Below are 71,041 nucleotides of genomic sequence, written 5' to 3'. Positions count from 1 at the left end.
TCCCATTGCTTCGCAGATATTAAGTAGTCAACAATGGCAGCTATTATCATTTTTTTTGGTGTGTGAGGAAGATCCTCCCTGAGCTAACACGCATGCTAATCCTCCTCTTTTTGCTGAGAAGGACTGGCCCTGGGCTAACATCTGTGCCCATCTTCCTCCACTGTATGTGGGACGCTGCCACAGCATGGCCTGACAAGTGGTGCCTCAGTGCGTGCCCAGGATCCGAACCCAGGCCGCCGAAGCGGAGCGCAGGCACTTAACCACTACACCACGGGGCCGGCCCCTATCATCATTTTTATAATCTTCAGAGAGGGCATTCTCAGAAAATGACTGCTTAAGACTGAGGCGGCAAAACTCACACCAAAGAAAATGGATCGGGTGGCCTCAGTGTAACTTCAGTTCTTAGCCTTGGTATCTTCAGCTGTGGTCGACTGCACAGTGTGCAGAGATGACAGTCTATTCCCGCAGATCCCAGGCAGGATGGCACAGCCGGCCTCATTCTGGGGGGCTTTGGGCTGCTTCTTGGGGAGCCTCTGCTAGAACTGTCTGGTTGGATTCAGTGCAGAAAAAAATGAAAAAACGACGGCCTTGCCTTTCCCTCAGATATCCTCCCTGAGTTTTATTCATCTTTACGTCCAAAGCAGACACTGTCTGTAGCCTTGGTATTCCTCTGGGAATTCCTCGGGCTTCCCTCTGCTCCGCAGCAATGGAGGTGAGGAGACCCCTGTCTAGAATTCAGAAGATTCCTTACAGCACTTCTTCTACCCCATGCCCCGTGGTTAGAGTCAATGGAAAACTACAAGAAACCAGGCAGGACCACTGATGGCCCAGACCCTTCAGGAATGTGGGGTATGGTCCCCCAACCAGGCAAAGCAGAACGACCAGCTGAGGTGCGTGCTGAGGGCAGAGGAGATACGAAGTGGGTAACAGAAGAAGGTAGTTAATAAATACCAGCTATGAAAAGGTGACCAACTACAGAAACACGCATTTGATGGTTATGAATATTTATTCTGTTGTGAATAAGTCTGAGTGCATGATGTGTGTGTTTGTGTGTATGCTAAATTTATATCAAAGTAAAAAAGACTGGTGAAATAGTCTCTTGCTGCAAATGTGGGCCTCTTCTTGCTCTCAGTTCATTTCTGGCCAGTAGAAGCCCAAAGATGCAATCAAGTGTTCTCCTTGGCCATGTGATAGACTCAAGACTTATTAAATATTGCCACAGGTAGGGTCAGCTCTCAGAAGCCTCACAGCCCTGCAGGAAAAGCCCTTAGGACACCTGTGCCTACGTCTTGGCCCTGGACTAGCCCTGGGACCTGGCACTTCTCTCTTTGGAGAGAAAGTAGAGCCTTCCCAGTCTTTCCGTTACCAAATCACTTTCCTGGATGGCTGTGCTATGTCAGGAAGGGTCTGGGCTGCCAGGAACCAGGCTTTATCCTCAGCTGCCAGCTGTCCTCAGAAGGCCTCCCTGACAGAGTCCAGCCTGCTGTGTGTCTGGGTGACACTTGCAACCATCAGAAAGGAGGGGATAACTCACAACTGCCAAGAAGTTCACCTGGCCCATGTCTTACAGGGTGTCTCCAGGAATGATGTTCAGAAGGCCACGTGCTAACCCTCAAGCTCCTGGTCATGGGGTGGATTCGCAGGGTGAGCTCAGGGCAGTGTCTTCACCACCGAGATGAGAAGCATTTCAGAGTTTTAATTGGTGAGGCTATATCCATGCATATCCAGGGATCATCAGTTTGGTGGCGGACCCCCCCAACACCCCTCTTATGCCTCACCTTTCAAAGTTCCCAACAGGAATGGTTCACACCCCCACAACATAACCACAGAGCAAGACTGGGGAACAGAACACAGCCATCCCAGGGGCTACACGCTTTATGGGCTTGGGCCCAGCTGCCCCTTTAAGACGAGTCGGTACCACCACCACTGAGTGTGTAAACTGGTGGATTGTCCAAGACGACGGGCCTCACAATCACACAGGCCCAGAAGTCACCCTGGACAGCAAAGGAGAGTGTGGGGGTCGCTCACTGGCCAGAATTATGGTCCCTTATGCTGGCAAACCAGAGCTCACCCATGATCCATCAGGCCCAGCCAGGGTAGAGTGGCCATAATAGAGACTCGGGGCCTTCTGGGGATTTTCTGTCCAAAAAAGAATTGTATAAGGAAGTGCAGGGATGCTGGAAATCCTAGTTCACAGGGAGCACTCATGTTTCTGGAATGAAGCCCAGCTGTAGCCTTAAAAGCTGCGTCACAAATCTTTCCCTCTGATACAAAACAAGCAGGAAAAGGAATTTGGAGTCATGGACGAGGATCCCAGCAGGATTCAAATCTAGGTCAGGGGTGAACACAGAGCCCCTAGAGGGGCCTCAGGAGGGAAAGTCCTGCCTGCCTTTAGTCCATTTGCAAATGACTTTCCTCAGGCCTTGTCCTCTCCACATGCACGTTTTGATCCTTTCACATTGTTTTCCCCACTTAGAGCTGATGCAGTTCCAGAGATTAACTAGAAAACTACAAGTTCCTAAAATTTGGTCAACAGAAACCTCAACAAGAGGAGGAGAAAATATTCCCTCTTCCTCCAAAGCTGCAGAAAAGCAGCCAATATCCTGGGGCAGGATTCAGGTGAGACTCTTGTGATTGACTGGAGTGACTGCTCTAGGGGTCCAGTGGGGAGTCCCAGAACGCACACACATCTGTCTTAGGTCCAGCCGTTCACACCCAAGGATGAGCAGCCTGTTTGTCCATCTGAGCCGTGGGAATCCCCTGCCATGCCCATCCCCGGGGCAGGTAGGGTGCCCTCCCCTTGGAGACATGGTGAAGACAGAATGAGCAGCAGGGTCCTGGCTTCCTGAGGACAGGTTTAAGCTGAGGGCTAAACCCACCCCACAACCCAACAGCCTGGAAGAAGCTACGTCCAGCAGGATGGATGTGCATGGAAGCCAGAGACCTGCTGATGGCACCAGCTCAGCAACTCCTCCTGGAACAGCCCAGCCAACACCACTGTGTCCCATGACCAGGGCCTCCTGCCCACAAACGGCACCCCGCTGGCCCATGGGCTGAACAGATCCCTCTGCTTGTTAATCTGGACAAGATAGACGGGAATGTTTCAGAGAAAGTTCAAGTGAGAAACTCTCAAAACCACAGCCTGCCCAGTCTCCCTCCCCCCAACCCCTCCTCTCTTTCCAGACCCCCAGCCTCTACTCTACCTTGGTCATCAGGTCTCTGCTCAAGAACTTGTCTTGGCTATAGAGCTCCTTAAGTTCTTCAGAGCTCTCCCTGAGGGCAGGGGGAAGAAAGAAGGATAAATTTAGGGATAATGTCAGGGGTTTGAGTGCAAATCCCTTTTCTTTGCAAATCCAAGAGATTCAACCTGCCTGGAGGAGTGTTCTCACTGGGCTCCTCTGAGAGCTAAGATCTCGTGGGACTGGGAGGGGGCTCTCCTGTTGGTCACTGGGGTCTCCATTCCCCAGCTCTACAGAGCAGCTCTGTTTTGACCACTTTGAGTTTCAACTGGGCATAGAGTTCTGTTGCTATAAACACTTGAAAATCTCCAATGTGGCTCAACCCAGTACCTGGCATTTAGGGAAACCAAGTCCTGAAGCAGAACTGGTGCACTGAAGACACCAGGGGGCTTAGAGACCCCCTGCCGAGGCCCAGGCCCTGTCCCCAGCATTTGCTGCCTCCCAGGAGTTCCCAGCTGACTGAGGGGCCAATGGCAGACATAGGGGAGATCCCCCATCCACCCTGGTCCTCCTATGGAGAGGGGCCTACCCACCAGGAAACTTCCCCCGTGTGTTCTTCAGGTGGCTTATGGAGGTTTTCTGCAGAGCAGAGATGGCAGTGCGGGGCGAGGAGAAGTTCTTCTGGATCTTGCACTCCTGGGGAAGGGAAGAGAATGAGCTGTGAGGGGGGCGCTGGAGCCCCGCTTGCTCTAGCTTCAGTACCCTTCTATTTAAATCTCCCCTCCTGGATGAGACAGATGGCTCAGGGAGCCCCACAAGGGCACATTTAGGACCCAGAGAGTAACACTCACAGGGAGGAGGATTTTAGCTCAAACCAGGGAAGGAGCCAGGGAGGAAGTGAGCATCCTCCCACTGGGACCTGGAGTCAAGGTCAGCGGGCCCCTGGCAGGAAGGGCCTAGAGACTGTGCAGGGGCTTAGACCACACACTGCAATCCTGGGAGCTGATAAAGGTGGAGAGGCCGTTCCCAAGGCTCCAGAGAGGGCTCCACTGGGCCTCCCGCAGCACACCTGGGCCACCTGGACCCAGTGCTCCACAACCCTCGCCCTGTCCTGGGCCGTCATGCTTGGGTCCCCGAGGCAGGCGGTGATGACAAGGCTGGCCACCCTTCTGAATTGGTCGACGGTGGCCTGGACAGTGGGTGCCAGGTGCTCATTGCCGGGCTTGTTCCTCTTGCCCCAGGTGGAGCCCAGGCACTGAGAGGGCACCACCTTCCGGAAGAGCTTCTGGGGAACAGGGGGAGTGTCACCCAGCCCTGCCACACGCCAGCTCTGTGTCCACAGCCCCCAAAGTCCCACACAGGGGTCACCGTTTAGAGCTGGAGCTCAGGAAGCTCAGGATATGGCCCGAGCCTTGTGAGAGTCCCTGGGTTTTCTTTGTCCACCGAGGGCACCCAGCACAGGATGACCCAGGACCCAATACTGGCAGGGAAGGGAGAGGGGCATTTGCACCCAGCCCGTCCTGGCTAACTCCAAGCTCCAGACGGTGGCTCAACTCTGCTCATCCCAAGGGGGCATCTTCCACCACCCTGATCCCCGCTCTGGTCCCATTCCCCATTCTGATGCACATTCCCCCGTGGCAGCTACAACCATGGGCCTTGTCTGTCTCCCTTGTAGTGAAGTATACATCAGGTGTCTAATAAATGCTGAGGCTGTTGAGCCTCCTGAGGAGACAGTTGGGCCACCAGGGACCTGGCTGCACACAGTGAGTTCCCCTCACCACTGATGGGCCAGGCCCTGCCCAGCTTTCCATCTCTTCTACCTCAAGGAGTCGGCACAGCCACTCTCTGCAGCAGCTCCTGTTAGTGGCCACCTCTACGGCCTGCAAGTGGACAGTTAAGGCTTGGGGGTTCAGAAAGTTGCCCAGGTCGTACGGTTGGTAAGGGGTGGAGCCAGGATTAGGGGCCCAGGTCATAGGAGTCCGGATCAGGTCTGGGGCACTGATGGCAGAGGGAAGGCCTGCTCCACCCCGCCCTGAGAGCCCAGCTGCTCACCATATCCATCATGGTCAACTGCTCCGCCACCAGCTTAGGAGGGAAGGCCGTGAGTTAGGCTTCTTCTCACGCTCCTTAACCGCCACAGGTGGAGATGGACTTCCCACTAGAAATGATGGTCCAGGTGACTCCAGCTCAGCAGCTCCCACTCCTGCTGGAGCCGATGTTGACCCTTGCTCCAGCTCCCACACTGCTGTTGGAGGGGACACTGACTCCAGCGCTAGAAGGAGTGATGTCAACTGAGCTGGAGCCAGCTCTACCTCCACCACTGCCCACTGCTCTGCTTCTGCCAATGGCTGGAGCTCTGCAGCTGGTGCTGGAGAGGGATCAAGAGAAAGGTTCACCCACATAGCTGACTTTCCATGTGTCCTTCTAAACATAGGAAAGATTCCACGTCCCTTCCAGGACTACCCAGCCTGTAGTCCCCCTTACCCTCTGGCTCTGCCTCAGTGGCCTCCAGAAGCTCACAGTGGACAAGGGAAAGACGGTCACGGCAGCTCAGCTCCAAACCAGGCAAGGTGACCTGCATGTACATCCCCTTTAGCTTGAAAAAGGGACAGCCTCAGTCTGGTCCCGCCCTAGTTCTGGTCCAACCCCGTCATCTCAAGGTGCTGAGTGTGGAGACCCTCTGCTCCTGTTCTCATCTCAGAGCAGCACTGGATGGTGCTGGTGGCCTCGTGCATCTGCCCCTTGTCTAGTGAGTTGGTGGAGTTGAAACCATTGGGCAGCTCCTCTACGACCTCCTGAGTGGAGTTCTGCAAAGACTGCCCAGGAGCTGGGCCAGAAGGAATCAGGGGCTGCCTGCACACTGCCACTGGGGCCAACCCCCAACAGAAAGTCTGCTCCTCAGTTCAGGCACAGAGGGGCATCCCTGCAAAGAACTGTGGTCAGGGAGGGAAGGAGATGAAACCTCTATGGCTCGGTAACATAAGAGTAGAGGAGCTCACCTTCTCATGCTGCCAGCCATGACCTGGGGTATGAACGTGACAGACTCACCAGGCTTCTGACACCTAACAACCAGCTCCTGCCTAGGAATGACCCGCTCCTCATGCCCTGCCTTCCCCCCTCTACACACACACACACACACACACAGACACACACAAACCACGAGGGGCAAAGGGTGTGGGGCTGATCAGCTGGGATCACAGCTGTGTCCTGGCCTGCACTAGCCTTTCCTGGGCTGCCCGCGTTACCTTTCGCTGCCTCCTGCCAAATGGCCAGAGCTGTCGGGGATGAGGGCTGAGCCAATGTCGAGAATGATAAAAAAGACTCTCTTTTTGTGCTTTTCTAAGCCCAGATCATCTGAAAGTTGGGACACAACAACAAAACATCTTTATCTGTTGACCGTTTTGTCAAGTGAGCTGCATGAGGGGCTGTGGGTGCCTCGTTACCAGAGTTCTAAGATCTGTTGAGGTCTATGACCAAGGAAGTGAGGTCATTTTTCAAGATTCCATTACCTGGGCCCCTTCCCTCAATCAGACTTGCCCAGAGCTGCCCCCTGCCCCTGGGCTGCTCACCCTCCTCCCTCATGTCATCTCTTGAACTGTACACAATGAGCCCACACAGCCCTAGCCACAGCTCCCTGGAAACCTCACTGGGGTCCTAGCTTTCAGGAGACAGAGATGAATGCAGACCTCCTTTTTCTTAGTAGTTCTGCATCCTGGGAAAGTCACTGTGCCTCTCAGGTCCTCCCCAGTCTCCAAACTTGCACAATGGGGATCAGGCTAGAATCTACTTCCTAGGGACGTCAGCCGGTGTATACGAGATCATATCTATTACCTCTGTGGGCTGATGTCACATGTCTAAGGCACAAACTTAGAGATGGAAGAATAACAAGGAGGGGTGACATGTAGCACAGAACACCACTCAAAACAGGCCTGGGTTCCAGGAATGTGATATTGGGACAGTCACTTCCAACTTGGCTTCATTGTCAGGTCAGCATCATGAGGGGGGGTGAAACTAATGGAAACTCAGATATTGCTATCCTGTGGCATAAAACCATTCAACTGTTTCCTGTTTTATGGAGAATGAGACCCAAGTGCCTCATCTTGGCCTATGAGGTGGGCAGCCTCCACAGTGGTACCCAGTAAGCCCCACCAATGGCATACACCTCCCCGTGGAACCACTAAGTGGTTAGTAACTGGCTTCTGAACATAATAACAGCCAAAGTGATGGGATGTCTTCTCTAAATTTGAAATAAAAATGTCTCTTACTTCCTCTTACTCCCTCTCTCATGTTCCACCTCTCTCTCTCTCTGTTGAATCCCTGGAACTGAGGAGGTCAGATACTGGTGTATTAGGGCTGCCCAATGTGGAGGCCTATAGAGGAGAGAAGCAAGGGAGTGTCCAGGCCAACAGACAGAAAGGAACTCAGGCTCTCAGTCCAAACTGAACCCTGAAGGCTGAGAGTGAACTTGGGGGCCAGTCCTCCCCCAGTCGAGCCTCAGTTGAGGCCACAGCCCCAACCTGTTAAACTCACTGAGGCAGAGGCGCCCAGCTAAAACGTGCCTGATTGCTGATCCACACAAATTGTGAGATAGTCAACATTTGCAGTTTTGAAACGCAAGGTTAGGGGCAATGAAGTCAGAGAGGGAAAGGTAACTGACACAGCCTACCAGGCCCTGGCCCTACCTTCCCCCCATCTTCTGTTTTTTCCTCCCAGGCTCCCTCCAGCCACACTGGCCACGTTTCTAACCTCCTCTGGCCAAACTCACTTCTGCCTGTGAGACTCAGGACCAGTGGTGCCATCTCCCTGACACATTGCTCCCAGACTCGTGCAGGGCTGGCTCCCTCTTGTCATTCTTGTCCCAGCAAATGTCACTCCAGTGAGGGCTTTCAGACTCTCCTACCCAGTGACATCCAGCCCTCCCTCACAGCCCCCTGCTGTGTTTCTCTACAGCACTTGCTCTTTTCTTTCTCATGTCTTTGCTTTTGTCCATTTCCCCTCTAGAGTGTGAGCTCCTGGCAGGCAGGGACCACTTGGTCATTTTCATCCTGCACTTCGGCCCACCAGGGCACCTGGCACAGGGTGAGTGCTCATTGCATAGCTGCTGGATGAGTACATGGGAAGATCTTGCACCCCTCCTCCTGCTTCTGTCCAACTTTGATTGTGGAGATGAACACTAGTAATAGGAGGTACAAGTTGCTTCTGAGGCAGGGGGACAGCCAGAAAGACCTCTGGTTGACTCTTCGCTGCTCCAGGAGGTCAAGTAAAGTTCAGCGGACACCGTGTAAATTCCAGGTTTACAGCAGAAGGACTTGATGTATATATATTATGTAATGGTTACCAAAATAAGTTTAGTTAACATCGATTACCAAACAGAAATAAAGGCGTTTTTCCTGGTGATGAGAAGGTTTAGGATCTACTCTCTTAGCAACTTCAAAAACCAAATAGCAGTGTTAACTTACACAGTGCTGTATATCAAGTATATCTCAATACAACTGAAAAAAAATAAAAACAAAAACTCACTGGTAACCACTGACACAAGAGGCTGCCCGCCCCCTCGTGGCCAACACTAGCACTGCAGCCCTGGCCCAAACTCCACCAAACAGAAAGGAACCTTTCTTCAGGTGTCCTCAAGGCAGAGGCTCTCCAGGGTCCCAGGGGTGAAGGAGCAGGACCTGTAGGCTTCAAGGGAGTGGGAGGAACCTCGGGAGCCTATCTTTCGCCCCCTCTTCCTGTCCTATCCCAGGGTGTCCTCTTCACTCATGAGGCATCCTAACCTCAGCCAGGACAATGATTCCCCCCTACCTCCACATGAGGACCCTGAGGGTCCAACAGGGATTAGTCTTCTCCCTGGACTCGACTTGGTGTCCAGTGCTCTGGCATCTTCTTCCTTATCCCAAGTTCTCATCCACCCAAGCCCCCAAGCCTCCTCAGTTCTAAAGGATCTCCAGGGGCTGGAAAGCATTTGCTCAGGGTTTCAGAGCACAGTAGGTCATTGACAGAGAACCCAGTCCAACAGACACGTTGCGAGTGCATGGAACCCTTGGAGGCATCCGCTGGATGCACTCCACTTTATACAGGAGGACCCTCACTGAGGTCTTCTCTTCTGTTCCCAAGGGGAGGATGGGCTCATCACAGTTCTGGGTGCCCACAGAGGTGGACTGCAGGACCCCAGTCCTGTGCTCCCCAGGCTGGGCCAGGGATGGGTCTGGAACAGGTAGAAACCTAGGAACCTTAGGGATTCCTCTGCCCATCTCTGCACCCCTGGACACGTATCTAGGAGAATGGATGCTATGGCCCCATGGGAGAGCTGCCTCCAACCTCTCTCCCTCCTGCCTCTTGTCAGTTCCCCGGGGTCGGCTCTTTCTTGACTGCACCTCCATGGCCCCTACATGAGAAGTCAGTGTGAGTGGGTGTGCCTGTGCACATGTGATGATGAGGAGAGGAAAATGATCCCATGTGGAGAGGGGTGGGCAGCAACCCCCTAGCATCTTAATGCCTCTCATTGCCAAAGGAAACCTGAGGGAAGGGGCGGAGACTTGGCCAAGGAAGCTGGAGCTCTCTCTAGTCTTCGGGACCCTGACCACCTCCTGTGGTCTGGGACAGTACCTGCCTCTTCCTGGGCCAGTTTCCCAACTGTACAGTGAGGGGTAAGATGTGCAACAGCACAAGCATGTGCTTGGCCACGACAAGTCATCAGGCCCCATAGATACATTAAGTACACTTTTAAGTGTACTGAAGACATTAATATTGCTGTGCAATCACCACTACCATCCATCTTCAGAACTCTCCTCATCCTGCAAAACTGAAACTCTATATCCATTCATGAATTACTCCCCACTCCTCCTCCTCCCAGCCCCTGCAAACACCATTCTACTGTGTCTCTCTGAATCTGGCGATTTCAGATTCTGTGAGGCGATTCCCTCACAGAAGGGAAATCACAGGGGGTTGTATTTTTGTGACTGACATTTCATTCAGAGTAATAACCTGAAGGTTCATCCACGGTGTGCCATATCTCAGAATTTCCTTCCTTTTTAAGGATGAATAATATGCCATTGTTATGTATATTCCACATTTTGCATATCCATATATCCCTGGACAGACACCATAACCCGGCCCAAAACCGAGCTCAAAATAAAATGGGGCCCCAGTCAGATTTTTATCAACAGCCCCCCAGAGACTACCACTACCTTCTTAAGCCACGTCCCATATGATATTTACTAAGGATCTAGTCTTGGGCCATGAGTTGTCTTTCAGAAACTCCATTTTTCCTCCTTGAGCAAGTTTCAACTGGTTTGAGCCAGTAAGACCACAAGATGGCCAGCGGGACTCAAACTGCGACTGCACAAGTGACTGGAGGATGACCTGGGGGGCCAAGAACTCCCCTGCCGATCATGTTAAGGACACCGCCTTTTGAACATGGGATGTATGACAGAACATGAAAATCTTCTGTGCTTGCACAAAATGCCAAGGACTGCCCCCAAACTTCCCGCATCTGCTCCTTTGCCCTTAAAAAGCCCTTTTCAACAGCCCATTGGGGAGAAAGATTTAACCTTTGTCTCCCGTCTTCTTGCTGGCCAATCTCATAATAAAGCTTTTTCCCTTCTACAAGAGCCAGTATCCTGTGTTTACAAGGCGCATGGGGCAGTGAGCCCTTGCTCAGTTACAATACTTGGGTGGCTTCCATGTTTTAGCTCTTATGAATAATGATGTTATGAACATGGTGTTGAAATATGTCTTCGAGAACATGCTTTCAATTCTTTAGGGGGGTATATGCCCAGAAGTGAAGTTGCTGGGTCCTATATAATTCTATTTTTAACTTTTTTTAGGAACTGTTACACTGATTTCTACAGCAACTATATATTTTATATTCCCACCATAGTGCACAAGGGTTCCAATTTCTCCACATCTTTGCCAACATTGGTTCTATTCTTTACCTTTTTCTCTTTTTGATAGATGCCATCCTAATGAACGTGAGGTGGTATCTCACTGTGTTTCTGATTTGCACGGCCCTAATGATTAGTGATGTTGAGCATCTTGTCATATGCTTATTGGTCATGTGCAGATCTTCTCTAAGGAAATGTCTATTCAAGTACTTTGTTCATTTTTGATTTGGGTTATGTGTTTTTGTTGTTGAGTTTAGGAGTTCTCTATCTATCCTGGATATTAAGCCCTTGTCAGATACCTGGTTTGCAAGTATGGTCTTCTATCCTGTGGGTTGTGCTTTTACTCTGTTGATAATGTCTTTTGAGGCACAAAAGTTTTTAATATTCATGAAGTCCAGCGTGTATATTTTTTTATTTTATTGCCTGCTCCTTGGGTGTCATATCCATGAAATCAGTGCCAAATGCTATTTTGTAAAGTTTTGTCTTATGTTTTCTTCTAAGGGTATTATAGTTTTAGCTCTTACATCTAGGTCTTTGATTCACTGGGAATTAAGTTTTGTATATGGTGTTAGGTAAGGGTCCAAGGTGATTCTTTTGCATGTAGATACATACTTTTTCCAGCACAACTTGTTGAAAAGACTTTTCCCCATTGAATAATCTTGGTGCCCTTGTCAAACATCATTTGATGACATAGGTGAGGGTTAATTTCTGGGCTCTCAATTCTGTTTCCATTGGTCAATATGTCTGTCTTTATGCCATGACAATGCTTTCTTGATATTATAGATTTGTAGTAAGTTTTAAATCAGGAAGAATAAGTCCTCCAACTTAGTACCTCCTTTCAAGACTGTTTTGGCTATCTGGGCTTACTTGAGATTCCATAAGAATTTTAGGATGAGTTTTTTTCTATTTCAGCACAAAATGTCTTTGGCATTTTGATAAGGACTGCACTGAAATTGCTGCTCTATTTGGATAATGTTGACATCTTCACAATAAGGAGTCTTCCAATCTGTGATCACGGGATGTCTTTCATTTCTAGTAGTGCTGGGTGGTTGTTCAGGTGGCAGGGGCAGCACTCTCCCATGCAGTTGTGCAGAAACCCACTACTCCTCCACACTGTGCTTTCACCATTTCCTTAAAACCCATCGACAGTCAACAGAAGGGAAAATGCATGCAAGATGCAGGTGGGAAGTTTTCAAGGACTAGGTGTGGAGAGAGCACAAATTTCTTCCACTCTTCTCTATTGGCAAGAACTACGGACTGAACCAGCAGATCCCAACAAATGGGAAACGTGGACTAACCAAGGGCTAGAGACTTAGCTTCCTAATGGAACCATTTGCTAACTCAAGCTGACCTGCTAGGCCCCTGACTGGCACCGTGGACCAACCAACGGCTAAGACTGACGCTCTGTTAGAGCATCCTGTCAGTCTAGACTGACCCATTAACCCTGGACTGGAAAGCCAGTTAGATTGGGAGCTCAACACAAAGACAGCAGACCTTGGATCCAAGAGGAACTTACCCACAGCCCTCAGAAACAGCAAAAAAGACGAACTCAAAGGTTTCAGGGTACCAATGCCCGTGTTTCTCACCCCTGAAGACATCGGAAGTCTCCTTCGGATCCCACTGCTGCCACAAAACTGTTACAACACAAAATTCAATTGAGTAAATTTCAAACATCATATTGGCATTATTCAACAATTCATGAATCAAGCAGCATCCAACCTAGCAGAGAGAAAGGAGCTCTGAGGAGCTGTACAAGATGAAAGACTTTTAGAGGCAGAAGGGAGCAGGAACAAGGAAAGTTATACTAGGCAAAAAAGCAGGTTGGTTACTGCAAGGCTACCCTCCTTTAGGGGATAGCCGGGGTCTGTCAGGCAGATGACCTACCTAGTGCTCATCAGGCAATTCCCAATTGACTGGTTTAAAATTCCGTTCCTGGGAGGGCCAAAAGTCTAATTAAGTCTCAGCTTGTTGATGTGGGGCTTAGCCTAAGCGGCTCCATTTGGGCCTGGTGTCTTGTTTTAAACACATGACTTCTGCTGGTCCCTGCGTTCCCCAGTTACACTCGGGCTGTCCCTTCACTGACCATTGTTGGTCACACAGCCACTGCACCTGCCTCCAATCCTTCCCCTTCAACACCGTAATCTCACACACAGCTCCTCCCGACACTACCATGACGTCTCCCACCACACGTCCCCTATACTTTCCACACTGCCATCAAGATGCTTCACAAACACCACCACCGTTTATGTCCAATGGGCTGAGAGGGCTGCCTGTGCACTGGGAATCAGGAGTCGCAGGGTCTGTCACTTGGCGTCCAATCACCTATTGTACCCCAGCTGAAGGGCTTACCCTGCGGAGAGACTCAGTTGTAGCCAACTCCATCGAACAACATCATCTTTGCCCCAGGCTTCCTTCAAAATGCTCCACCCACTTTCTGCCCCAAATGCTCCTTGAGGGGTCATTTTGGGGTAGCCTTCGAGGCCACCTTGGTGATCTTGTGCCCAGGCCCAAACAGCTCTTGGCCGACAAACACTTTAACCATGAAACTTTAACCTGAAATCATATAGCACAGGTAACCAGTGAATGGGTGCAAATTACTGGTTTTACCTCCAAGACCCCTAATGAATATTTCACACCAGGGGCAACCACTTTTGGGTTTCACTGTGGGCTGATATCACAAGGCTCTCACCCAGTGAGCGTCTCTCTTCCCCAGCCCTCTGAGCAGCTTTCTCCAGGCTGTACTCTGCAATGCATCACTGTCTGTCTCTCAGCCTGCTTCCCTCAGGTCGCAGGAAACTTCCCCTGAGTTTCCTGCCCTGACTGGCTACCACCACCCCACAGAGACACTGTCAGTCCTATAGCACTGGGTGTTCAGTTCTACTAGGACTGACTGACTGGACTGGGCACAGGTGCGGTGGCCCTACCCACACAAAATCAGGTAACTGAGGCAACCAAGAAGTATCAAAAACCTTAACCCAACATGGACAACAACTCCATAAGACCTTATCCTAGCCCTTGTGCAACAGTCTCATGAGTCTCTTGCCTAAATGGTTTTAGAAAATGGCCTGGTCCTAGACTATCTATACCAGCCAAGGAAGGAGGGGTTTGTGCCTTTCCTAGAACCACTTGCTGAATGTACATCAACTCACAAGTTCAAACCTACCTCCACCAGATGGCCCAAGAGGTTAAAATATTGCATAATATTACCCAAATCTTTGAACAGATACCCAAGGCCACCGAGATCACTGATCTGTTTTCATGGCTGGTCTTTCCAAATTGGGGACAATGGCTATGGATGGATTTAGAATGTTGCTTGTATAATTATAGGACTTGTTACTATAGCCCTCATCAGATGTTTACTCTCTTGGCTACAATGTGCTGCACCCCTAATAACTCCATTAATTACCCTTATTAAACATCTCAACTAACTTTAAACTAACTAAATTAAAATTAATGAATACCCTAATTGGTTTAAAAATTTTAAAATTTTAATGGAGGAAAATCTGCTTAACATAAGAATGCACTGTTTTAAGCATTTTAAAGTATACAGTTCAGTGGCTTTTAGTACAATGATTATGTTGTGTGGCTTATCACTACTATCTAATTCCAGAACATTTTCAACACCCCATACTCATTCACACTCTATTTTCTCCTAACCCAAGCCCGTGGAAACAACTCATCTGTTTTCTCCCCCTATGGATTTGCCTATTCTGGACATTTCATTCAAATGGCATCATGTTATCTGTTGCCTTTGTGGCTTCAGTGAGCACACGTGTTTCAGAGTTCACCCATGGCCTGGCATGTAGCAGTACTTAATTCCTTTTTACGGCTCTATAATATCCTATATTATGAATAGGGCACATTTGGTTTATGCAGTCATAACTGGATAGAAATTTGGGTTTGTTCCACTTTTGGACCATTGGGAACAATGTTGCTTTGAATGTCCATGGGAAAGTTTGCTCTTTTGGACATATCTACCATGGGCCTCTCCAGGTCAATGGTAATTCTAGGTTTAAGATTTGAAAAAATGCCAAGCTGTTTTCTGCAGTGGCTGCATCATTTTACTTTCCCACCACTAACGTATGAGGGTTTCCCTTTCTCCACATCTTTACCAACACTTGTTATTTTCCATTATGTTGAATATAGCCTTCATTTTGAGTGTGAAATAGTATCACACTGTGCTTTCAATTTGCATTTTCCTAATAATTAAGGATACTGAGCATCTATCTTGTGCTTATTGGCCATCTGTGTATCTCCTGGAGACATGTCTATTCCAGTTGATTACCCATTTTCATTGACTTCTTTGTCTTTTATTGTTGAGTTCTAAGAGATCTTTATATATTCTCAATATTAGAGCCTTCTCAGTTATATAAGTTGCAAATAGTAGGAGACTTCAACACCCCACTTTTAACAATGGATAGAATATCCAGACAGAAAACCAGGAAACAGCGGACAGGAAAACATTAAATACTAAATGGACCTATCAGACACACAGAGAACATTGTACCGAATAGCAACAGAATGCACACTATTCTCAAGGGCACAGAGAATATTTTCCAGAATGGATCATGTGTTAGGTCACAAAACAAGTCTTAACAAAATTAAGAAGACTGAAATCATACCAAGTATCTTTTCCAAACACAATAGCATCAAACTAGAAATCAACAACAGAAGGAAAACTGGAACATTCATAATATGTGGAAGTTCAACAATAAACTCTTAAACAGCCATTAGATCAAAGACGAAATCAAAGGAGAAATTAGAAAATAGCTCAAGATAAACAAAAAGAAAAAAATAAACACCAACACTTATGGGATGCAGCAAAAGTAGTACTAAGAGGAAAGTTTATAGTGATAAATTTGTACATTATAAGAGAAGAAAGATGTCAAAGAACCAACCTGACTTATAACAGCATTAGAAAAAGAAAATGTGAAACCCAAAGTTAGCAGAAGGCTGGAAGTCACCAAAATGAGAGCAGAAAAAAATGAAATAGAAAGACAATATGAAAAATCAGTAAAAGTAAGATCTTATTTTTTGAAAAAATAAAATTGACAAACCCTTAGATAGAATATCTAGGAAAAAAAAGAGAGATGACTCAAAGTAAATCAGAAATGAAAGAGGAGGCATTACAACTGATGCTTCAGAAAGAAAAAGATCAGAAGAGACTATTCTGAACTACTGTACACTCATAAATTGGATAACCTAGCCAAAATAGATAAATTCCTAGAAACAACCTACAAAGGCTAAAGCATGAAGAAATAGAAATCTTGAACAGACCAATAAAAAATAAGGAGACAGAATTAGTAATCAAAAACCTCCCAACGAGGAGAGTAAAGTGAATGCCCAACTTCACCACAGACCCCTGAGCCAGCCTGCCCTAGCACCAGGCTGACTCCTGTGGACCTAGGTGGCACCCTGTAGGCTTCTGCAAATCCAGGCCCCTGGCTCACTGCGGAGCATGCCAGCTCTGGCAGCCCCAAGCAGCATCCCTGACACCAGGCTCCCACCAGGCTCCTGGGAACCCAGGCTCCCATCTCAGCCTAGGGGCTGCCATCTTCAGCAGCCCAAGGTGGCTCCTGTGACCCCAAGTGGTGTCCTTGGCACCAGCCTCCTGGTGGGCTCTGGTGAATCCAGACCCTGGCTCACCCAAGTTCCTGCCTACTCCAGGCAGCCACAGGCAGCACCCACAGCCACAGGCAGCTTCCGTTACAGGGTACACAGTGGGCTCCCACAAACCCAGGACCCCAGGTCACTCCAGCACTTGCTGGCTCCAGCAACCCCAGGTAGATTCCATGGCACCATGCTCCCCAGGGGCTACTGGGAACTCAGGCCCATGGCTCACCACACCACCTGCCAGTTCCAGCAGCCGTAGACAGCTCTCATGGAACCAGGCTCCTGGCAGGCTCCCACAACACCAGGCCCCCAGCTCACCCAGGTGCTTGCTGACTCAGGCGGCCCCAGGCAGCTCCCATGGCACCAGGCACCAGTAGACTCCCATGAACCCAGGCTTCCATCTTGACCCAGCGCCTGCTGGATCCTGTAGCCTCAGGCAGCTCCTGTGGCCCCAGGCTCCAAGCAGGCTCCCAGGAATCCAGACTTCTGGCCTACCCCAGCACAAGCTGCTCTCATGGCACCAGGGTCCTGGCAGGCTCCTGGTAGGCTCCCGTGAACCAAGGCTCTCAGCTCACCCTAGCACTGGCCAACTCCCATGGCCCTGGATGACTCCTGTGGCCCCAGGCTGTCAATCAGGACCTGCCAACCCAGGCTCCAGTGGGGCTACTCATGAACTCCGGGTCCCCACTGTGCCCAGGGCCAGACACAATACCATAGACCCAAGCTTTCCACTCACCCCAGTACCAGGCTGCCCAAGGACTCCAGCAGCAAGTCTATGCCTGGACACCACCAGATGGCCTACCCAGGACCCCTAGATGGGCTGACTGTGAAGGCTTTGGTTTGCTAAGGCCAGTCTGTAAAGACTGGAAGAGATGCCTACTTCCTCAAATTTGCAGACACCAATGGAAGGCCACAAGGATCATGAATAATCAAAGGCACATGACACTACCAAAGAGAAAGAGTAAAACTCCAACAACAGACCAAGAAATGGAGATACAGGAACTATGTGACAAAGACTTCAGAACAACTCTCTTTAAGAAATTCATAAAACTATAAGGAAACACAGATAGACTACTAAATGAAATAAGGAAATAGTGCATGAACAAGTGAGAAGTTAAACACAGAAACAGAAATCATTAAGGAAAAACAAACAGAAATCCTAGAGTTGAAGAACACAATTGCTGAACTGAAGAATTCAACAGAGAGCTTCGAAATCAGATTCAACCATGTACAAGAAATAATTAGTGAACTAGAAGATGTGTCATCTGAAATCATCCAGTCAAAGGAGCAAAAAGAAAAATGAATGGATAGGAATGGCGAAAGGCAGTGTGAATTATGGGATACCAAGAAAAGAAATAGATATGCATTATTAAAGTACCAGAGGAGAAGACAGGGAGAAAGGAAAAGAAAGCTTACTTAAAAAAAATAATGGCTGACAACTTCCCAAATCTGGGAAGAGATTTAGAATCCAAGGTCCTGAAGCTAATATGTCACCCTAAAATTTCAAACTAAAACTTTCTTCTCCAAGACACATTATAACAAAACTGCCTAAACTCAAAAAAAGGATCAAACAACATGATCAAGTTCAACATATGTAAATCAATGAATGTGATACACCACATTAATAGAATGAAAGAGAAAAGTCATAAAATAATCTCAATCAATGCAGAAAAAGCAGTTGACAAAATTCAACACCCCTTGATGATAAAAACGCTCAATAAATTGGTTACAGAAGGAACATACCTTAATATAATAAAGGGTTTACATGACATCCCCACAGCTAACATCATATCGAACAGTGACAGGTTGAAAGCTTTCTTGTTAAGACAAAGAACAAGACAAGGGTGTCCACTCTCAACACCACTCTTCAACATACTGTTGCAAGTCTTAACCAGAGGCATTTGGCCATGGAAAGAAATAAAATGCATCCAAATTGGAAATGAAGAAACAAAGTGGTCTCTGTTTGCAGATGATATGATCTTATGTAGAGAAAACCCTATAGACTTCCCCCCTAAACTGTTAGAACTAATAAACAAATTCAATCAAGTTGCAGAAGACAAAATCAATATACAGAAATCTATTGCATTTCTGTACACTAACAATGAACTATCTAAAAAAGATATAAAGAAAACAATCCTATTTACAATAGCATCAAAAACAGTAAAATACTTACGAATAAATTTAACCAAGAAGGTGAAAGATCTAGACACTGACAACTATAAGACATTGATGAAAGAAATCGAAGACACAAAGAAATGGAAAGATATCTTACGTTTATGGATCAGAAGAACTAATATTGTTAAAATGTCCATGCTACCCAATGCCATCTCAAGATTCAATGCAATTCCTACTAAAATTCCCATGGCATTTCTCACAGAAATAGGACAAACAGTCCTAACAGTCATATGGATCCACAAAAGACCTCAAATAACCAAAGAAACCCTGAGGAAGAAAAACAAAGCTGGAGGCATCACAATTCCTGATTTCAAATTTTATTACAAAGCTATAGTAATAAAAATGGTATGGTACAGGTATAAAAACAGACACATAGACCAAGAGAACAGAATCAAGAGCCCAGAAATAAAACCACACACATACACTTTGCTAACAGTTGGTGAGTGAGCTAAGAAGATTCAATGGGGAAAGGATAGTTGGAAAAACTGGATAACCACACGCAGAAAAATGATATTGGACGCCTATTTATAACACTCTAAAAAATTATCTCAAAATGAATCAAAGACTTAAATGTAAGGCCCCAACTATAAAACGACTAGAAGAAAATATAGGGAAAAAAGCCCCAGGAAACTGGTCTTGACAATGATTTTTTTTGGATATAACATCAAAAGTGCAAGCAACAAATGCAAAACTTAACAAGTGGGATGACATCAATCTAAAAAGCTTCTGCACAGCAAAAGAAACAATCGGCAAACTAAAGGTGTTAATATCCACAATATATAAGAAACTCTTACAACTCAACAGCCAAGAAACCAACAAAACAATATGAAAATGGTCAAAGAACTTGAATAGATACTTTTCCAAAGACGACATAAAAATGGCCAACAGGTACATGAGAAGATGCTCGTAATCACTCATCATCAGGGAAATGAAATCAAAACTGCAATGAGATATCACCTCACACCTGCTAGAATGGTTATTCTCAAAAAGACAACAGACAAGTGTCGGCGAGGCTCTGTAGAAAAGGGAACCCTGTGCGCTGCTGGTATGAATGTAAATTGCTACAGTCACTATGGAAAAAATATGGAATTTTCTCAAAAAAAAAACAAAAATAGAAATACTACATGAACGAACAATTACACTTCTGGTTGTATATCCAAAGGAATTGAAATCACTATCTTGAAGAGATATCTGCATCCCCACGTTCATTTCAGCATTATTCACAAACTGAGGACATGGAAACAATCCATGTGTCCATCAATGGATAAACAGATAAAGAAAATGTGATATATATAGATATACATGAAATATATAATGGAATATTATTCAACCATGCAAGAGAATGAAATCCTGCATTTTGCGACAACATGAATGGACCTTGAGGCATTACGCTAAGTGATATAAGTCAGAAAGAGAAAGACAAATACTATATATTCTCACTCATATGTGGAATCTAAAAAAGCCCAACTCAAAGAAATAGAGACTAGAGAATGGTGTTTGCCAGGGTCTCGCGGGTGGGGGAAAGAGGGAGAGATGGGTCAAAGTGCACAAACTTCTAGCTATAAAATGAATAAGTTCTGGGGATCTAATATACACCATGGTGATCATAATTAACAATACTATATTATATACTTGAAAGTTGTTAAGAGAGTAAATCTTGAAAGTGATCACTAGAAAAAACAAGTTAATTATGTGAGGGAATGGAGGTGCTAACTCACCTTATTGTGGTAATCCTTCCACAATATATACATGTATCAGATCATCATCTTGTACACCTTAAACTTACATATGTTATATGCCACTAATATTTCAAGAAACCTAAAAAAAAATCTCTCAACAAATCTCTCAAAAAACCCAGGACCAGATGACTGCACTGGTGAATTCTACCAAACATATAAAGAAGTATTAAAAACAAGCCTTCTTACACTCTGTCAAATATTGAAAAAGAGGGAACACTTCCAAACTCATTTTATGAGGCCAGCATCATCTTGATACCAACACCAGACAAAGACACTAAAAGAAAATAAAATTACAGACCATTACCCCTGATGAACACAGATGCAAAAATCCTCAACAAAATACTAGCAAACTGAATTCAACAGTGTATTAAAAGAATTATACACTATGACCAAGTGAAATTTATTCCTGGTTTACAAGGGTAGTTCAACATACAGAAATCGATCAACGTAACATGCTACGTCAATAAAATGAAGGGGAAAAACCACACGATCGTCTCAATTGATGCAGAAAAAGCATTTGACAAAATTCACCACCCTTTCATGATAAAACACTCAACAAACTAGGAACAGGAGGAAAGTGCCTCAATATAATAAAATCCATATATGAAAAACACACAGCAAACATAAGACTCAATGATGGAAGACTGAAAGCTTTTTCTCTAAGACCAGGAACAATGCAAGGATGCCCACTTTCACCACTTCTATTCAACACAGTACTGGAAGTTCAAGCCAGAACCATTAGGCAATAAAAATAAATAAATAAAAGGCAACCAAACTGGAAAGAAAGAAGTAAAATGGTCTCTGTTTGCAGATGATATCATCTCATATGTAGGAAATCCAAAACACTCCACAAAAATGCTGTTAGGTCCAACAAATTAATTCAGCAAAGTAGCAGGACACACATAAAAATCAGTTGCATTTCTATACACGAACCATGAACTCTCTGAAAAGGAAATTACAAAAACAGTTCCATTTAGAATAGTATCAGCAAGAATAAAACGCTTAGGAATTAACCTAACCAAGGAGGTGAAAGACTTGCACAATAAAAACCACAAAACAGGGGATGGCCCGGTGGTGTAGCGGTTAAGTTCATGCACTCTGCTTCCATGGCCAGGGGTTCGCTGGTCCGGATCCTGTGTGCAGACCTATTCACTGCTCATCAAGCCATGCTGAGGTGGCGACCCACCTAGAAGAACTAGAAGGACCTACAACTAAGATATACAACTATGTACTGGGGCTTTGGGAAGAAAAAGAGGAAGACTGGCAACAGATGTTAGCTCAGGGCCAATCTTCCTAAAAAAAAAAAAACAACTACAAAACATTTCAGAAAGAAATTAAAGAAGACATTCATAAATGGACACACACCCCATGTTCATGGATTGGAAGGCTTACTGTTGTTCAAGTGTCAATACTACCCAAAGCAATCTACAGATTCAACGTAATTACTATCAAAATCCTAATGATGTTTTTTGCAGAAATAGAAAAACCCATCCTAAAATTCATATGGAATCTGAAGGGACTCAGAATAGCCAAAATAATCCTGAAAAAGAAGAACAAAACTGGAGGACTCACACTTCCTGATTTCAAAACTTACTACAAAGCTACAGTAGTCAACAGTATGGTAATGGCATAAAGACAGACATAGAGACCAATGGCATAGAATAGCGAACCCAGAAACAAACCCTCACATATATAGTCAAGTGATTTTTGACTAGGGTGCCAAGACAATGCAATGGAGAAAGGTTTCTTTTCAACAAATGGTGCTGGGAAAACTGGATATCCACATGCAAAAGATTGAAGTTGGACCCTCATCCAACACCATATACAAAAGTTAACTCAAAATGGATCAAAGACATAAATGTAAGACCTAAAACAAGAAAATTCTTAGAAGAAAACATAGGACAAGATCGTCATGACACGGGACTTGGCAATGATTTCTTGGATATGACACCAAAGGCACAGGTAACGAAAGAAAAACAAATAGACAAACTGGACTTCACGAAAATTTAAAAAATTGGTACATCAAGAGGCACTGTCCACAGAGCAAAAAAGCAACCCGAGTGGGAGAAAATATTTGCAAATCATATTTCTGACAAGAGGCTGATATCTAGATTATATAGAGAACTCCTAAAACTAAACAACCAAAAAACAAGTCAATTCAAAAATGAGCAAAGGACTTGAATAGATATTCAAGATATTCAAGATGCTCCAAAGAAGACTTACGAGTGGCATATAAGCACACGAAAAGATGCTCAACACCATTAGTCACTAGGAAAATGCAAATCAAAACCACAATGAGACAGCACCTTACATGCATTACGATGACTGCTATTGAAAAGACAGAAAACAACAAGTGTTGGTGAGGATGTGGAGAAATTGGAACCCTTGTACACTGTTGATAGGAATGTAAAATGGTGCAACCACTACGGCAAACAGTATGGATGTTTCTCAAAAACTGAACATAGAATTACCATTTGACCCAGCAATTCCACTTCTGGGTATATACACAAAAGATCTGAGAGCAGGGTCTCAAAGAGATATCTGTACACCCATGTTCATAGCAGCATTGTTCACAATAGCTAAAATGTGGAAGCAATCCAAGTATGCATTGACCTATGTATGGATACACAAAATGTAGTATATCCATACAATGGAATATTATTCAGCCTTAAAAAGGAAGCAAACTCTGCAATATGCTACAACATGGATGAACCTTGAGGACATTATGCTAAGAGAAACAAGCCAGCCACAACAAGACAAATACTGTATGATTCCACTTATATGAGGAACTTATAGTAGTCAAAATCATAGAGACGGAAAGTGGAATGGTGGCTGCCAAGGGCTGGGGAGAGGGGAGAAGGGAAAGTTATTGTTTAATAGGTACAGAGTTTCAGATTTATAAGAGTTATGGGGATGAATGGTGGTGATAACTGCACAACCATATAAATGTATTTAACGCCACTGAAGTCTACATTTAAAAATGGTTAAGATGGCACACTTTTTGTTATGTGTATTTTAACTCAATATAAAAAAAGGAAAAAAAAAAAAAGAAATGAGCTATCAAGCCACAAAAAGACATAGCAGACCCTTAAAAATACACACTGCTAAGTGAGAGAAGCCAAGCGGAAAAGGCGACATACTCTGTTCCATAGTTTTCATATATTCCAATTACACGACATTCTAGAAAAGGCAAAACTATAGAAAGAGTATAAAGATCAGTGTTGCCAGGAGTTGGGAGGCAAGGGATGAAGAGGTAGAGCACAGGGATTTTAGGGCAATCCAACTCTTCTGTAGGATACTGTCACAGTGGATGCATGAGATTATGCATTTGTCGAAACCCAAGTACATGACAGCGAGACAGGGAACCTTAATGTAAACCACGGACTTAGTTACTAACACTGTAGCAGTATCAGTTCCTCACTTGTGAGGAATGAGCCGCACTAACACAGGTGGTCATGCAAGATGTTAACAGTAGGGGAAACTGCGGGGGAGGAAGGAGAAATGCTCTGCACTACCTGCTGAATTTCTCTGTCCGTCAAAAACTTTCCTAAAAAACAATCTATTAATTAAAAAGTAACCAATGGAAGGTAGGGAGTGGGTAGAAATATGGACGGAACAAGAATATCAGAATATTGATAAATGTTGAAGCTGGGTAATAGGCACATGGGGGCTATTACACTTTTCTGTTTAATTTGTGTATGTTCAAGGTTTTCCACAATAAAACATATTTAAAGCTCCAGATTAAATCTAGAGTATATGTACAAGGAATTAAAGAATGAGAAGAAAATAGATGTTTTTGAAGCAAGTACTCAAGGGGCACCCTGAGGGAACGTGCAATCACACTGGATAGAGAGTGAACGTCCTGGTTCCACCAGGAAGGTTCGGAGCTCAGTGAGCAAGGCGGGTGACGGCACAGTGCAGGAAGTGACAGATAACGCACGTGGAAAAATGTTGCCCTCGCTGGTCACAGGAATGCCAACGTTGGGGCCTGACGGCACTGCCCCAGGATTTACAACGTTGTGACACCCACAGTTAGAGCGGGCTCAGGGACAGAGCACCACGTCCTGTGAGAATGCCAATCAGCACCGGCTTTCTGGAGGGCAAACCTCCCGAACCCTGGAACCTGCAGGCCACTGGCCCGGCTGCTCTGTTGTACGGAATCTGTCCAAAAACAAAGGGATCGGGTAAAGATAATGGACTGAATAAACATGTGCAGAGCCCCTCTGACATAAAATCCCTGAAAAATGACTCAAAGATTCCTCATTGATGAACAAATTCATAACAGCCCTGGGAACCATCAAGAGAGCCGACATCTTGAGAAAGACATAAAAGAGAGACAGCAGCTGGTGACCGGGGATCCCAGTGGGGAGCTCCAGGTGGGCCGTGGAGACCAAGCCAGGGGCCCCTCTCTCCCTCCCATTCCTCTCCCTGCCGCTCACCTAACACCTCTTGCATCCCCCTCCACTCCTAGCCACTGCCCAACTCATGCTCCAGGAATACAGCAGCAGAGGCGCCCTTTCCACCAGCACCTCTGTCCTCTTGCTCTCGGTCCCTCCCCAGGCAGTGGAGCCCTGCCCTGCACCTCCTCAGGGCCGAGCACACTCCTCCTGTCCCTCAGGCTCCTCCTCTCCACCCGGTCCTATCTGCAGCACAGAAACCTGCTAGCCCATCTCCACCTTACAAACAAAACTCTCCCCTGGACCCATGCTCCCTTTTGGCTACTGTCCACTTTCCTGACTCCCCTTCATGGCTAAACCTCTTAAGTAAAGTGCCTCATCCCTACTGCCCTCCCATGGGCCCCCTTCCCCCACTCTAGACCCAGCTCCATTCCCACCCTGTCAAGGAGACTGAGGTCACCAGTGATCCCATGTGGCCGAGTCCAGCCATCTTTTCTCCACTCTGATCAGAGCTGTATCCAACCCAGCTGAGCACCCCTCCTTTCTGCAATACCCTTTTCCCCTCGTGGCTCCTGCGACTCCATGCTCCACCGTTTCAGTCCCCTTTCCTGGACCCTCTTCAGCTGCACCTCTACAAACACTGCCTGCTCCTAGGCTGGGCCCGGGGCCCTTCCACAGCTACAGTGTCTCCAGGAAACCTCATTCAATTCCATGGTTTTAAACATCTCTGACCTCATTCCGACTCTGCAGACACACAGATGAACCTTTAAGAGGTTAGGTGCTGGCTCTCCAGCATCAGCACCTAAGGAGCATCTCAAACTCGATTCCCCTCAAAATTTTACTGTCATATGAGTTCCAAAAAAACAACAATTATTTCCAAAAAGGAGGAAAATCTGGATATAATAAACAGTGGTGAACAAAGTAACCAATAAAACATATACTTACATCCATGGTTGCTTGATGGGGACAATAAGAACACAGAACTAAGATCAGACAGTCTCCAGCTGGGGAGTGGAAGGTGAGGAGTGGGGACTGTAGAACACAGGAACTAATCACCTCTAAGCATTTATAGACAGGAAAGTGGAAATGGTTGTTCTTAAAAGCTGAAAGACACCCACTAGAAGAATAGAAAAATAACGAGAAAGCCTAACAAACTAAAAATTAAATTAACAGTAGGCCCAAATTCCAATTTATCAATAATAACAATTGTAAATGGATTAAATTGTTCTATAAAAAGATAAAGGCTCTCAAATTGACTTAAAATATAGTTATAAAATGAAGGGATATAATAAGGTTGAAAATAAGGAGATAAAGAAATAAGATTTTAAATGGGACAAAAAGGGGTTTTCTGTGTTGATAACTGTCAGGAACACTTATGCACCTAACAATACAGTCTTGAGACATAAAGCAAAACTGGACAAACAAGAAGACACAGGCACCTCCAGAACCACAGGGAGATGGATCTTCGCTCTCTTAGAAATCCACGGGTCAAGTGATACAGTAAGTTAGGAAACAGACCTGCTGACAAACACAAAAAAGCTAGATCTAGCCTCAGCCCGAGGGACAACAATGTAAGCAACTAGTGGAGAGGATACATTCTCCTCAAACCACAATGAAACAATCACCGCAATGGACTGTGCGCTAAGCCACAATGAAATCTCTAAAGAGTCCAAAAAACAGAAGTCTGTAAGTGACTATATTACTGGACCTTAAAGCAATAAAAGTAAAAAATAATTACAAACAAATTGGCTCCCCTCCCCAACCTATCCACTTGAAAATCTGTCCACACCCTTCTAAATCTCTCAGGTTAAAGAGGGAATCCAGACAGACAGGACAAACTCTTTAGAAATAAACAGCAATGACAGCAGCATGAGACAAATCCATGGCCTGGGGACAAAAGAAGGGACACAGCCTCCACTGCAGGTATCAGGGAATATCACCTGTACACTAAGAAGCTGAGCACTTCCCTCCAGGAGCCAGAACAACACCACAGTAAAACCAACGACAGCAGAATGAAGTGAGGATTCACGAAGCAGGAACAACAACGTAGACCTGAGCAATGGAGTCAAGGGCTGGCTGTCTGGAAAGACGTGTAACAGTGAGAAACCTTGCCCAGTATGACCAAGAGGAACAGACAAAGGCACCAAACTGTACCATCAGGTACGAGAAACTACAGAAACAGCTTTAATGTGATAGGAGAACATAGCAGATAACTCTGACCAGGACATCAGCGGTCCTCAACTGGAGCTGTCCTTCCACCAGGATGCATCTGGAAACACGCGGGATGGGTTTTGCTTCTTGCTTTGTGTTCTCTTAATGGTTGTTGCCCTGGGGGTCCTGAACAGCCTGTCACATAGAGCCGTTTCCCAACTGAAGTGTTACTGACATCTGGGAAGACAAGCACTGATCCAGATTAAATGAACAATGTGGTAGGGAAATGTTCTCCATGGATGTATAACAGGGAAAAGATGGTACCCTCAACATGTAAGGAATATCGAGAAACCAATGTTTACAAGGACTAAATTGTAAAAGCGGGAAAATCAGAAATACAGCCAATAAACACACCAAAAATATATCCAACCTATTCGTACAGGTGGAGAAATATGTATGTAAAGCACAGGGAACAGTCGAGGAGATTACACACCAAATTTTACTACCGACAAGGAAGAAAAGTTGGGAGGTAGGTGAGAAATAGGAGTTTTTACCACTTCTTAGCTTATGTATTTCTGTAGTGTTTTCACTTTCACAAAAGAGAATATATTCTACTCAGACACGTTTAAAATTTTAAAGAAATTATTAAAATGTTCAAAATGACTTCAGTTCAAGGATATTCATTAAAACATGAATGGAAAGAACCTCCCCATGACTTGAAGACTTATTAGAAAAGTCTCCTATAACTCCTATAACTTTTCTAATAGTTTACTATGTCTATTTTATTTCACACTTAGATCCTAACTCATCTGAATTTACGTTACATTGAAGTTACTTTGTGTGAGGGACGCAACAGAAGCTGACTTGCTCCTGTTCAAGTGGAAAACACACCAACTGTCCAGGCCCCGTTCATTGGGTAGGTCTGGCTTTCCCAGCTGACCTGTAATGCCTTCTTTCCCACCGGCCAAACCCCCACAGCTACCGCTGCCTCTCGAATGCCCTAGAGCGAGCGGGGTAAGCTCTGCAAACTGGGCTCCCTGTCTGCGAGGGACGGCTTCCAGCAGAGCCTTCTCCCAGGACAGCAGCAGGCATGCTGCACACAGAAGTGCTCAGGGGCCGTCTGCTGCAGAGCAGGAAACCCCTCATGATAAGCAGGTAGTGGGGGAGCCCTGAGCCCCGGGACTGACCTTGGCTGGGGGCAGCAGGCTGCTCAGGCAGGGAGCCCCTTCCCTTTAGCTCGCCCAGCTCCTCCTGCAGCATATGCACCTGGCTGTCGGCAGCTGCCCCTCTTCAGCTCGCCGTTCTATCCACCTGCTCCCGCAGGCTTCACCCGTGCTCCTGTTCCCCCGGGAACAGAAGCAGTAGGAGTGCAGCGAGTCGAGGAGTTCTTGGGTCCCCAGCACTGACAGGATGACCCCGCTGAGGGACGTGGGGCCGGTGTCGCTGTGCTCGCCCTGCACAGCTTCTGCGGCTGGCTTCGGGGTGACATCTTTGAAGGGTGGAGGGGCTCTGGGATGGCTTCTGAGGCATCATTGTGAATGATGAACTTGGGGGTTCTGGGCCAAACCCTCGTCAGGCCCCAGGCTGGTCCCGCTGCAGCTGGGACATCTCTCTTCAGCCTCCTTTGCTCGACAGGCTTTCAGGGGACAGATGGCCTCTCTCGAGTGTGCTTGGAGGAGAAACTGTAAGAAGGAAGCCAGCCAATGAATCTGCACACCCCCCAGATCCTAGGGGTAAAGTCACCCACGGAAATGCCACTCTTACCTAGCAGGCCCCGGTGGAGATCGCCAGCATCTACAGCAGACGTGTTTGCGTCTCCCTGGCTGCCTGACGCTGTGGAGGCCACTGTCTCCTGGAGTTCCTTCCAGAGACTGTGCCCGCTCCTGACTGGTGGCATCCTGGGCGGCGCTGGGTGTGAGTTCACCCTGCAGAGTGGCTTGCTTCAGCTTGTCGGACTCTGGCTGGGCCCTCAGGTTTTCCCTCGAGAACCACGATGAACCTGCAGCTCTTTTCCCATCTCCTTTGCTAGCATGTTCCCTCAGGCCCCCGGCGGCCTTCCTGGTGTCCTTTTTCCTGGGGTGCCCAGGGCCTCCAGCTCCCCCTCTTCTCAGTCAGGTGGAAGATGGAGGGCATGGCCGTGGGCTTGAGCACGTAGTACCGATTCTCCAGCCTTTCTGAGAAGTTTTTTTGGTGAAATGTTCACTACGGAGAAAAGAATGCTTGGCGGCAGAGAGGTGTTCAATTATCCCTGTGAACAGCTTTTAACCACTGGATCAGACATTTTGAGTCCTTTATGGGGAACCTGCAGGATAAATGACAAAGTAATTAGAAAGAAATAATTAAATGCCTCCCCCTAAAATGAACAACTATAAAAGCAAAACAAGTTTTTGCACTCACAGCTGTATCGACTTTGCCCATTTAAACATTTAGTAAAGATTTAAAGAACCCCTTCTGGGGCCAGCCCCATGGCGTAGCGGTTAAGTGCGCCCGCTCCGCTGCTGGCGGCCCAGGTTCGGATCCCCGGTAGGCAACGACACACTGCTTGTCAGGCCATGCTGTGGCGGCATCCCACGTTAAAGTAGAGGATAAAGGAGCACGGATGTTAGCTCACAGCCAGTTTTCCCCAGCAAAAAGAGGAGGATTGGCATGGATGTTAGCTCAGGGCTGATCTCCCTCACAAAATAAAGAACCCCTTTTGCTTGCAAGTTATTACTGGAATAGAAAGATGAAAGACCCACTGTCACCTTAAGGAGCTCACCGTCTGTAGGGCAGAGAAGGAAGGAAGGTGAGGACCTCCTTCCAGGCTGTGGTAAGTGCCCTGTCGGGACACAGACACTCGGGCAGATAGCACAGGATGGCATCAAGACAACAGGAAAGGCTTCAGGAAGCCTCGGAAATAGTTCCTAGAAGCTCATGGCTGCCCAACCCTCCTGCTGTCCCTGGGATGCAGGACTTTGGGCGCTAAAATGGGGAGGGTTGGTCCCCCTATTTCAAGGCCAGGCCAGGTGCCAGCCAGCAGAGCCTCCCAGGCACTCAGCAGGGCTACTGGCCCCAGCTCTGCTCAAGCAGCTGAGGATGCGGGACCACCGCCAAGAGGAGGTCAGCCCCAAGAGCTGTGGATCTGTGTTCCTCCTGTCCTTCCACTATCAGGAGGAAAGCTGCTGCCTGTACAAAGCAACCAGCCCCTGCAAAATACTGACCAAGACACTTCATAATCTTTTCTCCTCATTAAGGTAAAATCTCTATTTAGACCAAACTGTGCACATGGTGGGGTGGGGAGTCTCTCCCAAGGGCTGTCTGCTCCACCTGAGGTCATCTAGCCCCCCTGAGGCAGCTGTGGACCAGACCAGGTGGATAACAGCTCCTCAGGGAGTTCCAAGCAACATGACCTTCTAACCTTTCTCAATGCTTTGTGACTAGTTACCAAAGGACCCCCACCTCCTTTGCCCCCAGACCACGTTAGACCATGACACATGCCAAGAGCAACCTTCTCTGCAGTGCTTTGCCTCATTCTCAAAAACAGTACAAAACTTTTGAGACAGGCTCTGAAGGAAACCGTCAAGAAAGCATGGTGGCTGACCTCTGAAACAAGCTCATGTTACTAATTCTCTGGATAGATTGTAACAACTTCCGACTTAGAACAAACCACTGTAAACTTTCAATAAGACTACAGACAACAGTGGCATTCAGGTCTTTCAAACTTCAACAACCTGCAACATGAAACAAAAGGATCTGCCAGGAGGTTTTCAAAGTAGAATGTCTTCAGTGCACTGTTCTGGGACCTCCAGTGCGGAGTCCGCAGGAAAGGACTCCTGAACTGGCTGAATTCCAGAAGCCCTCATGAAGGGAGCCAGGCCATGGGGAAGGCAAACCCCTCACCCCGCTGTGGGAGCCCAAGGAGGAGGTGGAGAGAGGAGCCCCTTCCCCGAGTCCCCAGGGTAAGCCTCCCCATCAGGAGTGGGCTGTGCCCTGCTCCACTCAGGATGCTGTCAGATGCAGAGTCCCAGTCCACAGGGTCAGTCTCCCCGTGAGAAGCGGGCGGTGACCTGCTCTGCCCAGGATGCTGTCAGAAGCCTCTCCAGGACTCACCTCCACCGCAAAGCCACCTTTCCCTGCACTGCCAGGACCCTTCTAGCAACAGAGCGTCTGGGAGGCGTGTCCATCTAGCAGGTACAAGCTAGATGCTGCGTTTGCTCAGCCGCATTCCTGATCATTTCTGATTGCAGAGATCAAGGCAGGCTCCCTGCCATCAAAAGAGCAGCAAAGTCACAGCAAATGCAAGATAGTGACCTAAGGAAGAGTGTTTCCAGAATACCCTGTTTCTCGACATTGTTGGCCCCAGCCCGAATCAGTGGAGAGCAGGGTGGCCGCGGGGTGGGGGTGAGAGGGTGGTGGAGGCCATAAGGTGGGCGCCGGTGGCCGTGGGGTGGCCGCGGTGGCCCGAGGTGCCCGGAGCAGAGACGGTGGCACAGACCAAGGCCACAGGGCGCCCACTCACCCCCCGGACCGGCCCCGAGCACAAACTGCCGCCTGCCTCGGGCTGGACCACGTGGGGGGCCGACCGGGCGGCGGCGGCCGGTTACCTGTGGAAGGAGACGGCGGTTTCTCCTGTTGCCCGGCGGTGGGAGCAGTTCGCGGCCGCGCAGAGATCACCATCCCGGGCCTCAGGCTGTCGCGCCGCCATGCTCCGGCCCCCTCCTCGCCGCCCCAGAGCGGGACCGCTAGAGGGCAGAAGTTCGGGGCGACACTCTGTGGGACGTGGGAGACGGTCCCCGCGGTCCGCAGGACAGCAAGATGGCGGCGCGCGCCCGCCCGTCCTTAAGCAAGATGGCCGCGTCCGGGGGGCCTGGGCAAAAGGCCAGCTGCCGTTGCCGTCCTAGGGTCGTGCTGCCCAAACGCGTCTATTCCGCTGCCCCGATGGGTCGCTGCTGCGGTGTTCGGAGCGAACGACCCAGACGGCGGGGGCAGCCGAGAGCGCGAGCGGCCCTCCTCGCGGGGCCCCACCGTACGCCAAGATGGCGACAGACGCACTTCCGGCCCCGCCCGCGTCTCTCGGCCGATTGGCCCCAGCGGCTGCCCGTCGCGTGGCGCTCATTCTCCGGGGCCTCGGGAAGAGGGACGCGGGTGAGGGCGCGCCTGCGCCCGGCGGCGTGGGAGGCTGCGCTCGCCTGAGCCCTCGGCCGCCGGGACTGGCCGGCGCGGTTTGGGGCGGGGCCGCGGGGCGGAGCGGGGCCTCGGGCGGAGCAGGCCAGGGCGGCGCCCGTGGTGAGAACGGGGTGTCTGACAGCCCGGTCCCTGCGGGTCTGGGGGCTCTTGCCGTCCGCCCCCGGCACTCGGGCGCCGGCCTGACAGGCCCAACGGCCGCTGGGGCGGGAGGGGCGGGAGGGGTAGCGCTGGGCGGGGCGGGGGCGGGGGCGGGTGGGGCGGTGCTGGGCGGGGCGGGGGCGGCATGGGCAGCTGGGCGTCGGGGAGGGGAGTGGGGGGCGGCGCCCTGACAGGCCCAGGGCCGCCGCGGCGGGATGGGCAGCTGGGCGTCGGGGAGGGGAGGGGAGGGGCGGCGCCCTGACAGGCCCACGGCCGCCGGGGCGGGAGGGGCAGTGGGGCGACGGGGAGGGGCACGGGGGGGGGGGGGGGGGCAGGGGCGCCGGTTCTTGGGAAGCTTTTTCCTTCCCCGCCAGGAGTGAAGAAATGGAAGGTCTGTAGCTCCTGTGAGGTTATGTTGTAGGCTGGAGGGGAGGAACCTACCCCCACGCTCACAACACACGCATGTTTTTGTTATTATTATTTCAGTGACTGATAGATCATTCAAGCTTCTTTTTCTGTGGTGGAAAAGAGAATCCATCTCTGGAGGCTTAACTTCTTGGGGTCCTAATACAATGTGTTCGGGGGGCGGGGTGGGGTGTTGGTGCTTTGGCCAATCCTAGCATGCTTCTGCTCCAGAGGGGACAGTTCCTTAATTTTTGCTGGCAAGATATTTTGGATTTTTGCAAGTTGCCTTGGAAGCATTTGTACATCAGCCCTCTTTTTCCCACAGCAATTTTAGTTCCCTCATTCCTTGTAAGGAGTGATTTGCTTTCAAGTATCCCTGCATCTGTAAAGGAAGACTTTCATTTGGTTTAATTCCACCTGTCGTCGTGGATGGCATTGTTTTTGCTTCCTTTTTCTTTTCCTGGCAGCTGCAATATAAGTTTACTGAAATCTCAGTTTGGGAACTGTACGGTAGACACGTAGGCAATATTTCAATGGCTTGTGGCGTCTGGTCACTTAAATGTGTTGGGTGGCTGGAGGAAACAGTGGTCCTGACTTCCAAAGGAGCATGTTCAGCAGCTGTGTTTCTGGTGAAGTTTGTTTAAAAAAGAAAGAATCAGACAGTGTGGTACTGTTTGCTGGGGGCACGGGGTGGGGGGAGGAGTAGAATTGTTTACTTCTCCATCTGTTCTCAGGTTATTACTGCTTGCATACCTACGACCATTCCCAAGAGATATTTGGTTAAGGTAGAAAACACAGTTTAATGTCAGTCATATTACTTTAGATGTGAAAGTCATCATGTTAAAGTTAGGAGTAGGCGCGTGATGACTGGTAATGGGACACTGAAGGCTGCTTCAAAGTAGAAAAGGTGTTGGCATTCGAAGGCCTCAGTTGATGCTGATAAAAACATGTATGCTATTTGTAGGATGTGGTGGGGAGTTTTCTTTCTAACATGATGCTCTACGTCCTTTTAGGGCTGATAAATGGACCAGCCTCCCCTGGGCCCTGGTGTTCTTACAGATTCGGCCTTCCTTGCCCAAGTGTTAGGCAGTTCCTGGTTGTTTTTATAGTCATCCGTTCATTAAGCTACATTTCTTATTGAGTGCAAGGTTTGCGTCACTCGTTGTTCTAGACCCTGGGGCCAGAGAAGTGAACAAAACACAAAAAGCATGCCCTGGGTGACGTTCTGGATGTGACAATGGTCTGGCTCATGTGGGAGAGTGATGTGTGCCAGGCTGGAGGGGGGTGGAGTTGTAGCCAGGAGGGGCAGGAAAGGTCTCATCGCAGAGGTAGGTTTTGAACAAGGCCCAAAGCAGTGCGGGGGGAAGGGCAAGTGGCCTGCTCTGGGAGCAGCAAGGAGGCCAGTGTGGCCAGGGTACAGCCGGTGAGGGCAGCAGGAGCTGAAGGCAGAGTGGTGACTTGAGCCCAATCGTGGGGCCTTGTTGGTCATAGTGAGGTCTCAGGCGTTTATTTATTCTGAATGAGATGGTGACCCTTGGAAGGTTTTGAGAGGAGGAGTAACATGGCCGGACATATGTTTAGCAGACTCGATCTGGCTTTTCAGTTGAGAATATACCACAGAGGAGCTGGGGCAGAAGCAAGGAGACCAGTTAGGAGGCTGTTGCAACAAGGCAGGCAAGAGGCCTGGGAGGCTTAGGTCAGGGTGGGGAGAGGAGGTTGAATTCTGGGTGTGTTTGGATGTCGAGACAGTAGGACCATGTACAGATGGGAAGTGGTGAGGGGTGGGGCTGGGGTGGTAGGAGTTGAAGTTGGTGCTGAGTTTATGGCCTGAGCTAAGAAATAAGAGACTCAGCTGGGGAGACTGGGGGAGTCCTGCTTGGTGGGGAGCTGTTGGGAGTTCGGTTTTGGCTTGAGTTGACTGTGAGATTTATATTTTATCTGTGACTCTGTTCCACGAGTGGAGAGCAGAGAATGACCACCTTGAATCCGTCATGTGAAGTCCCTGTGCCCCTCCCAGGCTCTTTCCTGGCACAGACATCCTATGGGAAGGCCTTGGAGTGGAGGTTCCTCTGTGCAAACTTTCTTGGGTGTTCTAGCCTGTCAGCACTGCCCTTCCCTGGGTTTGTCACCTTGAAAAGATTTACTCACTTAGTTGAGCCTCAGGTTTTCAAAAGTTAAAATTTATATAATCAGTAGAGCTTGAAAAACAGTATAAAATATTTCCAAAGAGGCAAGAAATAGGTAAATTTCAGAAAAAAAGAAAATATACTAGTATTACATTGAATGTGTTAAAAATTCTTCTTTCCGTTTCTGCCTCCCCTGAGCGTGTGTAGTCCTGTTCTGTTCTGTTCTTTGGGGTGGGGTGTTTTCAAATGGAATTCCCAGGCTTACAGTTGAACAGCAAAAGTGTTAAGTGTGACTAATTGTTTATAAAACAGTGTCTTTCCATGGAAATAATAATTAATATTATTTTCTGAAAGTAATAAATACATGTGGCTTTTCTTGTTGAACTAGAAAAATGCTTTACAACTTTCTTCCCTCCTTTCACGTAAACCGTGGGTTTGTGAGAATTTGCTGTATTCTTCAAACACTGGGTTGTGCCATTTACAAGATCACTGTGGTCCAAAGCAACATGATTGGGAGCAGAGGCCTGGGGTCAGGGTCTCTAAACTAAGACCCCCTTGAGTCTGCACAGGGAAGTACTTGAGGGCCCATACGTTCTTCCTGGGTGTCCTCCCTGTTCATACCCACCACAGAAGGAGCCTTTCTGCTGAGAGAAGCTACAGAGCCCTGGAAAGCTGGGAAGGCACCTGCACAGGGGGTGGGGGTTGCTGCCCTTCCTGAGGTTGTTCTGTGCTCCCCTTGGGCCTGTGTCTACACGTAGGGTGGAGTTTTGCACCCACACTGTAGGTGCCTGCAGAGTGTAATTTGTGCACATTGGGAAAGTCTGTGAAAGTCAGGAGTTCTATCTGGACTAGGGTGTATGAATTCGGGGTTCATTTGGGTCACAACGTTAAACTGCATCCTGCTGAGAGTCTCCTCACTTGTGAGAGTGGAGGCTGAGAGAGGGATCCCTTCTCTTACTCCCCAGGCAGAGGAGGGTGTGTGAGCTCCCAGAGTCCATTCCTGTGGCTGCTCAGGTGTCTCTACCCTCCTGCGCCAGGGACTGACCCACTCCGGGGCTTCCGTCTCCACAAGGAGAAACTGGAATGTGTTTAACTTTCTGAATGTGGCTTTCTTTCTGTCCTGTGGGAAGCAGGCTACATATCTGTGCTGATTCCAATATTTGTGCTTCTTTCCTTTGGATTCCTGTATCGATTGAACAGTGCAGCCCTGTGCTGCACTGTTTCCCTGGTTTCCCTTAGCACTTTGTAATTTTATTCCCTGTATGAGAAATAACATTTTGAGTTTCTTGGGCTTAAAAATGTGAATTGATGGAGAGAACAGGGGGAGGGCGTGAACCACTAGTGGCTAATGTAGGTATTGAAGAAGAAATGCTCATGCGTCTAACCAAGAAGTATTAAATCAGAAATCCTATAATGATGCCCTTGCCTTTGGATACAAGAATCTCCATATAACGTAAGTCAGATTCTTCTAGGATTTGGCATCAGGGAAGGAATTAAATAATACCTCTACCAGGTCTTATGAAAGTGTAAAACTGTAAAACCCTATGACTTTCAATTTGTTATCTGTAAAATGAGGATATTAGTATCTTATGATCCTCAATAGCTGAAGCCTTCTCACTGTGACCCTAGGAAGAGAGACTGTTCGCCTGTTTGTCTTAGGTCGTTCTTCAGGCAAGCGTGGTTTGAGCAGGCAGATCCCCTGCCATGTGAATGTTTAGGATGTCATGACTGGTGTATGTACAAGTGGTGGAAAAGACTGGAATTTCATGGCTTTTTTTTTGTTTCCTCAGCTTTGTCTGCTTAGTTATCAGACTGTCCCTTGTGGAGAAGTCTAAGGAAGAAGGGGCAGTTGAGCTCTTGAGAATGCAACCACAGGTGAGTAGGAGCTTGCTCTTACTCCTGAATTGATAGTTCTGTTACAGCAGATGGGTAGGTTTCTCCTGTTGGCCTGGATCTTCTAAGTGCACCCATGAAATATTGGTGTGTTATGTTTCACTAGGATTCTGGGAGGCTTATGGCAGGTCCCAGACTGATAAATAAATAATCTCCTTCCTGCATTTACACTGACTTAGTCAATTCTCCATTAAGGATGTCCTTGCTGAGAAGAGTGAATAATTGTTTTCTTTTTCCTTTTTTTCTCATCCAGCCCATAGCTTTGGTGGAGAAATAACTCATTAACTATGTTAGTGGCTACAGTGGCCTTAGGCATGTAGTTAACACAGGTGTAGAGATGAGGAAGAGTAAAGGTTCAATTCCAGTAGGGGACAGATAGTTCATCAAGTGAGTTCAGTCAATCCAGTGCCACAGGGGCTGGGGTGGAGGCTGTGCAGCATTGAGGTGGTGGGCTGAAGATAGCATTGGACCAGAGAGAGCAAAGAGGGTTCATTTATTTATTTTCACCAATGTTAAATTTAATAAAGTTTTATAAAAAAATACTTGAACATTTTTTTTGTGTGTGTGAGGAAGATCAGCCCTGAGCTAACATTTGTACTAATCGTACTAATCCTCCTCTTTTTGTTGAGGAAGACCGGCTCTGAGCTAACATCTATTGCCAATCCTCCTCCTCTTATTCCCCAAAGCCCCAGTAGATAGTTGTATGTCATAGTTGCACATCCTTCTAGTTGCTGTATGTGGGCCATGGCCTCAGCATGGCCGGAGAAGCGGTGCGTCGGTGCGCGCCCGGATCCGAACCCGGGCCGCCAGTAGCGGAGTGCGCACACTTAACCACTAAGCCACAGGGCTGGCCCTTGAACATTTTTATAGCTTAAAAAAAGAATAACTAAAATTCTCCTTACCTCCCTTCCCAAAACCCAGTTTGTCTCTTTGTTATTAACTTTTGATCAGATTTGAAAACTGAACCCAATACATGGAGAGTATTTTCTTAATTTTTGCGGTGTGTTGAGGAGAAGGAGTGTAGAAGACGGAGTAAACATCAGATTCTGTGGCCATTTTGGGGGCACTGGAGTGACCGTATACAGTTGAGAGGCTTCTGTTACCCGTTAGCAGATGGATAGGATTAAACTACAAGCGAGACAATGGTAACTGATGCTTGGAGGTCGCAGAGAAAATTGACAATGGAAACCTCATTGTAGGATGGGTCAGGCTAGGGCCATCTTTCTGTATAGAATGATCAGGGGCTCTTGGATTGCGTTTCTGGACCATCAGTCCTTCTACCTCATAGTGAACACAGGAAATATGTAGAGATAAGAGAGAGAGGCTGCACCTGCCGATCAATGATCTCTGTTAAGTCTTTTCAGTTCTGCAGAGTGGTCGGCATTGCTTCGTCATTCTCCACCTTTAAATAATAATACACCGATTACTTATGTGTATTGAGTGTTTGTTTAAAGGAGGTACTTTGCAAATTGGCTCATTGGATCTGTCAACATTTGTAACAGGTTGTTAAACTATTTCACAGAGGAGAAATATAAGGTTCATGAAGGGGAAATGTTTACTTATAATCACAGTTATAGGTCACAGGCAATGGGTATTGCTTGCTTTGTGATGAGTCTGTAATTTACTTGAAATTGTTAAGAAGGAGAATCTAGTTATGTATTCTCAAGATGAAAACTAATAATAATATACTATATTATGTATACCAGTCTGGAAGTGAGATTTACCATGTTTTGGGGAAATGTCTGGGTTATTTCACACTGCACATCATGTGATATTCCTTTATAGAAGCTAATATGTATTAAGGGCGTGTACATACTGTATATATCTTTGTGATGATGCATGAAAATCACAGGCCAGATCAGGACAGGGAAGAATTTGGCTGGAACCCCAAACAGGATTTGAGCTTTCTAGACCTACAGCCTAGACCTTTCCCCTGCACTATCATGTCAACTCTCCACCCTGGACCTTGGTAGAGATGCCCCTGTCTGAACCAGAATGTCCATAACGTTTTAGGAATCAGTGACCTTCAAGCGTGCGGTTGTGTACTTCCCCCAGGAAGAGTGGGCCTTGGTGGACACATCCCAGAGGAAGCTGTACAGAGATGTGATGCTGGAGAACACTGGTCATCTCGTCTCTGTGTGTGAGTCTGTCAACACTGGTTTATTTATTCAACAAGTATCCAGAACAGTGTCCACATATCACCCTCCCCTCCCAGCCTCATTCATATTCTTTGATAGCACTTACAACTATGTGAAGGTAATCTGTTTATTTATCAATTTACAGACATATACTATGTCCCTCCACTAGAATATAGTCTTCCTGACCACAGCTTCATGTCCTTGTTGCTGCTCTATCTCCAGGACTCAGAACGGTGCTGGAAACTCAATGGATTTTTTTTTTTTGGTGGGGAAGATCAGCCCTGAGCTAACATCCATGCCAGTCCTCCTCATTTTGCTGAGGAAGACTGGCCCTGAGCTAACATCCATGCCCGTCTTCCTCTACTTTATGTGGGATGCCACCACAACATGGCCTGACAAGTGGTGCGTCGGTGTGCGCCTGGGATCTGAACCCGGGCTGCCAGCAGCGGAGCGCGCGTAGCTGACCGCTATGCCACCGGGCCAGTCCCAATGGATTTTTTTAAAATAACAATAAGATTAAATATTTCTTAAGTAATTATTCTGTTGTAAGCACTAAGCCTGCAGTTTGAGACCATGGTAGAAAAAATAGCAAGCAACATAAACTTAGATTGTTCTGGTGGAGCTTCTGTTTATTGGAATGCTTTTTAAACTATATATATATTTTTTTGCTGAGGAAGATTAGCTCTAAGCTAACATCTGTTGCCAGTCTTCCTCTGTTTTGTATGTGAGTTGCCACCACAGCATGGTCGCTGATGAGTGGTGTAGGTCCATGCCAGGAAACTGAACCTAGGCCCCCAAAGCAGAATGTGTTGAACTTAACCACTAGGCCATAGGGCCAGCCTTGAAAATAAAATTTTATATGAAGAAACATTGACTAGAAACATTTAATTCCTCCCTTGTTGAAAACACTGAGCATCTTGGCTCTGTGAGCTTGCTCGTGCACTTCCACAACAAGAGTTCCTCAGTGCTTTGGGTGTTCTTCCTGCTCTGCTCAAGGATCTACAAGGTTTTTTTCAATACTTGCTTTGTTGTTCGTTGGTATCCTGTCCTGGACTTGAAGAATATGTATATACTAACAAAGAGTTCAAAATTCGTGTACGTTTTCTCCATGAACAGGGTGGCAATTCTGCAAATCAGATGTAATTTCCCACTGCAGCAAGAAGAGGAGTTGTGGAGGGAAGAAAGAGGATTCCTACAAGGCCTGAGGCTGGGTAAGCTCCAGGCATGTGTGTTCACTCTGAGGAGAAGTCTGGTCAGTGAGGGAACAGGACCTTGGTAATGTCAACTGCAGCTTTTCTTAAATCGATGGTCTTTTCAGAAAAGTATGAGAAGCCAGTGGGGAAAAAATTCTCAGTGGTGTCATTATTCCTAACATTTATGAATTTCTCTTTATTTAAAGTTTATGTCCTCACTGGAGTAAAAGTTTCATGATGTGAACTGTGCCCTCGTCTCTTCCCTTTGATGATTTCTTCTCTCATAACCTTACCAAAATCCCATCTTAATTTTCTCTTCAATCTTGAAAACGTTTTGTAATTGGCAGTGCCCTAAGACATGATTATACTCACTGGTGAATTCCTCCATTTCACATTCTTTCCCTGTGTAAGGGTCAGTATTTGAAACATACTCCCAATTGCCTTGTGTGCTTTACAACATTTTGGTTCCCTAATGCCTCTCTAGAAATTTATTTTTTTCAATTACTTCAGGCAAGAAAAGTGACCTTAAAAACCAGGAAATGATATCTGTACCAGATATCTGCAAGAATATCTTGCACATGCCAATGTGCTATCTGGCCGTGAGACTAATCAAAAAAAAAAAATTCTGGATCCAACTGATTGGATATGTGTGTGAAGCCATAGCATACATAAAAGTATGGAAATCATAAGTGTGTAGCTTAATGAGGTATCCAAAGGGGACACACCTGGTAACCAGAACCTACAAGAAATAGAAAAGACTCTCCAGGACCCCCTCGTGAACCCATCCCAAGTCACTGCCCTCTTCCCCAAGAGTAACAGATATTCTCACTTCTTTATTAGATCTTTATTTTTGCTTGTTTTTGAACTTTATTTAAATGAAATCATAGAGAATGTACATTTTTATGTCAGGCTTCTTTCATTATGTTTGTGAATTTTAAACGTTTATGAATGTGGCTGTAGTTCATTTTTATTTCTGTACAGTATACCATTATAAAAAGGGTAACCTGTTTTATTTATCCTTTCTATTATTGATGCACATCTGGGTTGTTTCAAGTTTAGAGAATTAGCAAATAATGCTGCTCTGAACATTCTTTTGCAATGGTGATCATATATAGGCATTTCTATTGGGTATTTCCCTGAGAGAATTTTGAGGTCATACAGTATGTGTAAATCCATCTTAAGGAGATCCTAACACAGTTTTTGAAAGTGGTTGTACCAATTGACACCCTCTTCAGTGTATGAAGTCCCAGCTACTCTCTATCCTCACTAACACTTGGTATTGTCGGTTGTTTTTATTTTAGTCATTGTGTATTGGTGTCACATCATGGTTTTAATTTGCATTTTCCTGATGAGTAATAATGATGTGCACATTTTCAAAGACTTGTTGGCCATTTGGTTATCTTTTTTGTGAAATGCCCAGTCAAATCTTTTGCCCAGTTTTCCCGGTAGATTGTCTGTCTTTTTTCTTAATAATTTATGGGAGTTAGTCCTAGATGAGGCTTTTTCCAGGAAAAATACAGGAAGTGTTTATTCCCATTGTGTTCTTCCCTTCTTGCTCTCTTGAAGGTGTCTTTTGTTGAAGAGAAGTTCTTAATTGTAATAAGGTCTAATTTATTAATTTTCATCTTTATGTTTAGTGTACCATGTGACCTATCTAAGAAATCTTTGCCTGCCCCAAAGTCATGAAAATATTCTCATGTGTTATCAACTACAAATGTCGTTTTAAACGTTGACATTTGGATGTAAACTCCACCTGGAATTGACTTTTGTTTATGGTGTGAGGTAGGAGTCAAGATGCATTTCTTCCCATATGGATAACCAGTGCCCCTGGGCCATTTACTGAGGAGACACTCTTCTCCCCATGCTTGGCCTGCCTCTTCTGTCACATACAGATGTCCGTATGTGGGGGTCTCAGGAGGACTCTCTAGTCTTTCTACTTCTCCTCGAGGCTGTCCTTGCACTCGGACAGCACATTGCCCTGATGAGGGGGCTTTATACTGGGGCTTCATGTCTGGAGTGGAAGCCCTCCAAGCTTGTTCTCCTTCAAGATTGTCTTGACTATATGTGGCCACTTGGATTTATATGGAAATTTTGAAACTGGATAGTCAATGTCCACAAGATATCTGCTGAGATACTTTATTGTAATTGTATGAATCTAGAGATCAGTTAGGGGAGAAGTGACATCTTAACAACACATAGCAAAAGAAACAAAAACACTACAAAAAAACCCAAACTGAACCAAACCAAAACATCACAATAAAAAAGAAATCATAAACTGGGAAGAAATATTTGCCATTCATATCACAAGAGGGCTTATTTCCCTGTTATGTAAAAAGTTCCTGGAAATTGGTAAGAAAAAGAATACACATTCAGTAGAAAAATTGGCAAAAGACGTGAACCCACAGTTCACAGAAAAAGATATATAAATGTGTGAAAATATGTTCAGGCTCAGTCATACTATGACAAAATTGTCAAATTCAGAATGATAGTTGAGGGGAGAATGGAAAATGATTCCGTCCTCTCCAGGCTCTGCAGGCCCACTGAGTGCGGCACCCTGAGGACCCGCCTGACTGCACTGGGGGTGCCCACGGGGGCTCCAGAATATGTGGGGCACTCACAGGCTGCATTTGGGAGATCACAAAGAACTCACTTTATGAGCAGAACAGCTGGTGCATATGCCAGACACAAGGCAGGGCTCAGGTGCACGCACTGTCCTGGGGCCTGCATGTGGCTGCTGGTGAGCGCTGGGTCCTCCACAGGAGACCTGGCTGCTCCTGATCCATGTCCACCAGCATCTGCCTGTGTTAGGAGGCCTGTGCACCTGTGCCTGCTCGAGCCTGCCCACTCCGACACCCCATCCAGTGTCGATGGATCCTGACATGTCCTGCTGTGCACGTGCTTATGAAGTTCTGTATTCAACTCCTTTTTGTATAATTGGGAAACTGAGACCCAGAAAGAGGCAGGGACTGGCCCAGAGCACAGTATGTGGGCAGAGTCAAGAAGAAAAGTGGGAAAAATGACTTGCTAGGCCAAGACCCAACTCCTCCAATCATGTTTACTGTGGAAATGAGAGCCCTTAAGATCCTGGTGAACCCTACCCAACCCCTCCCAATTTGGGCCATTTTTCTCTCTGCATCCCCACAAGCACACAGGCAAGCACAAATAGAAGCCAGCTTCACAGTTGAGGCTCATTGGAGGGTGGATAAGACAAGCAGACACCCTGTAAGTGACAAGGGAAAGAGGAGAAAGAGGTTGGAAGCAGCTCTGCAATGGAGTAGGGGCATCCAGTCTCCTGGCAACATGTCCAGAGGTCCGTAGCACGAGGGTGATCCTCAAATTTCCCACAGTCCTGCCTGGGCAGGGGCCATCTCCATAGTAGTCTCCAGAGGACAGAGACTGGGGTCCTGTAGTCCACCACGCTGGGCTCCTGGAACTGGGCCGAGCACACTCCATCCCCCAGTATAGACAGGGATGACAGGAGAGAAGGTCTGTTTCCTTCTCCGTAAATTGGGCCCTTGCAGTGGCTGACCCCAAGGGTTCTGCATGCTTGAAAGGTCTGTAGACCTTGGTTCTCTACCAATGACCCACTGTGCTCTGAGGACATGGGTAAATGCTTTCCACTCCCTGAAGGTCCTTCAGGGCAGAGAGGAGTTTGGGGAATGAAGACTTGCAGTAGGGCAGAATGAGGCAGAGACAGGGACTGAGAGTTGAGGGTCCAGGAACAAGACCACTCATAGTTGGATCCTCAGGGTCCTCATTTGGAAGTAGGGGGAATTATTGCCCAGGCTGAGCACTAGACACCACAAAGGGGAGAGGCAAACGGGGCAAGAGTGTCCTCTGAGATCCCTTCCACAGCCCTGAAACCCTGGAGGTCCTGCTCCTTTACCCCTGGGACTCAGAGAGCCTCTGCCTTGAGGTCACCTGAAGAAAGGTTACCACCTGATTCTGCAGTGCTAGTGCTGGCCACCAGGGGGCAGGCAGCCTCCTCTTTTAGTGGTGCCTGCTGAGGTTTGCTGCACCAACCGGAGCAGGAAGAGTCAGGCAGAGGTCATTCTGGCCATGCCCCTGCCTCAGAAACAGCATGCATCTCCTATTATTAGTGGTCATGTCTACAGAATGAGCTGGTGAGATGCAGGAAGAAGAGCTCCAAGATCTCCTCTTTTATTTATTTAGAGATTATGCTCTGAGAACTCATCCTGTGCCAGATGCCTTGGAGGGTTCCAGTTCAGTGCTGAAAATGGCCAGGTGATCTCTGTCTTCCAGGAGCTTTCAGTCTGGAGGAGAGAAGGACAAAAGCATAGGGGCAAGACATATGAAAGAAGAGAGGAAGTGCTACTCAAAACAAAGTGTTGTGATAGAGGGGTTGGCAGTCACTGGGTAGGAGGGTCGGAAAGGCCTCACTGGGGTGATGTTTACTGGGACCAGAATGACAAGAAGGAGCCAGCCCTCTGCTAGTCTGGGAGCAGTGTATCAGGGAGAAGGCACCACTAGTGTGGTGATTCTCATGGAGAAATGAGTTTGACCAGAGGAGGTGTGGCTGGAGGGAGCCTGGGAAGAGAGAGGAGCAAAGGGAGGAGGGCAGGGCCAGATCTTGGGGCCTAGCAGACTGTTAGTTATCCCTTTCTTTCTGAAAACATTGCCCCAATACCTTGCATCTTAAAACTACAGATGTTTTATATCCCACAAGTTTTGTGGATGAGGAATCCAGGCACAGATTAGCTTGGTTCCTCTGCTCAAAATGTTTCACATGCTGGGGCTGCAGCCTCAACTGAGGCTTGACTGGCAGAAGATTTGCTCCCAAGTTCACTCAGTGGATTCATGTTGTAGATTGGACTCAGAGCGTGAGTTCCTTTCTGTCTTGGGTTGGCCACTGCCTCGGTTCTCTCCTATGTGGGCCTCTACATAGGGCAGCTCAGAACATCTGTGCTTTTTCCCTGGTTCAGGGATATGACAGAGATAGAGACAGAGAAACACAGAGACACAGAGAAAGGCAGAACACAAGAGAGGGTGAGACTTTCTGTCTTTAAAACTCAGACATGGCACCCATTCTCACTGGCTGTATTCTATTGGTCAGAAGCCAGTCGCTCACCACTCAGGGGTAACAAAGGGATGTGGAAGGGATCTGTATACCATGGGCGGAGTCACTGGGTACCACTGTGGAGGCTGCCCACCTCATGGGCCGAGATGGGGCATTTGGTCTCATTCTAAATATAACAGGAAACAATTGAAAGGTTTTAATCCAGAGGACAACAGTGTCTGAGTTTCATTTATTAACCCCCTCATGGTTCTGACATTCAAAGGAGGCCAAGTTGAAAGTGACTGTTTCAATGTCACATTCCTGGAACCTAGGCCTGTTTTGAGTGGTGTTCCATGCTACATCCCACCCTTTCTGGTAATTCTTCCATCTCTAAGTTTGTGATTTAGATACATGTGACACCAGGCCACAGGTGTTATAGATATTATCTTATATAAAACTGATGACGTCCCTAGGAAGTAGATTCTATCCTGATCCCCATTGTGCAGGTTGGGAGACTGGGGAAGACCTGAGAGGCACAATGAGTTTTCCAGGACAGAAAACTGGTACGGAGGTCTGAATTCAGCTCTGTCTCATCAAAGGTAGGATCTTCATTACACTTCCAGGGAGCTGTGGCTAGGTCTTTCCTGGCTCATTGTGTACAGTTAAGGAGATGACATGGGGAGGAGGGTGAGCAGTAACAGCCTGGGGTGGGAGGGAGGTGGCTTTGGGTAAGTCTGTTTGAATGAAGGGATCAGGTAATGGAATCTTGAAAAAGGGACCTCACTTCCTTGATGATGGGCCCCAACAGAACTTAGAACTCTGGTCACCATGTTCCCACAGCCCCCTATCCAGTTCACTTTACCAGAGACATTCCAGAGAACAAGATATTCTGCTATTGTGTCTCAACTTTCAGAGGCTCTAGGCTAAGGAAAGCGCAGAATCAGAGACTTTTCTGTTGCTGTAGACATTGGCTCAGCCCTCATCCCTGATGCCGCTGGCCGTTTGGCAGGAGGCACCCAAAGGTAACACAGGGCAGCCCAGCGCAGGCCAGTGCAGGGTGGGCCACAACTGTGATCCAATCTGAGCAGCCCCACACACCCAGCCCCTCATCGTGTGTGTGTTGATGGGGGAAGGCAGGGGATGAGGGGCATGTCCTTCCTCGGCAGGAGCAGGTTGTTAGGTGTTGGAAGCCTGGGGGGGTCTGTCATGTTCATACCCCAAGTCATGCCTGGCAGCATGAGAAAGTGAGCTCCTCTACTCATGTGTGACCTGAGCCCTGGAGGTTTCGTCTCGTTCCCTTCCTGACCAGAGTTCTTTGCAGATTCCCCTCTCTACTGGCACTCAGAAAAATAATTTCTCTTGGCAGTTTCCCCAGCGGCAATGTCCAGTCAGTCTCCTGATTCCTCCTGGCCTGGTTCCAGGACATTCTTTGGAGAACTCCACTCAAGACATCATCAAGGAACTGGCAGATGGGCTCAACTACTACAACTCCCTAGACAAGGGGCAGGTGCACCAGGCCACCAACACCATCCAGTACTGATCTGAGGTGAGAGTGGGTGCAGAGAGGTCTCCAAAGCCAAGAACCCAAGATGATCAGGTTGGGCCCAGAACCCAGATTCAAACCTGGGTCCTTCCCAGGGCTTTCCCACTTGAGCGTCCACAGGCGGGCTCCCGAAGGAATCCGGACCTCCACACACAACCCACCCAGTATGTGGTGGAGTAGAAATACTCTCTTCACAAATTTGTTGGACTAGTAGAGAAAGTATTTAATGTCGTTTTCACTTTTCAGGAGGCCATGAGTATCTTAGCATTTTGTACGGTTTCGTTTTAACTGCCCAGCTAGGCCTCCTGCAGAGCACTCAACTCCACTGTCCTTGCAGACTTTCTCCAAGCCTTCCAGATTGTCACCCTTGACAGGGTGACTTGTACACCAAGGAAGGGGTGGGATTACTTGATTCTATACGTTTCTCTGCAACTTGTGATCACACAGAACACATCAAATCATTGTAGCCCTGTCAAGTCAGGAGCTGTGGCTTTATGTGGCTTCATAATATCCCTTAAAGGAGATCATTTACCACAGTGATTCAGCTTTTCAACGTTGTTGGACCTTCACATGATTCAGTTGTGTTTCCGTTTCAGGAGCAGTGCAGGGAACATCTTAAGTGTGTCCTCATAGACTGTGTTAGTTTGCAGGTTCTGCCATAACATAGGATTACCAATTGAGTGGAAGGCCCCTGATGCCTACTGGCCTGGTCCTGGGCTCTGCCTTTGAAGAGCTCCACTCAGGACATTCTCAAGGTGCTGGTTGATGGGTTCAACTCGGTCTACTTATACAAGGGGCACATGCATCAGGTGACCAATGGGGGCCAATAGTGGTCTGGGGTAAGTGTGGGCGCAGAGGGTCCTCCATAACCAGGGCCCTGAGATGACTGGGGTGGACCCAGAACCCAGACAGGAATCCGGTGACTCCCCTGGGGTCCTCCCAGGAATGTGGTTTCCCCAGAGCCTTCTCCTCCATGTCAGGAGCAGACCAGGGCTCAGGTAGTTGAGAGGGAGTGCCATGCAGCCCATGCTATGGGCACTTCTCAGTTCTGACCTGTGTGATCTTCAGCAGCCACTTGAAATCCCTAACCCTCTGTTTCCCAATATCTGTAGTGGAGAGGTTTGTTAATGACTCACTGGGATAATGCTCTTAATACAGGCTATTAACACAGGGAGGTGCTATTGTTTCTCAGCTAATACAAAGCCTTGAAGGTACCAGTCGTTTATCATTCCTGCCAAAGTCAAATGATGCTTTTAAATCCTAGAACCTTTTTCTGTGTGGGCACTCATGTCCTTCCTCTTGCCCAAGTTCTTGAATGGATGGGAGTTGCTGGTCTGAGCTCCAGATCCTGATCCTCCTGGTGGCTTGTGGTGATTCCACTGATGATATATCCCTCCTTGTCCACTCAGTGTGAAAAGGAGTCAATCCTGTTCCTTGATGAGGCCAGCAGGATGCTGAACCCCAAGGCAGGCACAATGGAGGAGGTAGTAGAGTCCCTGGTACCAGCCTTCCCAGGTAAAAACATCTCCTGCATCTACACTTTCCCATGCAGGTACCAGGCCTTCATCACTACCCAAGTCCTGGACCAGCTGTCCCACAGGTGAGTGCCGCCCCCTCCACAGCACAGTGGGGAATCTCCTGCCTGCTGTGTGTCTGGGGAATGTCAACACATCTCTGAGCTTCACTTTGCTCTTTTGAAAAGTGAGGTGGTAAGAAGATGAACCTCATAGGGTTAATTTAGGAAATCATGGGGTCCGCCATGGCAGGTGCTTACCTGGTGCCTGGCTCAGCAGAAAGGGCTGTGGGACCTGCTGTGGTTGTTCGTGGTGATTATTTCTCTCTCCCCCATGAAAAGTAGTCTGCCTCACCCATCACTGGGATGTGGCCTCTCTGAGTTTGAAAAGCACGTGGGGAGCACCCTGTCAAGGAGTTTGAGATTCCATCCAGCTGGTCCTGGCCCTTGTCCTTGGTGTAGCCATTAGGGAGCTCTGGGCAGCAGAGGGGCCCAGGCCAACTCAGGTATCTGCAATGGTTTCCGTTGGAGTTCGTTCATTCAACAACATATATTAAGCACCTACTACATGCAAGACTTTTTGAGACCTTGGCATAACTCAATGAATGAAGCAGACACCATCCCTGGGCCTCAGTTCTAGTCTGAGAGTCAGAGAGTCACAGTAGACACCATTCGCAGGTCCTGTCCACAATACATTCCCTGGGATTCCCTCATAGTCTTTCTACATCTGAATGCATCTTTCCATATTCCGACCAGGATTACAGACCACAGGACCAACTAAAAATGTGAGTGGTGTTTGGGTCCAGACGGAGGGTCTCCTGTCTCTACTGAACAGGGTCGGGGGAGAGTAAGTGGGCTGTGGCTTGGGTGAGCTTGGCAGAACCTCACATCTAACTCATCTTTTGATGTCCATGAGAGGGCTGAGGTCTGGTGGCTTCCACTCCAGGAGGATAGGAGTCCGAGAGAGCTGTGGATGGGGTCCCAGAACTAGAGGGGAGGCTGGGATGAGTTGTACCCAAGAGGCCCATCTGCACCAAGAGGCCCATCCCCCCCACAGTCCATCTCGATCTCCCTCCCGTTCTCCACATCCACTCCTTGTGCCCACCACCACCAGGCCCAGTACAGGAGGTGTGTGAGCAACCTGCTGACAAATATGCTTCAGTCCTCAGTCTGGTTGCCCAGGTGTGTGGAGGGCTGGATGGGCTGTGTCCAGGACCATTGGGAGAAGAGTGTCAGTGGGAAGAAGAGACTCACACAGATTGCATTCAACCTATTGGATGAGCAGGCCTGCCACTGTCAGACCACCACACAGGGGTCAGGGCTGGGAAGGGGGTCTCCCCTGGATAGGAAGGGGCAGGCATACGGCTCTAGACCCAAACAGTGGTGCCTTGGGAGGGCAGTGTGGAAGGAAAGGCCAGGCCTCTGACTCTGCAGCCCTACCGCCTCCCCCTAGAACCATCTCTTCTGTGGTGAGAACCTGGCTGAAACAGGTGCAGGATTTCTGTGAGCCCCTGCACTTTCCCTATTTCAAGCTGGCCTGTGTATGTCTCAGTTTGCTTGGCTCAGAGCTGGAGGGCCATGCTGACCATCTCCAGGTTCAGCCAGAACATCTAGAGCCCACTGAGGCAGCACTGGAAGGTGAAGGGACTGCAATCTGGGTAGACTATCTGTGCTGGGGTTCATGGGCTGGAGTTCCCTTCAAGGCAGTGGAGTCTTTCCTGTTTTGGAAAGACACAGGGAAAGGCAGGTTTGTGGGTGAAGCTTCTCTTTGTCCTGCTCCACATGAGCTCCAGAGCCAGAGCAAGAGCCAGCTCCTGGGCTAGAGCCAGCTCCAGCTCTAGTTCCACCACCTGTGCTAGAGCTGGAGCCAGAGTCAGCTCCATCAGCCCCTCCAGAGCTGGGCTGACAGCATCAACTTCAGCCCCAGGGCCAGCTCCTGAGCTGGAGCCAGATGGACCACGGGCTCTAGTGCAGATTGCACCTCCAGCTGCAGAAATAATGACAGAGCAAGATCCAGCCCCAGAGCCTTCCTGCCTCTGGGCTGTGACCACCAAGAACGTGTTGAAGGAGGAGAAGCCTAACCTTAGATTTCCCTCCCTAGTTGGCGGCAGACTAGTTGACTCTGATGGATGCGGTGAGTGGAGGGGCTCTCAGGGCAGGTAGGGCCGGCCTTCCCTGTGCCATCAGCTACCCCTGACCTGCCATTCCCTGGTCTTGGATCTGATGATCTGAGTCCAAACTCCTGCTCCCCCACTTACCAACCCTGTGACCTGGGCAACTTTCTTAACCCCCCAGCCTCCACCGTCCCCATGTGGACAGTAGAGATGGGCACTGAGAACACCTGCTGCACAGAGTGGCTGTGCAGATGAGTGAGGTGGAACAGAGGTAGAGGCTGGCCCTTTGGTTGGGGAGAGGAGCTCACTAAAGTGCTGCCATTTGCCTTGGGTGGATCACGCATTTGCCCAGGAGGCCTCAGTAGCCTTAGCACTTCTTAGGCACCTGATATGTACTTGACTACATGGGAGACAAACAGAGCCCGTGATTGTTGCTGCCTCGGGGGAATGTGCATCTGAATGGGGAGTCAGATGCAATGGTGATCAGAATGAGTGGAAGATGCCCTTTAAGATGGGCAGGTGAGAGCTGGGTTCTGGTGTTTGGAGGAAGAGAGACTGGGCTGGGAGTAAATGCCACTTCCCTTACAGTATTGGGTCCTAGGTCATCCTGTGCCCTCAGTGAACAGAGACAAAACCCAGGGACACCCAAAGGCCTTAGGCCACATCCTTAGCTTCCTGAGCTCCAGCTGACCACTGACCCTGCCTGGGACTGTGGGGGACTGTGGACACTGAGCTGGCGTGTGGCATGGCATGTGACTCTCCCCATCCTCCTCAGGAGACGTTCAAGAAGGTGGTGCCCTGCCACTGCCTGCACATCATCTGGTTCCACAAGGAATACAGGGAAAATGAGCACCTGGTTCCCACCATCCATGCCACTACCACACAATTCAAAACTGTGGCCAACCACATCATCACCACCTGCCTCGAGGCTCCGAGCATGATGGTCCAGGACGGGGCCAGGGTGGTGGAGTTCTAGGTCCGGGTGGTCAAGGTGAGTCGTGGGAGCTGCCCCTTCTCCATTCTCAGCTCTCAGGATTGAAGCCTGTGGTCTGAGCCCCTGCACAGTCCCTGGGGCTCTCCTGCCAGGGCCATGCTGACCTTGACTCCCAGTCCCAGTGGTGGGAAGCTCACTTCCGGGGCTCCTTCTTTGAGTTGAGCTCAAATCCTCCTCTGTGGGAGTGTTACTCATCGGGTCCCAGGTGTGGCCTCCCTGGGTTCCCTGGGCATCTGTCTCATCCAGGACAGGAGAAATCCATGAGGGGACAGAAGCCAGAGGAAGCAGGGCTCCAGCTCCCCCTCACAGCTCACTCTCTTCCCTTCCTCTGAAGTGCAGAGTCCTCAGGAATTTCTCCTCACTGCTTGGCATCCTTTCTGCTCTGCAGAGCCCCTCGATTCACCATCTGAAGAAGATATGGGGACAGGTTTCCAGGTGGATAGGCCACTCTCCATCTGAGTACCACCAGAGTGGACCAGACATGGCACATATGGCTGCCGTTGCCCCCTCAGTCACCTGGGACCACCTGGGAGACAGCAAACCCCAGGCACAGGGACTGACCTGGTTGGCAGGTCTTTGAGTCTCTCTGGGACCTTAAGCCAGCAGTTCTGCTTCAAGAATTAGTTTCCTTCAATGTCACATCCTAGCTTCAGCCAAATTGGAGATTTTTAGGTGTTGACTTTCCAGCAGCTGAACTCTTTCCAACTGAAACCAACACTATTCAAAACAGATCTGCTCAGTAGATATGGGAATGGAGGCCCCAGGTGACAACAGGAGAGCCCCTCCCCAGTCCCATGGAGGCCTCAGGGCTCAGAGGAACCCAGTGAATACGTTCACCCAGGCACCAGGCTGTTTGGATCTTCTGAGTTCTCAAACAAAAGGGATTTGCCCTTAAACCAACTCAGTTTTTCTTAGCTTCTTTCTCCTCCCCTCAGGAAGAATTCCCCCAAATTTAAGAAGTGGTACACCAAAGACCAGTGGGTGAGCAGGAAGCTGTTCATCAAGGAAGATGGAGGCTGGAGATCTGGAAGGTAGGGAGGAGGAGAGGGGAGGGGAACATCCCTAGGAGATCCTAGGAGGTGAGGCCTTTGGCATGGCCATGGGCCCAGCCTGGGGGTCAGAGACTCTTGTGAAGGTGGGGTGGGCAGGAGCCACTTTTCCAGGCCCACGTGACACCTCATCCCTATCCATCCATGCTTGGCCCAGCTGGGGCCTGGACACACCCTGAGAGTCCAGAGGTTGGGACCTCTGGACTGGGGGTGGGGTGAAGGCAGGGGCCAGGGCTTCTGTCTGGGAGGGGAAATGATCTCTCCTTGGTGGGTCCCTAAGCAAGTCACTGCCCCTCTGTGGGCCTCAGTCTCCTCTTCTGGGAAATGGAGGGAGATGATCTGTGGTGCAGGCCTCATAGGTAGGTGACGAGGTTCAAGGGAGGAGAGGAAGGTGCAGGAGATGTGTGCCAGCTCCTCCTCAAGAGGTGAGGGGAGAGCAGTGACGACAGTCAGATGACACTGAGTCCTCAGAAGACCCTGGGGGGCAGATGGAGTTCTCCTCACACTTTCCAGAAGAGGAAAGAGGCTCAGGGAGGCCTGTGCAGGCCCAAGGTCACACAGGAGTGAGAGTGGGAGCTGGGACTGACCTAGAATCCGAGCACCCTGGAGCAGCATAGGCAGCAAATGACTTGAGCCAGATGTCCAGGGTCTGAGGTCAGAGGCCTGGGGGACATGTGGAGGAGACTTTGGCCTCACTGACCCTGTCCTCGACCCTGGCAGGAGGTGACCTCCATGTTGGCCACCCTGCAGATGGACCCCCCAGGGAGCCCAGGAGAGGCAGCAGCAGCAGGTGAGGGTGCCTGTGGGGGAGGGGCCCAGGAGTCAGAGGAGAGGGGACTCCCCACTCCCAGCTGGGGGCCTCCACCATGAGAGGGGCCTTCCTCCCCCAGCCCTGCTCCTGGTGCCACAGAGCCTGAAGTGCCTGCATTGGCAGTGAGCAGGAGGAGGCCTGGAAGGGCTGGGTGCAGGATGGATTTGGGGTGGGAGGGGCAGGGACTGCATACCCTGGGAGTTATGGAAAAGCCACCCTGGGATGTGATGGGGGATGTTGGTGTTCCTGGAGGGGAGAGAAAGAGTGAATTGGGGGAGACTGCTAAGGGTCCTAGGCTCCTCTATGTGGGAGCCTGGGGTGGGCAGGAGGCTGGGGTGAGAGGTTTTAGGGGAGGGTCTTTGGGGGCACCTGAGGAGGGTCTCATCACCACCCCCACCCTGATGGCACAGGGTGTCGTCCCCTTCCTTGGCGCATTCTTCTTTACCTGTAGCTGCTGGAACACGTGATGGAGGATTATCTGGAGGTGAGTGAGCCTGGAGGTGGGGCGGGGAGATCAGGATCCTGAGTTTTGGGAGGAGAGAGCCCTGCGCTGAGCCCTGAGCTGTCAGCACTTGGCAAACCTCCTCTCAGGAGAGCCTCCCAGCCCCTGGGAGCTGGGGCCTCAGGCCCATCTCAATGATGAGTGAACGGAAGCTCCACATAAGCCTCTGACCAGGTTCCCTGGGCTGGTGAAGCTCAGCGCTGCCTGACTGCAGAGCTGTGGGAAGTTGAGTCTGAGCTGGACTCAGCCTCTCCCTCAGGCCCTGCTCATGGAGGGAGTAAAGGCAGCCCCTCCAAGTCAGGAAGCACCTCAGTGGCTGAGCTGTCCCTTCCTGCCTGAGGCCTCAGTCTCCCCATCTGTCATCAGAGAGGGCTGGGCTACAAGATCTCTGGACTCAGCTCCCCTGTCCTCCTGCTCTGGAGCCCAGAGCCTAGCCCAGGTCCTGTTTCTGGAAGTGTCTGCTCCCTGGGGGTAATGCAGTATGAGAAGGGGTGGGGATGGGGGCTAGTTATGGGCTAAGGGGACTATTTCTGATGGACTTGGGCTGTCTGCCTTCCAGAGCAATGTGATCAACTTCCAGAAATGGGGTGAGGTAAGCAGCTGTGGCCTCACTGTGAGGAGTGTGGGGGTGTGGAAAACAGAGACCATCTTGGGCAAGACCCTCTCTGGCCCCATCCCTTGGGACTTACATTTATTGGGAGAGTTAGATACACAAGGCTGGGGATCCTGTCATATTAGTGGGTGTGGGAAGGGGCTGGCATCAAAGACACATTCCTGGAAGAGGAGATATTTCAACCCAACTGTGAGAACAGGCAAGTCCTGGATGGAACTGGAGGGAAGGAGGATTCCCATGTGAGCAAAGACCCCAGACCAGCTCCATGCCCCCTCCCCACCACCCCTCAGGGCCCCTGCAGGGTCCCCCACACAGGTCCTATCTGCATCCTGTTCTTCCTCTGTCCCAGCAATACAATGTAATTGAAGACATCCCGCTGCTCCAGAAGGCTGCAAATCAATACAACCTCCAACCCAAGGAGCGGTTTGGGGCCTGGTTCCAGGCCGTGGAGCCCCTTATTGAGGATGAGAGGTGAGGCGGGGCAGGAGTTGGGTGAGGGTAGGGTGGACTGTTTCTGATGGCCAGCTCCAGGGACCGTGGCTGTGACTCCATGGTCAGCCCCAGCCTCTGTTGCATGGTGAGCCCTGGGGCGCCGGGACTCCAGCTGCTGGCAGGCTCTGGACACCCTGAGGTTGGCCCCTGGTAGCTCACAGCTCCACTCTGTCCTGTAGGTGCAGCCTGTCCTGTCAGCTGGAGCTGCCATTCCAGTGGACCAGCAAGACTCGAATGTTCTTCAAGGCCAAGAGGAGCCCCCCACCTTCCAGCGCAGGGCTGAGTGAGTGTCCAGAGTGGCAGAGACTGAATCCAGATAGGCTTGGGCTAGGCGTGGGTCTGGGGAGTTGGACACCCAGCGCTGGGACCCCAGCTCCACTGCTGAGCAGTCCTGTGATGGTCCATTCCCCTCACCTTTCTGGGACTCGGTTTCCTTCTCTCTGAAATGACTGATGCTAACTGACAACTCCCATGCCAGGGACAAATGGGGTGCTGTGGATTGAGCTCTCAGCACAGGGTTTGGAGCACAGAGTGCAGTGGAGGCAGGGACGTGGGCCATGATACTGGGGAGGCCCCCCAGTAATCAGCCTCTTCTATTCGGTCACCAGGCCCCTGGTACAGGGGCAGAGCATACTCCTGAGACCAGATCAAGTGCAGCCTCTTCCTCAGCAGTGGGGACACAGCTGGGACACTTGGGGTGCCCCGGGCCAGCTTCTCCCACCCTGATGGGAAGGAGAACATTGTAAGCCTTTTCCTGGGGTCCCTGAAGCCCAAGAGAGAGGGGACGACTCACTCCAACTCCCTGACATCTCTACCCCAGCACCTGTTTACCTACTGGGGAGGGGCAATATTGATTTGTTGTTAATAATAAATGTTAGGTTTAAATATTATGTTAAAATCTTGTTTCTTTCACAGCCTGGGAGTGGTGGTGTGGTTCTTCTACTTCCTGTGCTCATGGAAATGTGACACAGAATCTCACATTCCTCTTTGAATTAAGGAATCTTGGAGGGTCACAGCTTATTGTATGGGGAAGAAGGGAGAAAGGCCAGCCCCACTCCCTGGCTGCAGAAGGACACCATCAAGTACCCCTTCCTCAGGGGACAGGTTCATTGCAGTGTGGTTCACCTAGTCCAGGAACAGAGACAGCCCCTCAGAACTCCTGGGATTTAGAGGTTGGAGGTAATTTCTCAGGCAGAGCAGCAACCACTGAAATATGGGTGTCTTTAAAAATAGCACTGACTGGGGACAACCCGGTGGCGTAGTGGTTAAGTTCACGTGCTCCGCTTCTGGCGGCCCAGGGTTCGCAGGTTCAGATCCTGGGCACGGACCTACGCACCACTCATCAAGCCACACTGTGTCAGGCACCCCACATAAAGTAGAGGAAGATGGGCACAGATGTTAGCTCAGGGCCAATCTTCCTCAGCAAAAAAGAAGGGGATTGGCAATAGGTGTTAGCTCAGGGCTAATCTTCCTCACACAAAAATAAGTAATAAACTAAAATAAAAATAGCACTTAGCAAAATCCCAGGAGAGTCGCTGCTTTTCTACAGCTTTGGAGGAAGAGGGAACATTTTCTCCTCTTGTTGAGGTTTCATTTGACCAAATATTAGGAACTTGTAGTTTTCTAGTTCAATCTCTGGATTGCAGCAACTTTAAGTGGAGAAAACAATGTAAAAAGCTCAAAATGTGCATGTGGAGAGGACAAGGCCAGAGGAAGGTCGTATAAAGGTGACTAAGTGCAGGCAGAACTTTCTCTCCTAATTTGTCCTCTAGGTGCTCTGTGATCATTCATTCCCTAGGTGGGAATCCCCCTGGGATCCTGGTCCATGACCTCAGAATTCCTTTTCCTGCTTGTTTCATATCCAGGGGAAAGATTTGTGATGCAGTTTTCAAGGCCACTTCTGGACTTTGTTCCATAAACATCACTGCTCTCTATGAACTAGGATTTCCAGCCGCCTGCACTTCCTTATACAGCTCATTTTAGGGCAGATACTCCCTAGGAGCCTCCCAGCCTCTCTGTCAGGTGCATTGTGACTCCTCCATGAGGTAGTTTACACTCTGAGCTCATCTTTTTCTTTCCTCATTTAATCTTGTGCAATTAGGAGCAAGTAGCTAATAGTGTCTTCCAAAGAGCAGATATGAACAGACATTTTTCCAAAGAAGATATATAGATGGCCAACAGGTACATGAAAAGATGTTCAACATCACTAATTATTAGGGAAATGCAAATCCAAACTACAATGAGATATCACCTCACACCCCTCGTAATGGCTATAATTAACAAGATGGGAAATAATAAGTGTTGAGAGGATGTGGAGAGAAGGGAACTCTCATACACTGCTGGTGGGAGTGCAAACTGGTGCAGCCACTATGGAAAACAGTATGGAGATTCCTCAAAAAATTGAGAATAGAAATACCTTATGATCCAGTTGTTCCACTGCTGGGTATTTATCCAAAGAACATGAAATCAACAATAAAAAGAGACGTATGCACATCTGTGTTCATTGCAGCACTATTCATAATAGCCAAGATGTGGAAAAAGCTGAGGTCAGGGCTTTCCTGGGAGTGGCACTCCAGAGCAGCTGGCGGCTCCTTTTACTTTTAAAAGAACTAGTGTTTTTTCCAATAATTTTATTGAGGTCATAATGGTTTATAACACTAATTTCAGGTGTATATTATTGTTTATCAGTTTCTGTATAGACTGCATCATGCTCATCACCAACAGTCTAATTTTTATCCATCACCATATGTATGCACCCCTTTGCCCCTTTTGCCCATCCCCCAACCCCCTTTCCCTCTGGTAACCAGTAATCTGTTCTTTTTATCCATGTATTTGTTTCTCTTCCACATATGAGTGAAGTCATGCAGTGTTTGTCTTCCTCTGTCTGACTTATTTTGCATAACATAATACCCCCAAGGTCCACCCATGTTGTTGCAAATGGGATGATTTTGTCGTTTTTATGGCTGAGTGGTATTCCACTGTATATATATGTATACCACATCGTATTTATCCAGTCCTCTGTTGATGGGACACTTGGGTTGCTTCCACGTCTTGGCTATAGTGAATAATGCTGCAATGAACATAGGGGTGCATAAGTCTCTTTCAATGGATTTTCTCCTCCTTTGGCTCTTAATTTGTATTCTGCTTAGATCTCAAGACTTTTGACCCTGTCAGACATCTGCAGATTTCTCACACACTTCTTTGGCCTAGAGTTCCCACAGAGGATACAAGGATCAGTCTGACTGAATGCTGGGAATCTCTTGATGCTGGGTCTGGGCGTGACACCCCAACTACTGATGTGAGAGCTATATACCTCCATCTTTCTGAGCGGCAGTTAATAGGTAATGCTTTAACCTGGACAGAAAAATCAAGAAATGGAAATATAGTCATGTTATTTACAGAATTAGGGTGTCAGAATGTTTCAAAGGATTCCCCCTCTGGTGTCCTGAGCACATGGACCATGTGCTGTTTGGTGTGCTCAACTGTCTCTGACAGGTTAAGGAAGAAGGTGGAAATGTGGTGGCCCCTGGGCAGAGAACTTAGCAGACAGTCTTCAGGAGGAAGTGGGGGACTGACTTTAGCCCTTGAATACCTTTTCTACTCCTTGAGTTTTTTATTTTTCATTTTTTGGTTCCAAATTTTTTTTATTGAGGTAACATCAATTTATATTATATAAATTTCAAGTGTACATCATTATATTTCAACTTCTGTATAGACTACATTGTGGTGATCACCAAAAGTCTAGTTTTCATCTGTCACCATACAAATGTGCCCCAGTTTTTGCTTTTTCAATGTATTTAATTAGATTTTCCATTAAAAAGTTATTCCAGAGCCAGCCCTGATGGCCTAGCAGTTCAAGTTTGGCGCTCTCACTGCTTTGGTGGCCCCAGTTTGTTTCCCCGAGGCCACACCACACCACCCCTCTGTCAGTTGCCCTGCTGTAGCGGTGGCTCACACAGAAGAACTAGAAGGACTTACAACTAACAACTAGGATATACAACCACATGCACTGAGGCTTTGGGGAGGAAAAGTAAAAGTTATTCCAACCTCTCAGGAATGCCAAATTGGTCACATTACAACTGTCTGAAAAGCACCTGAGTCTCTTCAAGTATCAGTTCGCTCCTCTGAAAGATCTTGTCCTGACGTCGGATCTCCCCACCGCCCTGAGTCCACACTCAAGGGTGCCGCAGCTTCCCAGATGGTAGCCTCAAGCCGGGAGCTCCGCCCCTCCCTCCCAGCGCGCTGGGAAAAGGGCGGCTCCAAACGCAGTGCACCTGTGCGACCCGGGAAGCAGTCTAGGCTGCCGGGTTTCGGAGGGAGGCCTGGAATCCAATGGGAAGGGCGAGGATGGGGAGGGGCTTGCCAAAACCCCTTTAAATAAGGCCTAGGCCAGGCCCCTGCTGCCGGAGCCGGTCCCAACCGCGGCCTTCGGGTTTGCAGCTGTCCCCCAGCTCCCCGCGAGGCCGGCCGCAGCATGGCCACTCCCAGGCGGTTTCCGACGCTCGTGCAGCTGGAGCGGCGAGAAGGGACGCTGTTCGAGGTGCTCGGTAACCTCACCAAGCAGCCCTACTGGTTCCACTTCGAGTACCTGAAGAGTCCAAAAGCAGTTCACCTGGAGGCATGGCTGGTGGAAGCGATCTTCGGTGCGTGGGCCGGAGAGGGGCAGCCGATGTGGCCTCCTTCCTACTCCTCCCGCAGGCTGGCCACGTACCCGGGCAAGCCTGTCCTGTGCCCCTGGCCCCAGCCCAGGCCCCTCCCCGCCCCCACCTCTTCCCGCCGCCCTCCCCTCCCAAGTCCCCCACCTCGAGGCCTCTTTGTTTCCTGCGCAGGCCCAGGCGGAGAGCACATCCCGCACGTCGAGTGGGTGTCGCAGACCCTGCTTCACGTTAATCAGTGGGACCCGGAGGGCGAGGCTGAGATCCTGATATTCGGTCGGCCTGATCACCAGAAGGATGTATCCAAGATGATCATGAACTTGGCTGACTATCACCGCCACCTCCGGGCACCAAGTACGGGCAGGGAAGAGGGAGGGGGACCCCGGGCAGGCCCTAGTTCCTCGGGAGGATCCTGATGCTCCCTGGCTGTGCCTGGGCAGCGGTTTCATCCTTAGTTCGCCCAGGGAGGGTTACCTTTTTGCTAAGGGATCTAGAAGGCCAAATTGACCCCGTGCTCTCAGATTCCGGTTCTCCACCCCCGCAGCCCCTACAGGTGACTCCGTTTGTGGAAAGAGTTTGGGGACACAGGTGCGGTCTCCTTACCTTCTTCCAGGCTCAAAGAAGGCCGTGGTCCAGGAGGCCGGGAACCAGCGGCCCCCTGACGCCGTCCGCGACGCGGCGACCCAGCCCTCCCCGGGGGCCGTCCGGGAGGCGGCCACGCAGCCCTCCCCGGGGGCCGTCCGGGAGGCGGCGACCCAGCGCTCCCCGGGGGCCGTCCGGGAGGCGGCCACGCAGCCCTCCCCGGGGGCCGTCCGGGAGGCGGCCACGCAGCGCTCTCCGGGGGCCGTCCGGGAGGCGGCGACCCAGCCCTCCCCGGGGGCCGTCCGGGAGGCGGCCACGCAGCCCTCCCCGGGGGCCGTCCGGGAGGCGGCCACGCAGCGCTCTCCGGGAGCCGTCCGGGAGGCGGCGACCCAGCCCTCCCCGGGGGCCGTCCGGGAGGCGGCCACGCAGCCCTCCCCGGGGGCCGTCCGGGAGGCGGCGACTCAGCCCTCCCCGGGGGCCGTCCGGGAGGCGGCCACGCAGCGCTCCCCGGGGGCCGTCCGGGAGGCGGCGACCCAGTACTCGCCTGGCGCCACCCAGGGCCGGGTTACCCGCTTATGAAGGCATTTTGGGCCCGGGGCAAGGGAGAGGCAAAGTTAGAGAGGAAGCCCCTATCTGGAGCCCTATTCTTCTAGGTCCTGCTCCTGCTGCAGAAGCGGGGGAAAGCATGGTGTGGGCTGTTCTCGGTCCCCCACTGCATGTTAAATGTCTGCAAATACGAATAGAAAGAGTCCTAATAAAGAACTGTAAAGAATCGGATTTCCTTAACGTCTGTTCATTGGCAGGTAGAAGGGGAGGGAGAGGCACGTTCCTTTAGCAGGCAATATCTGCTGCAGGCTGACTTCTACCCAGAGGCAGGTGAGATCTCTCGGATTTCCGGCTGATCCGAGGCCGCCCTTTTCCCCCCAGGGCAGGTGCTTCCCTTGTGCATTTTAACCGCGCGCATCTCGCTCCGCCAGGTGAGAGCTCTCCGCCCGTCTGGAAACCTCTCCAAGCCTGCGGTGTTTCTCCTCAAGGTGATGTGGGATGCGAACAGTTGGTTCCGAGGGGGAAGCTGGGAGAAAGAGCCAGGACTGCCCTGCTGTCGTCCTCGAGTCTCGCCCGGGTCACGGCCTCCAGTGAGGTTTGACACGGGAGAGACAGCAGCGCTGGCGCCTCTTCCCTTAGTCACCGCAGCAGCGGGGAGCAGGCGCGGGCGGCGGGCCAGCCCTCTCTGTCCCTTTTTTTAAATTGAAATATATTTGATATAGAACACTGTGAATTTAAGACGTACAACGTGTTGATTTGATCTATTTACATATTGTAATATGATTGCCAATGCAGTGATAATTAGCGCCTCTCTCACGTTTTCCTGGCAGCTGGGATGACTGTGCCATCGCTGGAAGAAGGAAGCAAACTGTTAACAGCAGGGTGCTAGGGAAAGAAAACAATAGCACACATTAGTCTTAGGGTTATAAAAACTTTCACTTTAAAAATTCAAGGAAACCCAACTTTAAAGACCAGGGGAGTGGTATGTCTATCATAGACTCTGGTCACCCCTAGTAGATGATCACTCCAATTTTAAATAAGCATTTATAATAAGGGCAAGATGCAAAGGTGAATTTACAATAGGCTATTAACTATTTTTAGAAGAGACAAAGAAAAACCTAGGTGGAGTGAACTTGAAACATTTAAGACTCAAACTCAGTGCAGACTCAAAGTTTCAACTGAGGCTACATCAGAGTAGAACTAAGACTCAGTGTTGTTTTTTCTTCCTCTAAGTAGTACCCACGTGACCAGAGCATCAGATTCTCTCCTTTACAAGAAAGATTACTCAGCAGCAGGTAGCAAGCCAATGGAACATTTAGGAGTCTTTGACTATTCCAAAACTTAGACAAAAATATGTGTACACACACACATGTGCCTGAGATGATTTGTGAAAGAAGAAAATGGTAAGATAGAGGAAACATCCTTGGTTGGAGGTTGGAGAGAAACAAGAAAAGAATGGAGCTTGACCTTCAAATAAAAGCATTTAGGTGTAATGACATTTGGTAAAATTCTTTATTCATATAAAGTATTGATTTTAGAAAAAGAAACTTAGGAGTGCATATCTTTTCGACTTAGTGTTTTTGTGTTCTTTGGATAAATACCCAGAAGTGGAATAGCTGGATCATATGGTATTTCTAGCTTTAATTTTTTGAGGAATCTCCATACTGCTTTCCAGAGTGGCTGCACCAGTTTACATTCCCACCAGCAGTGTAAAAATAAGTTCCCTTTTCTCTACATCCTCTCTAACACTTGTTATTTCTTGTCTTTTTTATAATAGCCATTTTGGCAGGTGTGAAGAGATTATCTCATTGTGGTTTTTTGATTTGCATTTCCCTACTAGTGATGTTGAACATTTTTTCATGTGCCTATTGGCCATCTGTATATCTTCTTTGGAGAAATATCTGTTCAGATCCTCTGCCCACTTTTAAATTTTTGTTGTTGTTGAGTTGTATGCACCCCTATGTTCATTGCAGCATTATTCACTATAGCCAAGACTTGGAAACAACCTAAGTGCCCATCAGTGGATGAATGGATAAAGAAGATTTGGTATATAGATATGATGGAATACTACTCAGCCATAAAAAAGATAAAACCTTGCCATTTGCAACAACATGGATGGACCTTGAGGGTATTATACTAAGCAAAATGAGCCATAAAGAGAAAGACAAATAGCACATGATTTCACTCAAATGTGGAAGATAAAACAAACACATAGAACAGAGCATAGATTGGTGGATACCAGAGGTGAGGAGTAAAGGGGTATATTTGTTTGGTGACAGATAAGACCTAAACTATTGGTGGTGAACACAATGTAGTCTATACAGAAGTCGGAATATAAGGATGTACACCTGAAATTTATATAATTTCACCAACTTATACCAATGTGACCTCAGTAGAAAAAACTTTGTAGATTTCTCTCAAAGCAGGGCATGAAACAGTGCCACCCATTTTCACCAGATCAAAGCCCCCAGATCTCCCTATCTGCCCTCTCAAACATCTTCTTACAGGAGACCACTTCTAACGGTTTAACTTGTAATTTTACATAATTACACATAACTTTTTTCTTCCACAGCTTGATTTTCTTCTGGATGGGTACACTTTGATTTAACCTTTCCCTTACTATTAGCTGATTAACTTGTTTCTCAAATTTCTCAATTACAAACTGCTGCATTGAATTTCTATTTTCATCTTTGTGTCCACATTGGAATATTTGTAAAGGAGAGCTTGCTAGAAGTGGAATTGCTAGGTTAAAGACTGAGCAACTTTAAAATTGTTATATTGGCAAACTGCCCTACAAAATGGCCATACCAATTTATCTTCTCACCACATGGTATGAAAGCTATTTTCGATATACTCACCCAAACTCAATGTTACCAATCTATTTTATGTCCATATGTATCTCTTTTCTTTTTTCAATATCTACCCCACTGTTTTAACTATGCAGATTTATAGAATATTTTACTAAGTGAGAGGGCAAGCCTACTCCCACTGTTCAATTGGCAGTCTAGGTCACTTGTTTTTCAGATGAAGCAACCTACTAAAATATATAGAAAATTGGTTGAAGGAAAAATATATGGACGGCTTCCAAAAATATTGGTTTTGTTCTATTAAGATACACTAGAGTGCTCATTTTATTCTTTAAACTACATGTAAATTATCTATGCATGAAAGAGTGCATTTTACCAATCAAAAGAAGGTGGTGAATTAGATGGGAAGACTGTGGGAACTGAGGCCCAAGGCAGTTGTGGAAGGTTGTCAAGGAACAAAGGCAAAAACTCCAGAAGTTGGAAATAGTGACTCTCCTTTGTGCATTTTTGCAGGTAAAATGATTGAGGGGTATTACAGAGGCCAGTCTGGACTGTTTTTGAGTAGACTGACAGGACATCACAGAAAAGAGGTCGCTGTTGACAGAATCCGTGGAAACCTTTTGAGTTTGGCGGTGGAGCACATGACACCTGTCTCGAGGTCTCCTGCAGCTCCACTTCAGCTACACCAGGTTGGCACTAGTTCCCTCATCAGAATTTCTCATCTCCACACTTCTGATCAAAATAAGGCCTTTTAAAACATCACTAAGAGCGGGAAGAAAACAAAGCCATGTCCTCCTGATGTGATGCACTGAGAAAGATACAATATGATTTATCTAGTATTGATGCCAAAAATATATAACCTAGATCTCACCATGAGGAAATGTCAAAGACAAAAGCAGGATTTGTGAGTGAGGGAGAAAACTGCAGACAGTCTGAACGGAGAACCTGCCTGCATATTTGGGGCAGGGTACACTGATTGGCAGCAAATAGGTGAGTGTGGACAGTCTGTCTTTGAACGGGCTCACTAAAGGTATCAAAGAATACAATTTCAGTTGTTTATGGAGTCTCTGGAATATCTTGAGAACTAAGCTGTGGAGCATATGTGACAGGCTATCTCTACGTCTGCCTGTGTACTTCTGTTAATACCTCAAATTCAGCTATGTACCTCTGTACTATTTACCTCATCAGAAGTTTTCATTGGACACCTAGGAAACACCTTATTTACAGCCTTCCTGAGTCCTTCTGAAGCACCTGTATAATCAGGATTTAAGAAGGACTCGCACTCTACAGCGTCATTCCCTAAAAAAGTGGTTGTGATAATCAGAATTGCATTGAGTTTTTAAATTAATCTGGGAACTGACCACATCTATGCATCTATGCAACTCGACTTTACTATCCAAGAACATAGAGTCTCCATTTATTCAGTTGTTTTTCCTTCTTCCCTCCCTTCAAATGTGGTCACTGATTCTAGGCTTTGTCCTTTTTATGTTTATTCGTAGACATGTCAATTAAAGAAATAGTTTCTAATATTTTATCTGAAATAAGTTTTCATTAATCTGAAGTGAAATGCAGAGTTAAGATTTTTATAATCCCTAAGGGAAAACTAATGAAAAAATCATTTAAAAACAGTAATTAAAATGGTACATAAAAACTTATCTAACACAAAATAATGGAGGAAAAGAACAAAAAAGACATAAGACAGGAAACAAATAGCAAAATGTCAGATATAAATCCAATCATGCTGATAATTACATTAAATTGGAATAGACTAAATCCCCCAATGAAAAAGCAGAGATATTCCAACTAGATAAAAAAGCCAGATGCAAAAGACTACATTTTATATTATTCTATTTATATTAAATCTTCAGAAAAGGCAACTTCGTGGAGACAGAAAGCAGACTGGTTGCCTGGGGCTGGAGACAGTGGTGATGACCGACTGCAAACGGGCACAGGGAACGTTTGGGAGTGATGAGAATGTTCCCAAACTGGTTTGTGGTGATGGTGGCACAAGTCATAAATTTACTTAAAAAAATTTGTACACTCACAATTTTATAGTATGCAAATTGTAACCAATTAAGCAATTGAATTTTTAAAAATTGCAGTGCAACAGCACTAATACCCAATGTCTCTAAAAGGAAAATTCTGACTGTTGACAAAGACGTAGAGCCATTGGAAGTCTCACACACTGCAGGGAGGAATATAAATTGCTTCAATCACTTTGGCAATTTGAACTTATGCACACCCTGTAACCCAGCAATTTCAATTCTAGACATATACTCAATAGAAATGCATATATGTGTGTGCACCGAAATTCATGTATGAGAATTTTCATTGTAGCACTATTCATTATAGGCCTGAACAGGAAACAGTCAAGGTGTACACCAACGGAACACTAAATTATGGTTTATTTGTATAATGGGACTGTAACTTCTTGCAACATGGATAAATCTTACAACAATTCCCTTAGTATTTGAGTCAGAACAGTAGTTATCCTTGGGAAGGATGCAAATTGAGGCTTCTGGAGTGCTGGTAATGTTTTTTCTTCTCTGGGTGCTAGCTAAATGGATGTGTTCTCTTTGTATTGTCTGACAAATCTTTTCACCTTTTGGAAGTGCATGTTTTTCTATGAATGCTATGTATCAATAAAATGATTAAAATAATAGAAAAATATTTGGAGTAATAGAAAGCTACTTGAAGGGAACATGGGCAATGAGATTTTTTGAGTAATACTTTATATATTGCTTTATTTTAAAAATTATTGAGCATGTAAGTACATTGATCATCAAAAAAATCAATAATTCTATATTTTGGATGTGGTACCAGTCAATATCTCTATTTTAGCAACTTATTAGAAAAACAACGCCTTGTCGCTCAATAGAAAAAATACTGTGAATTCTTCACAAATTAGGGTTTATTCTAATACCTCTTAAAAAGAAATAAACAATGAGAAATGAGTTTAAATTCAGCTGCAGAGAAAAATAAAAGCAAATAGGAAAATATAGTGTAGAGGTAGGAGTTTGGATCCTAGAATCAATGTGTTGGTTCAAATCTCGCCCACCCCCGCATCCTAGTTCTATGAACTTAGCAAGTCACTTGTGCTCCAAGCATCCTATTTCAGTGCTTGGTACGGGACCTGGTGTGTGATACAAGCTCTAATAAATAAATACATAGCTAATATTTCCCCCAAATTCTGAAAGGTAGAGTGACAGAGCAATTACCACCTAGATATTAAAAAGTTACAAAGGTAGTAAAAATTTTGTATTGCCATACAGATGAAAGGCAATGTTACTGGCACTGGTCAGATCAGTTTGGTAGGGTCCCAGGCTCCTGGTCCACAGACACAAAAGAATCTGAGAGCGGATACACAGGGGCAGTTTTAACAGAGGAGGATTTCTTAGCGAAGTGTAAGTACAACCCCAAGAGGAGGGGCGGGCAGGCTTGAGGGGAGCAACCACCCCAAAGTTGTGGTGGTCGGTGGCTTTGGAATGTTGGTCTGGGGGCAGGTGAGGGTCTTGGAACTTGCGCCAATCGGGGCATTGTCTCCACCCAGATGTCGGGAGGGGGAGATTTTTTCCTTACATAGGGATCTCCGGAACTGTCATGGTGACGATCCCCTACAAGGGGGCTCAAAACCACAAAGCAAATGAGTGTATAATGAGGCTTGGGGCTACTCTTGGTCAGCAACAGGGGGAGTGTTGCACGTCTGAAGACCCGCTGCCCGGTAATGAGGACGCTGCACCTGGTGGAGTGGCCTTGCTCCCAGCTCATATCTAACATCCTGCCTATCTCACAGAACACAGAGAAAACCATCTTAAATGTTGTATTAGTTTTCCAGGACTGCATAACAAAATAACAGGCCAGGTGGCTTAAACAACAGATATTTATTTTCTCAGAGTTCTGGAGGCTAGAAGTCCAAGATCAATGTGTCCGCAGGTTTGGTTTCTTCTGAGGCCTCCGTCCTTAGCTCGCAGATGGCTGCCTTCTCGCTCTGTCCTCACCTGGTCTTTCCTCTGTGCACTCACATCTGTGTCCATATTTCCTCTTCTTATAAAGACGTCAGTGACACTGGATAAGGGTCCACTCACACGACCTCAGTTTACCGTAATCACCTCTTTAAAGGCCCCATCTCCAAATGCAGTCCCATTCTGTGTGACTGGAGTTAGGACTCAACATGTTAATGTGTATAAATAGTGGAAGGAGGGCAGGACCATTTAGTAATTTTATTTTGGATAATTTTTGGAGAATTGGAATAAGTTTGAACATAACCCTCTTCCTCCAAGTAACAGTCAAAAATGGTTTTTTAAAAATACTAGAAAAAAAAAAACCTGTAGAAACATTTATCAAATTTCTACAGGAGAAAAAGTAGGAGTTCCTAGGCTTAAAAGTTAAGGGCTGGGGATGAGGGGGAAATCACACAGAGAACAATAATTGGTTTAACTGCACACACTAAAAAATTTTCGTATGTAAAAAATTTGAGAAGGGGTGGAAAATGTTGGTTATAATGGCCACTTATTTGTTACAAAAGCTTATGCAGATAATAAAAATCCTTATCTTCAGAGTTGAAAGAAGTAATGATAAGTATGAATAAAGAAAAATGTAAAGGCATTTTACAAAAATGTGAAGTAGGAAAACATTCAATATCATTTATAATCACAGAAGCACATTGTAAAAGACTTGTGTATGTGTGTGTTTAAAACCCTTGCAAATGGCTAGAATCCGTTACTGCTAGGGGGTGAAGAAACTGCATGAGTTAAATCAACTCCAACATTGTGTCTGAAGCCACAGAGCTCTTGGCAACCTCTCCTCCAAGAATTCTGCTTCCTGAAAGTGGAGGCAGCAGGGGGTTGGAGCTGTTTTGCACAAATTGGCCACAGCATTGTAACAGGTAATGGGAAAACCACCCAGTCCAGGCAGGACACCTGTGCAGGCCTCAGGGGAAGAGCAGACAGCTGGCTTGGCAGCAGGACACTTCCTACAGCCAAGCTGCTCAGGACTCCGACTCTCCTCTGGAGAATCCAAGCACCAGCAGGATTAATGCCGATAGCCTCAGCTTGTGTGCTGGAACATGTGTCCACGTGCACGGAGGGAGGCTCCATTCCAAGAAGAAAAGGCACACTTGGTGCTGCTCAGGGGCCAAACCACCAGCTTCAAGGTGAGGGCCTCAGGGGAGAAGCACTGCTATTACCCACCAGCTTGTTAGATATGCAAATTCATGAGCCCAATGTACTGAATCAGAATCACTGGAGAAGAGGCCTAGGAAATTGCCTTTTAGCAAGCTCTCAAGGTGATTCTTACACATTTTAAAGTTTGAGAACAAATGATGCAAAAACCCAAAGCCGATTGCCCCTGCATCTCTGCCCCCTGTACTTGAGGGCCTGGCTCTGACCATAAGGTCACAAAAGGGTTAGTAGTTTCAAAATTGTAGAAACCAACAAAAAAACCTAAAAATAAAACCCCTACTTATCAGCCTTTTACCTACCCGTCACACCAGGACATGAATGAGCAGAGTCAATCTTTTATAAATTTACTTAATTTTAAGTGAGCAAAGATCTTTACGCCATTGAACACAAAGGAAATTCACTTCTTTACTAGAATGGCCTTACAAACTCATGTTTGCATCAAAATAATCAAACCACTACCCAGAGAGACACAGGAAAAAAGAATGAAGAGATTCTGAATTCTTGCTTCTCTGGAACTGTAGCAGCAGCAGCAGAGCTGTTCTCACAATGCTGCTGACAATACCTATGCAACAGGATGCTGGGGAGTCTGGGGATGTGATGCACGGGCATTCAAGAACTCCTCAAGGTGTTCCATTTCCTCAACTGGATAAGGAAAAGTGCTCGCTGTTTTACACTACTCCGTTATGTAACAGAGGGGTCGGAGGGGAGTAGGGAGGTGGCAACCTCATTTCTCAGGGTAGAGGCTTGAACTTGGGATCTGCAAACAGTGGCGTAACCAAGCTGAGGCTGGCATGGGTAGTGATGGGCCTGAATGCATCAGATCTCAGCTTGTCTTCCCAAGGTCCTACTTGGATGCCTCTCACAAAGGGATGCCCAGGGGCTGCGTGCAGCATACTGAGCTGGAAAACTGCAAGAAGTTTTGGATAGGTAAAAGAGGCTGTAGGGAAGCCAGGTGCGGCCAACTGGTTCACCCGTGACTCCCTCCTCATGCAGGCTTTCAAAGACCCTCACCTCGGGCACGATGTTCCCGGTGCCAGGATGCGAGGCCCAAGAGCACGCTCTTCACCCGATTTGTACGTGGGGCTGTCCAAAGATGGTGATTTCAACTAAGTTCCTGGGGTTAACTATGTCCACCGTCAGCAGGGCCTGGCTCATCCACTCCAATTCTGGAATTAAGGCTTGGTCTGGGCCTAAACGGGAAGAGAGACTGAGGTCGAAGGTGACGAGGAGCTGGATTTGAAGGGCATATGGGCTGTGGAGGGAAGAGCTCCAAGCTGGGCGTCCTGGCGTCACACGCGGTCTGCGAACCCGGGGAAGGGACCAAAGAGAGCTGCTCTGCTGGGCCTCTCTCCCAGCGGAGGGCCTAGACCGCCAGCACCTCGGGGTCGCTCACCGAAGATGGAGTCGGCCAGCCAAGCCTCCAGGTAAAACACCAAAGGGTCCCTCAGCTCCTGCATAGGACACCACCACGGCCGGGGGCAGGCCCCGGTGGTGGAAGCGGAAACCTCAGCAACCCGGCCAGGGCCTGGGCGGGCGTCCATTCGCCCCGGGGACTCAGCAGCACCTGCGTTATCCACCACGCTAGCAACACTCTCTAAGAGCGTCTCCAACCAGCTGCCCCAGACTCCGGGGCGGCGCGCCTCCGCGCCTTTATGGTTTCCGGCGGCCCCGCCCCTTCCGGCCTTGCCCCGCCCCTTCCGCCGTGCCCCCGCCCCTTCCGGCGAGCCTGCCATTTCGACGTGTGGGCCGGGCATATGGGCTGCGGGGTGTCCTGCCCTTCCCGTCTCTGGGGCTTCCTCTTCCACGAACTGGTGTTCGAGCGCTTGTCAGGCCTCTGAGGCTGTCGGTGGTCATCTCCTCCGCGTGAGGTGTCACTTAGCTTCAGCGGCGCCGCCCCCGCACACAGCTGGCTGACAGCGTGGTGCGCGTTGGCGACCTTGACGGGGGGGGGGGGGGGGGGGTCGCTTTCAGTGCCTCCCTTAAGGCTTCCGCGTCAGCTCCCCGAGGTAGGCTCGTGGAGTTTACATTTTCTCTCTTCTGTCCCTTGGTATCTTCTCTCTGGTTGGTTAGGACTTTGAAATCATTCAAGCAAGTGTGTCGTGTTTAAAGTGTAAACATCAGAGGTGTTCATCATAAAAAACGTAGCAAGTGTAGACAAAGCCCGTTTATTTCCAATAGCCGAAGACCACTAGTGTTGATGCACATTTCTTTCCAATGTTCCTAATTTTAGTTAAAAATTTATAAAAGATTTCACACATTCAAAAGAGTTGTATAACAAATGCCCATGTACTACCCGCAACTCCCATCTCCATTTAACAAGGTGTTAACATTTTCCCACATTTGCCTCGCTTGTCTCTTCTTCTTCTTCCTTTTCTTTTTTTTTGGTGGGGAAGATTGGCCCTGAGCTAACATCTGTGCCAGTCTTCC

General features: G+C 48.1%; 1 protein-coding gene, 2 long non-coding RNA genes and 2 pseudogenes across 5 annotated transcripts; 3 read left to right on the top strand and 2 right to left on the bottom strand.

Moving 5' to 3' along the window:
* Positions 1-28,751: 28,751 nt before the first annotated feature.
* Positions 28,752-32,198, bottom strand: LOC131399351 (peroxynitrite isomerase THAP4-like; annotated as a pseudogene).
* Positions 32,199-34,816: 2,618 nt separating this feature from the next.
* Positions 34,817-49,027, top strand: LOC131399352 (uncharacterized). The gene is made up of 8 exons (XR_009217115.1): positions 34,817-36,847; positions 38,879-39,005; positions 40,120-40,214; positions 45,720-45,812; positions 46,127-46,235; positions 46,580-46,759; positions 48,309-48,356; positions 48,948-49,027. It is a non-coding gene; the product is annotated as an uncharacterized LOC131399352 (long non-coding RNA).
* Positions 49,028-51,724: 2,697 nt separating this feature from the next.
* On the top strand, positions 51,725-53,721 carry LOC131399353 (uncharacterized). The gene is made up of 4 exons (XR_009217116.1): positions 51,725-51,812; positions 52,313-52,408; positions 53,147-53,216; positions 53,689-53,721. It is a non-coding gene; the product is annotated as an uncharacterized LOC131399353 (long non-coding RNA).
* Positions 53,722-57,969: 4,248 nt separating this feature from the next.
* KHDC3L (KH domain containing 3 like, subcortical maternal complex member) lies at positions 57,970-61,346 on the top strand. 3 transcript variants are annotated; one of them, XM_058533512.1, is made up of 4 exons: positions 57,970-58,185; positions 59,285-59,487; positions 59,674-59,853; positions 60,044-61,346. In XM_058533512.1, exons 2-4 carry the CDS (start codon positions 59,319-59,321, stop codon positions 60,658-60,660), a joined length of 966 nt encoding a protein of 321 aa, XP_058389495.1. In that variant the 5' UTR covers positions 57,970-58,185; positions 59,285-59,318; the 3' UTR covers positions 60,661-61,346. The 3 variants fall into 3 exon arrangements, with proteins under 3 accessions (XP_058389495.1, XP_058389493.1, XP_058389492.1); XM_058533510.1 differs by having other exon boundaries at positions 59,285-59,853; positions 60,113-61,346; XM_058533509.1 differs by having other exon boundaries at positions 59,285-59,853.
* Positions 61,347-67,923: 6,577 nt separating this feature from the next.
* LOC131399535 (oocyte-expressed protein homolog) lies at positions 67,924-70,347 on the bottom strand (annotated as a pseudogene).
* Between the last annotated feature and the right edge of the window lie 694 nt (positions 70,348-71,041).

Source organism: Diceros bicornis, chromosome 38 (genome assembly GCF_020826845.1).
Source record: "Diceros bicornis minor isolate mBicDic1 chromosome 38, mDicBic1.mat.cur, whole genome shotgun sequence".
Classification (NCBI taxonomy): domain Eukaryota; kingdom Metazoa; phylum Chordata; class Mammalia; order Perissodactyla; family Rhinocerotidae; genus Diceros; species Diceros bicornis.
This window is presented reverse-complemented; position numbering and strand designations above follow the sequence as displayed.

Bases quoted from the DNA above. Each gene is read 5' to 3' on its own strand.
- KHDC3L (XM_058533509.1), top strand. From the start codon at position 59,319: ATGGCCACTCCCAGGCGGTTTCCGACGCTCGTGCAGCTGGAGCGGCGA. The intron at 59,854-60,043 runs GTACGGGCAGGG...CCACCCCCGCAG, and splicing joins CCGCCACCTCCGGGCACCAA to CCCCTACAGGTGACTCCGTT.